At 42.2% G+C, this 72,089-nt stretch overlaps 1 protein-coding gene across 6 annotated transcripts; it reads left to right on the top strand.

The window, feature by feature from the left end:
• The first annotated feature begins 28,902 nt into the window (after positions 1-28,902).
• LOC148030938 (small RNA 2'-O-methyltransferase-like) lies at positions 28,903-70,983 on the top strand. 6 transcript variants are annotated; one of them, XM_087684493.1, is made up of 10 exons: positions 28,903-29,748; positions 29,841-29,961; positions 40,559-41,010; positions 41,148-41,447; positions 41,561-42,399; positions 68,947-69,098; positions 69,197-69,313; positions 69,485-69,622; positions 69,703-69,742; positions 70,786-70,983. In XM_087684493.1, exons 1-10 carry the CDS (start codon positions 29,468-29,470, stop codon positions 70,797-70,799), a joined length of 2,454 nt encoding a protein of 817 aa, XP_087540619.1. In that variant the 5' UTR covers positions 28,903-29,467; the 3' UTR covers positions 70,800-70,983. The 6 variants fall into 6 exon arrangements, with proteins under 6 accessions (XP_087540619.1, XP_087540614.1, XP_087540616.1 ...); XM_087684488.1 differs by lacking the exon at positions 70,786-70,983 and having other exon boundaries at positions 28,907-29,748; positions 69,703-70,602; XM_087684490.1 differs by lacking the exon at positions 70,786-70,983 and having other exon boundaries at positions 28,908-29,743; positions 29,860-29,961; positions 69,703-70,602.
• Positions 70,984-72,089: the final 1,106 nt, after the last annotated feature.

Below are 72,089 nucleotides of genomic sequence, written 5' to 3'. Positions count from 1 at the left end.
CCTCATAATGGGGGCCTTACAACTTTGAGCACCATGGATCATTGGTAGCACCTAATGAGGGTGGGGCATTGATCATATCTAACACACCTAATCCTTGCATTTCCTTGGCAAAGTTTACAACAACCCCTTCTCCAATTGCACATACGTGAACCTGTCACTTATAGTTTTATTACATATAGAGAACACATTGACAAGATACCATTACAAATATACTTCTATAAAAGGATACCAAGTATTGTCTATAGAGAAGTCTCCATGTTACTAACTTGCACGACTTCTAAGACTCAATATCATCATTTGGTTTAAAATTCTTTTTATCTCCTATGTGAACTAGAACAAAATATCTTTATCTATTTGAATGTTGTAGTAGTTTTCTCATTTTAAGAATGAGAGAGAGAGAGAGAGAGAGAGAGAGAGAGAGAGAGCTTTGAATCACAACTGCCTTCCATCATCTCTCTAAGGGGACACGAAATTTTTTGTCGCCATACAAGGTTCGTCGACAACCCCTTCTTGGTGAAAAAAATTTACCAGTTCCCTCTTTCATCTTCTGAGAGGGGACTTACACAAAATTTTTTGGTTGGGAAGGGGTTGCTAATAGCCCCCTATTTAGTTTTTTTTTTTAAGAGAGGAATTGTGAAAAAAAATTCGTCGAGAAGGAATTGCCAACAACCCCCTGCTCAATGTAAAAAAAAAATAAAGTCTCTTCAAATAAATAATGCAGGAGACTTTTAAAAAAAATTTCATCTCGAGGGGGGGGATTGCTAGCAACCCTCTTCTCAACAAGTTACTAGCAACCCCCTTCTCAACCAAACAAAAATTCAAAGCAAGTCACATAATCTCTCTCATTCATCTATATGTCTCTCTCCCCCCTCTTTATATTTTTATTTATTAATTAGTTAAAATAATTAGTAATTAAATTATTAACTAAGTAATAAATTAAGTAGTACATGTATGTATGCACCTCTCTCTCTATATATGTGTGTGTATTTGTGCATGGCCCTTACCTTTATTTCTTACTATGTGTATCTATGGCAACTCTCTCTCTCTCTCTCTCTCTCTCTCTCTCTCTCTCTCTCTCTCTCTCTCTCTCTCTCTCTCTCTCTCTCTCTCTCTCTCTCTCTCTCTCTCTCTCTCTCTCTCTCTGTGGCCGTTTTCTGGGAGAGGCATGGCACATCAGAGAGCAGAGCACACAGCGGGTCCCAATCAGAGAGGGGCCCACCCAGATGACTATTACACAGTTCTTTCAGACAAATAGAGTGAGAGCTACTATACCAGCCTCCAGCCAGACCTCCGGGCTCACACTACAGCAGGTTGAGGACCAACGTACCCGACGCCACACGAGGATCCGTGGGTTTCGAACCCGACAGCCACACCGACAGGAGATCCGGAGGATTCTTGATCTACATCGACAGCAGACTGAGATCCGACGACACTCGACACATTGGATCTCAGACCTCCAGTTTGCTCTTTCTCCACCGCCGATGTACCACATCCTGCATCCAGGAGGGATCACCTGCTATTAGCGACTTCGACGACTGCTACTACATCCAAGGATAGTATATCTCCTTGCATATGTTACATATACACATCGCACCACTTTATCACAGCTGACAGTTGTTCCCCTATCACAGCCGACATTTGTTCCCCTTTTGTAGCCATTATATGGAGTACTAGAGCTACATACGCACATACACATACACGACACTTATCACACTCACAGCACCGTATTTTCAGTTTTCAGTTTTTAGCTTTTCATTCAGCACTTTTATTTTGGATAACTGGACCTCATCAGTTGTATCACAGTTTATCTTATAGGCTAGTTTTGGTCTTTAGAAGACGTTAATATAACTCTCTCTCTCTCTCTCTCTCTCTCTCTCTCTCTCTCTCTCTCTCTCTCTCTCTCTCTCTCTCTCTCTCTCTCTCTCTCTCTCTCTCTCTCTCTCTCTCTCTCTCTCTCTCTCTCTCTCTCGTCATTAGGACTCAATAGAGTCAATAGATAAAGAGAGTATACATATGACAATGAAGTTTTAAAAATAATGTTTGATGAGAGAGAAGAGATAAAAAATAATTACTAGCTAAGAATATCATATTGTGTGTGTATTTATGATATGTTTTAATGTGAGATGACATAGTACATTGAGACTTTGTGAATGAACTATATTGAAATATGGATGTTTTGAACAAAAAAGTAATCCTCTCTTTTGGGAATTTTTTTCTCCTAACATAAAAAACTAATAACTAACATAATGTATAATGGTTATTGTTTTTTGCCTTATGTATTTGGAAAAATAAAGACCTTATCAAAGATTACAAAAAGTTTTATACTATCGAATTTATAATCAAAATGTGACCTTTTTAGTCTAATTGTACTTACGCCAAAAGCTTTTAAATAGAGGAATTTGATCTCAAGTGTGTGTGTGTGTGTGTGTGTGTGTGTGTGTGTGTGTGTGTGTGTGTGTGTGTGTGTGTGTGTGAATGTGTATGTGTATGTGTGTGTATTGATAAAGGTCCAAAGTTATTAATGCAAGAGAAGATCGAATGTAGTATTGTACTATTATAGGAGAGAGTTGCTAGAATTGTTTTAAGCCATCAAGAGAGAGAGAGAGAGAGAGAGAGTGTGTGTGTGTGTGTGTGTGTGTGTGTGGATAAAGATACAAAGTCATTAATGTGTAGAAAAGACCCAAATGTAGTATTATAGGAGAAAGTTGCTAGAATTTTGTAAACACACACATGTGAGAGAGAGAGAGAGAGAGAGGGTATGTGTATATGTGTGTGTTTTGATAAAGGTCCAAAGCTATAAGAGAAGTCCAAAGGTAATATTGTGGTATTATAGGAGAGAGTTGCTAGAATTTTTTTAATCCACAAAGAGAGAGAGAGAGAAAGAGAGAGAGAAAGAGAGATTGTGTGTGTGTGTGTGTGTGTGTGTGTGTGTGTGTGTGTGTTTTGATAAAAATTCAAAGCTATTAATGTGTAAGAAAGGCCCAAATATAATATTGTAGCATAGAGAGAGAGAGAGAGAGAGAGAGAGAGAGTGTGTGTGTGTGTGTGTGTGTGTGTAAAGATCTAATGCTATTAATGTAGGAAAGGGTCTAAGGTAGTATTATAGAAGAGAGTGCTAGAATTCGGCTTCAAAAATTTCTAGCACTCTCTCCTTATAATGCTACAATACTACTTTTGGGCCTCTCCTACATTGATTTGCAAAAGGTACCTCTCTATCCAAACTACTTTTCATATTTCTTTCTCTTTTCTCTTATTTATGATTTTTAAAAAAACACCTCTCTCTTGTCTCTCATATATATATATATATATATATATATATATATATATATATATATATATATATATATATATATATATATATATATATTTCAAAAAGATATTTATATCTCTCTACTCCTCTCTTCTCTATTAAGTCCTAATACCCTCCAATTGAAATTCCTTACATTCAAAGTATTTAGAATATATTTTGTTTTTAAAGACTAGGCATACCATTGATAAATTACTTAGTTAAGTTGGATTAGAGTTTGTATTAGTAATAATTTTAAAAGCTATGTCTTTAGTTTTATAATATGTATTGGACAAACTTACCTTGATTGTTCTCTTTGTGTGTATGTGCATGTGCATATGTACACACTTGTGAGTATCTCATTTAATAAGTTATTTCTATCTTCTCTCTTATTCAAAAACTATTATCACTAAATATCTCTCTCTTTCTCTCCCTCTTTCTCATTAATATATATACATATTAATGTGTGCATGTACATGTGTGTGTATATTGGAAATCCTAATAAGCTCACACACATATAATTAGTTCAAAGAAGTTTAACTATATTTTATAGCATGTGGATATTCATAGACTATAAAATATTCATATTACAACAACATGATGTCAAGTTAGCAAAGACATACACAATTAGAGATCAAGATGATGCTCTCTCTCTCTCTCTCTCTCTCTCTCTCTCTCTCTCTCTCTCTCTCTCTCTCTCTCTCTCTCTCTCTCTCTCTCTCTCTCTCTCTCTCTCTCATAAAGCATTTTGATTGAGCATTGAATTTATACTTGTTTTCACCAATCAATATCCCTTCTTGCCACCACAATAAATAATCCACAAATGTGTAAGCTTTAATAATGAGTTTTTACTTTCTAAATAATGTTTAATGAGGTTGCTAGAGCATGTATAAAGAAAAATGTTTAGTGAGTGTTTGGAATGGATGCAAATGTAGATATGTTTATACACCAACATGTGCTTACTGAAGAGAAACTTACATCTAATATTTAGAAAGAGAATAACTTTCCTAACGTCAGCCATAGTGTGACTAGTAAAGCAAATACTTTGCTACTCCTTAGAGTAAGTGTATTTTATATTGTTGAGAAAATACAAACATACCTCAATTTGATAGTTATGATTAAATCTTTTACTATCATTGTCTATCAATTTGTGGAACAATAGTACTCTTGCCACAAGTCAATGCAATACAAATCTAGATTCAGATTGCTAGCAAAAATTATTATGTATTGTAAATAAATGTGTGTGAGAGAGAGAACCATTTACAAGTAAAGAGTGAACTATTTATTGAATATTATTTAAAAGGGTGGTGGTGTTGATGGACCCTCTAATGGTGATTTAGATGCTGCTTTTGTGGTAACTTCTTACATTGGACCAAGTGATAATTTGATAGTAGGGGAGAAGCAAGCCTCCAAGCTTAATGGCTCAAAGCAACAACAACTATGAAGCAAGAAAACTAAGTAGGGAAAACTATTTAGTGGGTATAAAGAGGATGATAAATTGAACATGCATGTGTTGGAAAAAGGTAAGGAACATTGGTGTAGAAGAATTAGATTCACAAGCATGAAATTTCTCTTAAAATAATTGCTCACAATCCAATTTTTAGAAGAAATATTTTTGTTCTCTTGGAAGAAATGGATGAGGAAGTCTATTTTGATCATTATTCTACAAAAAATAAATAGGAAATTATTAAGCTTACTTGCATGCCTTTGTGTGTTACAAAGTTGTGCTTTGAAGGTGTATGAAAAAAACTTTGGGAGCTTTATTGAAAAAGTATAAAAAAGATGTCATGATACTATATGACATTAAGCCTGGTTAGAGGGACTACAAAGCTCTATATTTTGATAGTTGTGTGGCCATTGTTGAAGTTTGTGAAAGAAGTAGAGTGGGTTCTCTGTTTTTGTTCAAAAAATATTTAAGACAATGTAAGCTCTAGGAAGAAGGTTGAGGGTGTGTTGTTGTGGCATAGATTCAAGTGGATGGTGAAGGGGTATATGTGTTCTCTAGCCTTATTATAATGTCTCGGTTGAGAGAATTGTGTTGGGGATTGCTTGAAGAGAAGATCACGTATCCCTTAACTATTTTTTTGGGAGATTCAAATATGAGAATTGGAACATGTGATAGATCTCATGGTACTTCTTGCATGATTCATAAGGAGGCTCATGCATGGGAATATTTGACCTTACATAATCAATTGAGGGATAATTCATTAAGGATTGAACAAATCAAGTAGTCCCTTTTAAAGAAGATAGAGATCTAGGTCTTGAGTCAGGATAAGGTGGCTTGGATTCAACTTCATCTATTTTGAAACTCTTTGAATATGAACATTGGACAATGGTCTTGCTTCACTATTTGTAAGCTACTACTACTCCAAATGCTAAGCTGAAACCACTTCATTTGATAGATATTTCTTATGCATGGAAAGATTGAGGTGGCCCAATATTCGATAAATAACTAGAAAGCAAACTCTAAGTGGAAAGGGGGATTTGGATTTAAAGGTAACTATCCATTACCTCTTGTAGTATGGATTAGCAAATATGCCTACAAAGATCCATACTATACCTATGATGATCAATGCTAATATTTCTCTATTATGTTGGCAAAAGGGTGTTCAAAGGTGGAATGATTTATGTGATGCTAGGGTCCATGATGGTATTGCTATAGAGTTCAAGCTCTAAATTTGTGGCTGATTGGATTCAACATACATAGAATAATCTCAACATAATTGGCTCACATCTTTTGTTATGTGTGATGATAATCCCCTTATTTTTTGGTGAATCGCAATGGCAAGCCCTTGGTAAAATTGGAGATAAGATTTGACTTTTCTAAGAAGAATCCTATTTGGATTTACAAAGTGACTACTTATTTTATTAAATGCTTTCCTATATAGATTTATTGAACTTGAAAGAAAAGAGTTAGATGAGTGTCAATAACTACTCCTTTCCTAGACTCAACTTGTCTATATGGAAGGTCTTGATGAAATAAGCTTCCTATAAAGTAGAAGTTGAGGAATTTTGAGAGTATATCTCCTTTGAGTTTTTATGCATAAGAAAGAAAAAAGATATGTTGCATTGTTTTTTGTAACCTTGTAAAGTTAAGCTCTTTTGGTGTGAAGTAGGTTCTCCTTAGGGATAGGGGGAGATTCAACAAGAGGAGATGAATGCGTGAAGTATTTTTATAGATGTTATCTTAAGGAAAGTTTGGAACTCAAGGGGTGATGTCCTATATGGGAGAACTAGAAACTATTTAGATCTCGGTACCTTCTCTACTTGGAAATTGTTTGGATGAATCTATTGCCATAGTGAAGTGCCTTAAGGGCAATCCTACTTTTAAGGGTGTGGTTAAGATGCTCAAGGAAGCATGTAATACTTCCATGCAATTAAAAGTCAGTTGGTTAGTTCGAAAGTTAGTTATTAGTCAATTAATAAGTTAGTAAAGTTACTGAAGTAAAAACTAACTAACGTTAATAACTAACAATTTTTATTTAATTAAAAATATAAAAAAATCAAGAGTCGTAACCTGACTTTTTTTATGGATTGGTAAGGACCGTAGCCACCCATCACAAAAGTTACCACATGAACGAGAGTTATGAGCCATATTAGTCACTATTTTAATGCGTATAGTATGGATGGTCCAAAAATATTAGATTTTTGAACAAAACTAGCATTTTTTGGATATTATTTATTGTAAATATCCTAAAAAGCTATGAAAATTTCTAGAACATGATGTCATAAAAAAAGCAAGTGATTTTTTCAAGCAGTTTTTGAGATTTAATACAAAAAAATAAGGATTAGCGAAATCGTACGCGTTGCGATCGCAGTTTACAATTAGTTATAAATATGAGGCATGGGGAGCAGTGAGGGAAGCATAAGGAGACCCCGAGAGACTACAAGAGAGAGATAGAGAGAGGGAAGCACAAGGAGACCTCGAGAGATTGCAAGAGAGAGGTAGAGAGAGGAAGGTGGAAGGATACCCCTCCAAGAGGCTGCGAGAAAGAGCTTGAGAGAGAGAGAGAGAGAGAGAGAGAGAGAGAGAGAGAGAGAGAGAGAGGAGACCTCGAGAGGTTGCGAGAGAGAGGTAGAGAGAGGGAGGTAGAAGGATACCCCTCGAAGAGACTGCAAGAAGAAGCTTGAGAGAGAGAGAGAGAGAGAGGTTACCCTGAGAGGCTACGAGGAAGAGAGTTAGCTCAATCCCCCTGTCTTGGTCTTCGACTAAGCCATCTTCTCTTACACTCTCCCATCTTAAATTCATTCCTTCTTCTTTATCTCTCGAATCCACTCACGAATGATGGCTCCAAAGCAATGAGGTGAAAGGACCATGGGAACCATCATAACCGGTCAAGGAACGTGTATTGTTAGACACATGGGAGTGCTCTAGGTTGCCGAAGTTGCCACTACCAACAATGGAACATCGGGTGTAGCGAACGCAAGTGCGGGCAAAGACAATATTCCCAATGTCGTCATGCCAAACCAGGTTATTCACTACTAGGTTATTATTTCGCCACATAAAATGATAAGGTTTATGTCGAATTTCTACCGAAAAATAAATGTTAGTCTTTGCATCAAATGGTACAAGAGTTACTTATTAGATTGCATGGACAGCATTTGAATAAGAATTAATTACGTAAAATATTAGCTTTATATTTTATACTTACATGAATTGATAGTTTCAACTAGAAAGCATACTAGTATATGCATAAACAATTAATCGCTATGATTTATAGTTAGATTAATTGAGATTCTAAATCGTGGAATCATGATGGAAATAGTTACAAGAGATGATTAGTAAAATAACTCAATATAATTATTGTCAAACGCGACAAGATTAAGTGTCGCTTAAAAAGCGAAACTCTATTTAAAGGATCTGTAAGTCATCTCGTTAAGTTATTGTCACAATATATTTCTTTAAAGAATTTCACTCACGTTGGGTAAGATAGCCCAAATGGAAAATTCATGCCTTGCTTAGCATGTTGTAAGAGAGATACTCAACACTTCTTTATGGGGAGAAGAATCCTCATTAGAATGTAAGATTACCTTAAGATAAGGTCTACCTTGGTTATATGGAAGCTGTGAATTGCACGATGATGTGATTGTCATTGCATCATTTGTTATGTGTTTGAAAGGACTAATTGTGTTTGCTAGAATCTGGATCTTTGATTGAAAATATTAACAAACATGATAAAAGGAAGGATCACGCTAGGCTATCCCCAAGCTAGGTGCGAGACCCTACTCCAAGGGGGTCATGGCTATCGCTTCATGAGGCTTTGACCGGCTCCGTTAGTGAAAGGTCTGTCCGGTAGGGATAGTCTCAAGCAGTAGGAAATGTGGGTGCAGGGGGGGCTCTAGCCATAAATCTTGCATCGTTCCTAGAATCTGATGAACCCCTTCATGACAGAGGATGGGATCCTAGAACCCTAAATACTAGCTACATGGGTGGAATCTTGGTGGGAAGAATACCCTCATGGAATTCTATGTACCTTCCGCAAGGTCGAAAAGATGGAAATTGCAATAAGCTTCCAATATAATAAATTTAAGGATTGTTTGAATTGTATGCATGTCTGTGAGATAAATTACGTGAAGGAACATGTGATTTAAAGGACTAATTAAGGAAGCTGGTTGTATATGTTCTAATAAATGTATTGTAGGTAATTAAAAAACTAAAGATGATTCCTTCATCAAGGGAAAGTGGGTAGGAGTGACCCCCAACAAGTCCATCCAACAATAGGTTGGTCCCGGTTAGCTAGAAGCTTTTCTAAATCAGTAGCAAAAATAAGAAAATGATAAATTGACCAACTAATCGTTAGGTAGAACGGACTTGTATTGTTTTAGGGGGCCGAAATGGGATTTTGCCTTATGGGCAGGAGGGTTGATGTACCGTACTCCCCTCTGTCTCCCATTCTCTTTGAACCAAGTGCAATGGCAAGTCCGCTTCAGATCAAGTAATCCTATAGAAGTGAAAACTCAAAATTACTGATGCTACCTGGCTATTAGGAGACTCATTTGATTTTCGGAACCCAAAAATTCAGGTGGATCCTAGTGGGTTTGGGTGGAACTCTCCCGTTGCGAAGTAGACTTAGTAGGGCCTAGGTGACAAACCCAATGATGTTCCAAGGGAGCGCGGGGTAGCATCATTTTTGGAAAACCTACTGATGGACTACTAAAAGGTGTGCTGTGGATTGAGACTCTGGCGAACATCTCACATTTGGTATCAGAGTGCACGTTAGTATAGAATATGACGTAAGCTTAAGAAATAATTTAAGTATCAAACTCTAATATTAACGCTATATAAATTTCAAAATTTTTAACTTGGGAATTGATGAAAATTTCCCAGAATTTCGCACTCACAACAATTCCCAACGAAGTCCAAGAGAAAAGGAATCTTTTCAAGCAAGTCAAACCTTCGAAATTTGACAGGAAAGGCAAGAATGTGGAAGCCGATGCAGCAATTTGGATCGAATCCATAGAAGATTATTTTACTACTGTTGGAACTATCCCATCCAACCAAGCCATGATAGCTAAGCTAAAATCAATTGGCAAAGCTCGACTCTGGTGGAAGCAGTACTACCGAGATTAAGGTATCCTTGAAAATACCATTAGTTGGGATTTGCTAAAAGAAGCTGTAAGAGGAAGGTATTTACCTCCAGCTTATCGCACGTAGAAGATGAATGAGTTCTTTAATTTGAAGCAAATGGGACTGACCCTGGAAGCATATTACTCCAAGTTTATTTCACTTCTTAAATATGCACCCCCCATGGATACTGTTCTCAACAAGTATCTACTTTGTGCAATGGGCTAAATTCTTCTTTGAACACTCGTTTGGAATCAATGCACCTAATAGACCTCCAAGATGTTTTGATTCGAGCTACTCCCATTGTGCGAGAAGCACAATTAAAGCCTAACAATAATAAGTTTTGGAGCTACAATAACCAGAACAAAGAAGGATTCAAAGGTCAAGCAAAAAGAACCCAAGGCCAAATTTACCAAGGTCAGAAGAAAAATGCAAAATCCAATGTAGTTGGAAATTTTGTTCTTACCCAGGGAAAGAAGGATGGTATTCGGTGCTTTCATTGTAATGAGTTAGAACATTTTAGGAGAGATTGTCCAAAGCTTGGTGAAAACCATTACCAAGGCCAGGTCAAGTAGCTGTGGTAAGAGGAAGAACATCAAATATTACCCTAAAAGAGACTAATAGGGAGGAAGATCCTACTATGGAAGAAGATATTGAAAGAGCAACTGTTCATGTTGCATTCCACAGGAAAGGTCAAAATCGTCAATATTCGATAATGCAGACACTAGCTAGTCATCGAGGTAAATCATTTAAAGTTTTGATTGACTGTGGAAGTACACACTCATTTATTTCACCCAAGTGTGCTAAGAAGTTAGGAATAGATACAATAAATGCATCAAAAAGACTTGCAGAATTAGCAAATGAAAAGGAAGTACTTTCTACACAACAGACTACCAAGGTAGAGTTTAACCTAGGAGAAAATCTTTCAAATATGAGGTTCAAAGTAATGAACTTAGGATCTTATGAATGTTTACTAGGAATGGATTGGATGATTCCGAATGATGCTCATATCCATTGTGGAAAAGGTCAAGTCACATTTTAGGATTTAAATGATGAATTAGCAACTACACAAGGTGAAATAGAAAAACCTAAAGTTCAATTAGCAAAAGCTTATCGAATTGTGAAAGGCTTGAATAAAGGATTGCCCGTTTATTTGATCAAACTTAACAAGGTAAATCAAGATGGTCAGACAAAAGAAGAACCATCCTGGTTAAAAGAGGATGCCGACATATTTCCTGAAGAGCTAACTCCAGAAAGAGAAGTTGGTCATGAGATCAAACTTGTTCCAGGAGCCGCTCCAATGGCAAAGAGACCTTACAAAATGTCTACTCCTGAATCCATTGAACTAAAAGAAACTCTCAAACAATTGCTAGAACAAGGGTATATTCAGCCAAGTAGTTCACCATGGGGAGCCCCAATATTATTCCAAAAGAAGAAAGATGAAACTCTCCGTCTTTGTATTGACTAACTGAGGGCTAAACCATGTAACAATAAAGAATAAGTACCCGATCTCGAGGATAGACAAGCTTCTTGATTGTCTACAAGGAGCAAGGATCCTTTCTAAGATTGATCTTCAGTCATGATATTATTAGATCAAAGTCAAGAATGAAGGTATTCCAAAGACCGCCTTCAACACAAGATACGGTCATTTCGGATTGACAAATGCCCCAGCTACCTTCAATAGGTTAATGCAGGACTTTTTCAGACCTCATCTTGATGATTTTGTTCTTGTATTATTTGATGCATCCTAAGTTATTCTAAGGAGGAAGAAGATCATGAACCACATCTTCACATTGTTTTGCAAACAATGAGAATACACAAGTTGTATGCCAAGAAGAAGAAGTGTGTCTTCTTCAAAAGGAAGATTGAGTACTTAGGATTCATAGTGTTTGCTGATGGTGTATCAATAGATCTTGCCAAGGCCAAAGATGTTCAAGGTTGGCCACACCCAACCACTATCAAGGAAGTGAGAAGTTTTCTAGGTCTGACAAGATGGTATAGAGTATTCATCAGAAACTATGCCCAAATTGAAGCATCTCTTACATACCTACTCAAAAAGCAAGTTGCCATTAACTGGATGTCGATTGAACAATCTAGCTTTGAGCAACTAAAGCATAGTTTAGTAATTGCTCCTACCTTAAGGCTACCTGACTTTAAAAAGGAATTTGAAGTTGTCACAAATGCCAACTCTCTTGCATAAGAATGCATACTAATGCAGAAAGGTCATCCTGTAGCTTACTCCTCAAGAAAATTGAAAGCCCATGAAAAGAGATATGCTACTCACGACCTGGAGTTATTAGTTGTGTGACATGCTCTCAGATTATGGAGACATTACTTGCTTGGAAATAAATTTTCCTTAGTCACAGATCATAAAAGTCTTAAGTGCATTGTTACTCAGCCTAATCTTAATATGAGGCAACGATGATGGATTGAAAATTTGCAGGAGTATGACTTTGAAATTAAGTTCATTAGACCTGATAAAGAAAATGTAGTAGTAGATGCCCTTAGCCGTAAAGCCTTTCTTAATGCTCTTATCGCGCTGAAGAACCATCTAGGGCAGAAACTCTAGCTACAATGGTATCAATGACAACTAATCCTATCATCGAGTTGAACAAGGATGAAGCAAATAAGGACCCATACTATCAACAATTGTTTTAAGAAGTTCAAATAGGGAATACGATCCCAAACTCAAGACTACATATCAAGAAATCTCTACAGATGAAGATGAAGGACTTGTTTATTTCAGAATGAGACTATGCATTCCTTCAAGTCAAACTCTTAAGAGAAGGATACTTTGGGAAGCACATGATTCTCATTTTTCAGGACACCCCAATTATGCAAAAACTCTTAATGTTGTTGGGAAAAGCTATTACTAGCAAAAACTCAAGGGTGATATACTTAAGTATGTCACTGAATGTCTAAATTGCCAAAGGGTAAAATCTGAACGTGTCAAGTTACTACCAACCACTTGACATTCCCCATATGAAATGGGAGTTTATTAGCATGGACTTTGTAGTTGGGTTACCTTGTATGCAAGGAGGATATAACTCAATAATGGTACTAGTAGACATGCTAGCAAAGGTTGCTCATCTTATCCAACAAGAACCAATTACAAAGCTTCAAATATTGCAAGAGTTTTTGTAAAATAGATTTTTAGGTTACATGGGTTACCTAAAATGATCATCAGTGATCGTGATTCTCTTTTCACATCACATTTTTAGAAGAGTTTATTTAAAGCCATTAGGACCCAATTTTGTTTCAGTACTGCTTATCATCCACAAACTGATGGGCAGACAGAACAAGTTAATCAAGTAATTGAGGATATTCTGTGTGCATATTGCAGCAAGAAACCTAAGAGGTGGATTCAATACCTACCCTTAGTGGAATTTGCTTATAATACCTCCTATCATCAAAATATTCAAATGACTCCATTTCAGGCACTATATAGTCAAGATTGCCATATGTCACTTAATTTTTTTGATCCTACTCTAAGGGTAGAATCTTTAAGAAAAATGTTAAAAGAAATGGATGATCAAATTAAGATTATCAGTTAGGATATTCAAGCTGCCAAGGACCGACAAAAGGCGTATGCTAATCTAAAAAGGCAAGAACAAATCTTCAAAGAGGGAGGCATGGTCTTCATCCGTGTCCATCCAAATAAGAATTCTTTATCTTTAGGAGAATTTAAGAAGCTAAGTCCAGGATATTGCGGAGCCTATAAGGTTCTCAAGTACTTAGAACCAAGTGCTTACAAGATACAACTCCCTGAGAATATAAAAATCCACAATGTATTTCATGTTAGCTTATTGAAAGCATACGTAGCTAACTCGAACAATATCCTTGATGATCAACAAGTTGTAACCTAGCTAAGGAGTCCTTGAGCTACAACTTGACAGAGCAATTGATGTAAGGGAGATAAATTTGAGAAGTATGCTAGAGAATACATTGTCCAGTGGAAGGATTATCCCGAAGAATATGCTACATGGATAGATGGAATGTTCTTTATCAACAATACCCACAGTTTCTCTTGAGATGAGGGCATCTCGATTTCTCTAAGAGGAGGAGGATGTAATACTTCCACGCAATTAAAATTCGGTTGATTAGTTTGAAAGTTAGTTAATCAATTAATAAGTTAGTAAGGTTAGTTAATTAATAAGTTGGTAAGATTACTAACTAAAGTAGAAACTAACTAACATTAATAACTAGCCATTTTTATTTAATTAAAATATAAAAAATCAAGAGTTGTAACCCGATATTTTTTTCGGATTGACAAGGAATGTAGCCACCCATCATGAAAGTTACCACGTGAACGAGAGTTATGAGCCATATTAGTCACTAATATTAATGTGTATAGTATGGATGATCAAAAATATTATATTTTTGGACAAAACTAGTATATTTTAGATATTATTTATTGTAAATATCCTAAAAAACTATAAAAATTTCTAGAACAGGATGTCATGAAAAAAAGTGAGTGGTTTTTTCGACCAAATTTTGAGATTTAATACAAAAAAAAGAAGGATTGGCGAAATCGCGGATGTCGTGCTTGCAGTTTACATGCAACAAACAACACTTCGAATAGGGAGAAGAAGAAGAGTGATCTGGAAGATTTCTAACCAAGTGTCTTAGGGTTTTACCCCCCTATAGGAGCCAATGAAACTATCAAATTTGTGATTTGAGCATTAAATTGCTGATTTTTCCAAGATCCTCTCCATGAAGAGCTCTTCTTATCAGCCACCACAATCCTTCTTCTCTTGTTTAGCTATAAACATGAGGCATGGGGAGTAGTTAGGGAAGCGTAAGGGGACCCCGAGAGGCTACAAAAGAGAGGTAGAGAGAGGGAAGCACAAGGAGACCTCGAGAAGCTGTGAGAGAGAGGTAGAGAGAGGCAGGTAGAAGGATACCCCTCCAAGAGGCTCCGAGAAGGAGCTTGAGAGAGAGAGAGATCATATATCACTCGCACAAATTACCACAAGCTTTTCTAGGTGGGCTCCTTGAATGACATGCATCCGTTCTAATTGGTTGCCCTAAACATAGTCAACCCTCTATTTGAAATCTGGAATTGGTATAAATACCTCATGATCCTTACAGAATATGTTAGGTGATGGTATGAAGACAATATTGTTCTAGATGATACAACACCAATAGTGACTCAACTCTTGCTAGAAGATGTCATCATCAAACATTCATGCTGTGGACAAATACTTTTGAACCAAGGCCTTCCCCCAAGCTAGCTGCAAGACCCTAATTTAAGGGGTCATGGTTATCGCTTCATGAGGCTTAGACTGTCTTTATTAGCGAAAGGTCTATCTGTAGGGATAATCTCGAGTAGTAGGAAATGTGGGTGCTAGGAGGGGCTTTGGCCATAAATCCTGCATCGTTCCTAGAATTTAACAAACACCTTCGTGAACTAGGATGGGATTCTGGAACCCTAAATACTAGTTACATAGGTGGAATCGTAGTCGTGGAATTCTGTGTATCTTTCGTAGGGTCGGAAAGATGGAAATTGTAATAAGCTTCCAATATATAAACAAGTTTGTTTTATTCAAGGATTGTTTGAATTGTATGCATGTTTGTGAGATAAATTACGTGAATGAACATGTGATTTAACAGACTAATTAAGGAAGCTGGTTGTATATGTTCCAATAAATGTGTTGTAGGCGATTAAAAAACTAAAGATGATTCTATCATCAAAGGAAAGCTGGTGGGCATGACCACCGACGGGTCGTCCAATGGTAGGGTAATCCTAATTAGCTGGGAGCTTTTTTAAATCGGCAACAGAAATAAAAATACGATAAATTGACTAACTAGTCATTAGGTAGAACCGACTTGCATTGTTTTAGGAGGTCGTAATAGGATTTTGCCTTATGGGCAGGAGGGTTGATATATAGTACTCCCCTCCATCTCCCATTCTCTTTGAACCAAGTGCAATGGCAAGTCTACTTCAGATTGAGGAATCCTATAGAAGTGGGAACTTGAAATTATTGACGCTGGTTGGCTGTTAGGAGACTCGTCAAGTTTTAGAAACTTAGAAATTCGAGTCGATCCTAGTGGGTTTGGCCAAAACTCTCCCATTGCAAAGTAGACTTAGTAGGGTCTAAGTGACAAACCCCATGACATTCCAAGGGAGCACCGAGCAACATCATTTTTGGAAAACCTATTGATGGACTACTAAAAGGTGTGCCGTGGATTGAGACTGGCAGACACCTCATAAAGCACTATAAAGTGTGTCTTGTAGACATTTTATGGGAGCTATAATTTCTTCCCTAGAGTTGATTATAATGTAAATTATATACAATAAAATTTTTTCCAACATTTATAGAAAACCATATACTTTGTGAAACTACTATAGCTAGAGGTTTTATTGACAATAATCGATAGTGATCCTTCCCTCTATGCAGCAAACTGAAGGCAAATATCATTAGGCAAGAGAAAAGAATGCTTGGGGCTTTTTGGAACCCTATTTTTAGTCAAGGACAAAGCTTTCATTTTTCTCAAAACAAAATCAACTTGTTATTTGCTTTCTACTTTAGTCTTCTACTCAAAATGTCGAACTTTCCTTTTGCTTTAAATGCCAAAGCTTTTATTACTGTTACTTTTGAATGCTATCACCGCTTATACACACACTTGTTGATGTCGCATGTTTCCACTTGGTTTGTAAGCATTAACGTAATGGTATTAAGGTTTAGCATGTAAGCTTGGGAAACTAAGGGAATACGACTTTACTAAGATTATAAAGTCAATAACCTAGCTATAATCCTCAACTTTTGTATATGAAATTTTCATTAATATCATCTTTATCTTTTTGAGACTAAGAAAGAAGTCTAAGGTTTTTAACTTCAATATTGCATTTAGAAATCTCAAGGGGGACATGCTAAGTGAATCATTTTGTATTTTGCATATGGCAAGTTTTCCTATATTTTTGGGTGTAGATATTAACATATTATCTCCTTTCACATTGAAAAAACATTGGCACTGGCAATATATGCTAGAGTTTAACTTTGGTATTGGGTAAAAGGGCCAACAAAGTATCATCTAAGAGTCATCTTTCTTTTCCAAGTGATTTATGGGCACTACAAGAAAAGAGAGGTATAGCGATGGCGGGTAGCGATGCAGGAATAGCAGCGTCGCTATTTGCGTTGACGCCCCACAGGGAAAAAAAACAAGGCTGAAACCCGAGCATGTTTCATTTCGCGCATTTTCGTGAGACATTTCGAGAGGGAGAGCGAGAGAGAGAGTGATCGTTTTGCATAGAGGGTGAGAGAGGGAGAGGAAGAATACTTGCTGCCACCGCTGCCGTTCACGAAGGAGAGGAGGAGCCTTCGTCGCAAAGAGGAGCCGCCAAACCCTCGCTATATCTTTATGGTGAGTCCATTCTCTCTCTCTTTTGCTTGTTTAGGGTCTAATTTGTGTATTGGAGGGAGAGGAAATGAGAGAGAAAGAGAGGGAGAGGGAGGGGGAGGGAGAGAAAGAGCAAGAGAGGGAGAGGGAGAGGGAGAGGGGAGGAAATGAGAGAGGGAGAGAAACAGAAAGAGAAAGAGAAAGAGAGGGAGAGGGAGAGGGAGAGGGATGGGGAGGAAATGAGAGAGGGAGAGGGAGAGGGAGGAAATGGGAGAGGGAGAGGGAGAGGGAGGGAGGGAGAGAGAGAGAAAGAGAGGGAGAGGGAGAGGGAGGGCGAGAGAGAGAAAGAGAGGGAGGAAATGGAAGAGGGAGGGGGATGAAATGAGAGAATGAGAGGGAGGGAGAGTGTATTCTCTCTCTTTTTTATTTATTTTTTGTATAATTTGTATATAATGAGAGAGGGAGAAGAAATGAGAGAGAGGGAGAGGGAGAGGGAGAAAGAGAGGGAGAGGGAGGAAATGGGAGAGGGAGGGGGAGGAAATGAGAGAGGGAGAGGGGGGGGAGACGAAAATATAATAGGGAAATGAGAGAGGGAGAGGGAGGGAGAAGAAATGAGAGAAGAAGAGGAAGAGAGCAAAAGGAAATGAGAGAGGGAGAGGAGAGAGAAAAAAAAGAGAGAATGAGAGGAGAGAGAAAAAGAGATAATATATTAAACATAATAGGCAAAGAGAGAAAGAGAGGGTGTGGGTGAGGGTGAGGGCGAGGGAGGGAGAGGAAGAGAGAAAAGGAAATGAGAGAGGGAGAGGAGAGAGAAAAATAAATGAGAGAGAGAGGAGAGAGAAAAAGAAATAAAGATCATTAAACCTAATGGAAAAATAGAGAAAGAGAGGGTCAGGATGAGGGAGGGAGAGGACATGAGAGGGAGAGAAATAAAGAAAGGAAAATGAGAGAGGGAGAGGAGAGAGAAAAAAGAGAAAAAATTTATTAAATCTAATAGAAAGAGAAAAAGAGAGGGTCAGGGTGAGGGAGGGACAGGAAATGAGAGAGGGAGAGAAAGAGAGAAAGGTAAATGAGAGAGGGAGAGCAGAGAGAAAAAATGTGTGAGAGAGAGAGAGGAGAGAGAAAAAGAGAGAAAAATCATTAAACCTAATAGGGAAAGAGAGAAAGAGAGGGTGAGGGCGAGGGAGGGAGAGGAAATGAGAGAGGGAGAGGAAGAGAGAAAAAGAAATGAGAGAATGAGGAGAGAGAAAAAATTGTGAGAGAGAGATAGGAGAGAGAAAAAGAGAGAAAGATCATTAAACCTAATGGGAAAAGAGAAAAAGAGAGGGTCAGGGTGAGAGAGGGAGAGAAAGAAAGAAAGGGAAATGAGAAAGGGAGAGGAGAGAGATAAAGGAATGAGAGAGAGGAGACAGAAAAATATCATTAAACCTAATGGGAAAAGAGAGAAAGAGAGGGTCAAGGTGAGGAAGGGAGAGGAAATGAGAGAGGGGGAGAAAGAAAGAAAGGGAAATGAGAGAGGGAGAGGAGAGAGAAAATAATGAGAGAGAGGAGAGAGAAAAAGAGAAAAAAAACATTAAATCTAATAGAGAAAGAGAGAAAGAGAGAATCAGGGTGAGGGAGGGACAGGAAATGAGAGAGGGAGAGAAAGAGAGAAAGGGAAATGAGAGAGGGAGAGAAGAGAGAAAAATGAAAGAGAGAGAGAGAGAGGAGAGAGAAAAAGAGAAAAAATCATTAAACCTAATAGGGAAAGAGAGAAAGAGAGGGTTAGGGTGAGGGAGGGAGAGGAAATGAGAGAGGGGGAGAAAGAGAGAAAGGGAAATGAGAGAGAGAGAGGAGAGAGAAAAATAGAAAAAAATCATTAAACCTAATAGAGAAAGAGAGAAAGAGAGGGTGAGGGTGAGAAAGGGAGAGGGAGAAAGAGAGAAAGGGAAATGAGAGTGAAAAAGAAATATGAGAGAGAGGAGAGAGAAAAATAGATAAAAATCATTAAACCTAATAGGGAAAGAGAGAAAGAGAGGGTACCCTTGCACCTGCTACATAGTATCATAGTATTGGGTACTTGGCACTATGATACTAGAGTACTAGGTGCTAGATACTAAGATGCTATGATATTATGTGCTAGGTACTGAGTACTAAATACTAAATACTAGTGTTCTATGATACTATATGCTAGGTCATAGAAAAAGAGAGAGATGGAAGGAGAGGATAACAATTTAAGAAAAGAAAAGAATGATAACAAAAACAAATTGTTTGTTGTAACGTAGACAAAATGGAAAACGAAGAAGGTCCTGTTGTTCAAGATCGCGAGGCGTATCTTAATCAGCATGTCCCATGTCCTTGCTCTCAATGCAAGCTAGCAATTAGACGAAAATGCCGATTGTCTATAGAACACGTACGATGATTTGGTGAGTTTCAATCTGAGATCATTGATTAGGCGATTGCGGATTTTCAGCAAACGGTAATTTGAAGTTAATATCAATCATGCATTGTACTCGCAAGCTAATTGAATACCATATATAATAAGATTGGGTCTCGCTGGCAAATTTTCTATCCAAGGAGGTCATGTCTCATCCCAAGGAGGAGTGCACCCTTTGCGGCCAATTAGAAGAGTACATGGGCATGCGATGGATGGAATGCAGAAGCCAATCCACCACTTGCAAGGCCAATCTATATCGTCAATGCCAGAGGAGACATGCAACCTTCCAAACCTACCTACAATCTTGGAGCCTGAGATGGAGGCAATGATCGATGCATTGATTCCCATGGATGTCGAGACTTCTGATCCGCCTAGAGAGAAAGCATCCATATCATTATATGATGGGTGCCGAGTATCTCAGCTGAAGACATTGCTTGCACTCTTAAGTGTGCAAGCAAAATATGGGTGGAGCGATACGAGTGTGACCGAGTTATTCAGGTACCTTGTACATATGCTTCGTTGATTTTTTTTTTTCGACACTATTATTACAAACATTTGTGTTTTTTCTAGGTGTTTATGATTTTTTTCAGGTTATTGAAATATCATATATTACCACCTGCAAATACCATGCCTGAGTCTCGTGATGATGCATGACATGTTTTACGAAAGCTTGGCATGGACTACAATAACATCCATGCATGTATCAACGATTTCATACTGTTTCGAGGAGAATACGAGACTATGAAGACATGTCCAAAGTGTGGTGCTCATAGGTATCAACAGGACTTGCAAGGGCAAACCATCCCTCAAAAAATTCTCATACACTTTCTGCTTATCCCCTGCATAAACCACATGTTTCGTATGTCCGGCATGGCGAGCTTGACAACGTGGCATGCACAGAATAGGTCCACGGATGGAGTTCAACGAATATCAACGAATTCACGCGCATGGAGACACATTGACTCTACCTTCCCAGGCTTTGCCCAAGAGCCAAGGAATCTTTGGCTTGGTCTTGCAATGGATGGCGTGAACCCATTTGGTTTGCGCTCAACTTCTTACAGTGTGTGGCCTATAGTCATTGTCAACTACAATATCCCTCCATAGCTTTCTACGAAGAAAGGACATCTCATCATTAGCTCATAGGCGCGATGATCGACGGTCAGCCAATATTCGAGCCATTCTCATGTGGACGATACATGACTTTCCGGGATTTGGAGAGTGCTCAGGTGAGCAGGCCTTTGTTCTTATTGGTAATATCTATATTTTATCTCGTTCAAGCAAGTATTCACTGGGTCGTGGTATTGGAACAGGTCTGGTTACCTCAGGTTATCATACATGTCCATTGTGCGAGCCACAGTTAGACTCTCGAAGGTCACGAACCATGAAGAAGATGGTATATCAAGGACACACTGCTTTCTTGCCAGAGGATCATGAACTCAGTGAAGGTTTCCTTGGACGACCTCCAACACGTATGAACGCCACAAGCTGGTACGAGCTGAAAATGGTTCACGTGAAATCACATCCAAACAGAATGTGACAGTTCTCAGTTTTCTACGAGTTGCCATATTGGACCCACTTACAGGTCAACCACTTGTTGGATCCCATGCATATTTTCAAGAATGTGGACAGCTTGCTATGGGACCACATCATAGGAAAGAGAGACACTCTAGGGGCACGAATGGATTTAAAGGAGGTAGCTAAGATGGAGCGCGTTGGCCGCAGTCGAGTGTTGATGGTTGCGTGCAGCTTCCTCGCGCTCCTTAGGTTTTGTCCACTAAAGAAGAGCGCATTGTGAAGCAAGTAATCAAGTCTATCCGCACTCCGACGAGTATGATGTGTTCTCTCAGGTCCGCATTTTCTAAAGACGACCAATTATCAGGACTAAAATCCGATGACTGGCATAATATATGTCAGGTTTATACTACGAATGGATTGTAATTAGCGTGCGCATTTTGCTATTTGGAGTGTAGCCATTATTCACAATACTTTCTCATTTGTGGCAGTTTGTACTACCGATCGTGATCGTAGGATGTCTTACTCCAGAAATACGCGGGGCCATTTACAGGTTGTCGACTTTGGTGCAATGGATCTCACAGAAGGAGATTAAGACGTTCTCTATTGAATCCACGAGACGGGGAGTAGTGGAGACGGTCTATCTCTTTGAGAAATACCTGCCCACCAGCATGCTCACGATACAAATCCACCTTCTTGTGCATCTTGTAGATGAAGTGGAGATTGCTGGACCTGTCCATACGCGATGGATGTTCTTCTTGGAGTGCTTCATGAAAACCCTGAAAGGCTTTGTGTGACAACGAGCTTAGCCAGAAGGTAGCATGGCTGAAGGTTGGTTGGTGTTTGAGGCGCTAGTGCATATTTCACAATGGCTACCAACGGTGGATCTAGACAATGAAATGCTATGGTTGCTGAAGGACGATCATGAGGCCGAGATGTGGTGGTTGGAAATGGGGTAGAAAAAAGAATGGATGCCTCAATGGAGGAGAAGGTGAATCGCTTTTGTATGTTGCACCATGCCTCTATGGAGACATGGCTTGCCAAGTACCAGATCGCTAGGCAAGATTGAGAGGAAGCGCGAGTTGAATTCCGACGTAGTACGCATCATCGATCGATTCGATATCCCAGAGGCATGGAGGAGATGCTGCGGTTCATGTCAACGCGATTGGTTGCATGGAGCTTTGACCGCAGCGCCTCGCGAAGGGACAGAGGTCTCAATGGAGGAGCGAGAATTCTCGAGGGGATGTAGTCCAAAGGTGATGAGGGGTTTAGAATCTGTCGTATCTAAATTTTATATGTGACATCTAATTTGAGTGTTTTAATATACGGTACAAAATATATAGTGCAGCGTGGTCGCGCGGACGGCATTTTCACATGGAGCATATTGACAAAATGCACTCCACAATGGACTGTGGTATCATGGTAAGGTTTGAGCAAGAGATCCGGCGACGAGCAACGGATCCAAACACGGTTATGGATGAGATGGAGTATTTTGGAAACTTGCAAAGTATTGTTACGGTGGATTACCGTAACTTCTCCATGATACTATTCGATGTGCAGTGGTTCAAAGTGGTACTTGGAGGAGCTGAAGCAATAGTTCGACGAGGTCCATCTAGATTTCTCGAAATAGATTCCGAAAAAAAATGGATGGATTTGCGCGACACCTTTGTGTTGTCGGCCCATTGTGAACAGGTGCATGGACTCATTTGTTTGCTAATTATATTACGACATGGTTTATGTCACAATGGTTTGAACTCTTGTACGTGTTTGTGAACAAGTAATCTTCTATCCAAACCCCTGACAACCTCGATGGTGGTATGTTATACCTTCAACTCCCCGAAGTGCGAGAGTATATGATCAAAGCGATGTTCCGAGCATAGATGAAGATAATATGCAAATAGAGGGGTCGATATTGCAAGGAGTGGAGGTCGTCAAAAGCTTGGAGCCAGCATCAGCTAACAATGATGGAAATACAGGAGTCCAAGAATTCTTTGAGAACGAGGTGAACTCATTCTTTTGTGGTGACATGTCTATCGACCTTCCAGTGTATGCGGAGTTATGTCAAGAGATTAACATGGGACCATAGGATACTTCATACTTGGAGCATCCACTTACTCAATTCGTTGACCAATCACTTATAAGGGTACATAAGATATGCATTTTTTAAGTGAGATTTTTTTAAAAATGATTTATATTATTGTGCTTTGTATGATTTAAATTGATTATTCTAACATCATTTTTTGTCTGTGCAAGTGACATTTTTAGGATGAGTCGAGGGATGAGCGATGAGGAGTTACAGGATATCTTCACACGCATGTCTCCAGACCATATCGTGAGATTCAGAGATATGGCAGACCAGGAGCTGTCTCGGTCTTCGTCAGGGTGCTCTGTTAGATCTACTTCAGCATGATCGGATGCTTCGGCTTCGAGCAGATGAGCTCGACACTCCAAACTTGGGCAAGAGGGAGGGAGTGCTTCGGGGTCAGGGGGATGCTACAGAGATATAGAGGCAGTGAGCCCGCGGTCTACACGGGATACATGTGCGACTTCTCACTCTTGTGGCTCTTCCAGGAAGCGTGGCTCAGACTCAGGTGGATGCTGTGGAGGCACGGACACGGTGTCTCCATCTCATCGTTCAATTGAAGCTGCATCACCTCAGGGATTTGTCATACTTGTGGGGACATCTACTCCAATTACTCCGGCTTTTGCTCAACCGTCAGCAGGCAGGTGGCACCCCTGTGGATGCCACTCCGAGAGATATTACCCCGGTCGGTACACCGGATGTACAAGGATCTCCTGGATATGCCCAGGAGCGTGGACGCAGATGGGAGATGACCCATCTTAGGCAGACTCCAAGGGGATATGGATATCTAGTCAATGGTAGGTCAGGAGCCATCATCATGAATGATGAGGGGAGGAGGGTGATGGCTCGCATGAGAGAGTTGTGCCAACGAGTTTTTCGGCACAATGTCTTGAATCATTGGAAGAACATACCGGAGGGGAGCAAGGACTACATATTAGCATCCTTGCACGAGGAGTTTCCGGTTCCAGACTCAGTATATAGATTCTCTACGGACTGGATGATGGATTACATGCATGCATACATGTCACACAGACGATCCGACGCACGCAAGGCAATCAAGAGTGGGGCTACAAAGCCCGAGTGGTTAGGTGCAGACGACTGCGCGGACTGAGGGAGGAGGCTACATATTCTCCAGGGCGAGGGCACGACTCGAGGCCGGAGTGGTCCATCATCTTGGACATCTTGGGAGTGGCGGCCACAGGACATATTTGGAGGACTTTGTAAGTTTTTCTTTTGTTTTGCTTGTTTATTTTTTTACAATATTCTTTGTATTGACAATCATGTTTCTAACAGTTAGTATTTTGTTTTCTTTGCAGCACTCCATTACAAATCGCGATCCAATTGGCCTTGAGACTCGATATGCAGAGAGACATGGTCTCACTTCATTGATCGACCGATTGTATAGACGCGGCGGCCCTATAAGTCACTCATCTTTCTTGTCCGTAGTTACCATGTTTAATTAGAATGCATTATTGTATGGTGGACTAATGTGTTGTTTCTTTTTCTGCAGAGTTCGTTTGATGTTCCTTTGCGGCGGGACGAGCTTTCGAGGGACGAGGATATGTAGCTCGCCCTTGGATCCCTGGAGCTCACACACCTTTATTTTTGAGTCGCCTGATCTATGTAGACATTTTCTATATATTAGTGATATCTTGTCATGATTGTACCAGTCGCTTATTATGCGATCATGTATTTATTTCATGTATTAGTGTTATGATTTCAGTATACATTGTTTTTGTTTACAAGCACATTGTACACAGTGCTGCCCTGCCACAATTTTTTTTTTCCACTGTTACCATCGCTATTAGCGTTGCAAATTTTATTGCTCGCATCGTTATTTACGTCACAAACCGTCGCTATCAGCGTCAGTATTGGCATCGGTATCAGCGTCACAATCCAATACCAACGCTAATAGCGACGGTGATACCGACTATTCTATGGCATTGCCAATAACGACGCTTTTTACGACGACGAGGACAAATTTTGTTATTTGCATTTTTGTCGCTTTAAACGTCGGTATAAGGCCTATATCTTGTAGTGGGGTATTTTTCTAACAATCTAACTACTTGCATTTCGCACGCAGCACAAAACGATAGGCCACTCTACATGCACAAAATACTAGGCCACTTCGTGCCAACTTGCAAAGCGGCAAGTATCGCTAATAATCCATTTATTCTCTTTTTCTCTCCTCTTTTCCCTCTTTGTTTCTAATTTGTTTATTCTGTCTCTTTCTCTTTGCCCCCCTTTCCCATATATCTAGAATTTTTTCCCTCTCTCTCTCCTCTCCGCAATTCTCTTTATAAAATTTATCTCTTGACCTTGTATTTTATTTTATTTTCTCTTGTCTCATTGTTTTCTCTCTCTCTCTCTCTCTCTCTCTCTCTCTAAAATTCTCCCCTCTATTTGCCCCTTATTTTTTTCTCATTTTTCTATTTCTCTTTATCTCCTCTTTTGGCTCTCTCACACTACAGCAGGCTGAGGACCAGCGTACCTGACGCCGTACGAGGATCCGTGGGTTTCGAACCCCACAGCCACATCGACAGGAGATCCGGAGGATTCTTGATCTACATCGACAGCAGACTGAGATCTGACGACACTCGACACATTGGATCTCAGACCTCCAGTTTGCTCTTTCTCCACCGTCGATGTACCACATTCTGCATCCAGGAGGGATCACCTGCTATTAGCGACTTCGACGACTACTACTACATCCCAGGATAGTATATCTCCCTGCATCTGTTACATATACACATCGCACCACTTTATCACAGCCGACAATTGTTCCCCTATCACAGCCGACATTTGTTCCCCTTTTGTAGCCATTATCTGGAGTACCAGAGCTACATACGCACATACACATACACGACACTTATCACACTCACAGCACCGTATTTTCAGTTTCCAGTTTTTAGCTTTTCATTCAGCACTTTTATTTTGGATAGCTGGACCTCATCAGTTGTATCACAGTTTGTCTCATAGGCCAGTTTTGGTCTTTAGAAGACGTTAATATAACTTTCTTTCTTTTCTCTCTCCCTCTCTCTCTGTGCACAGGTGCGCACACCTCACACTCTCTTTCCCCCCTTTTTTCTCCTCTCTCTCTCTTTCATATTTTTCCTCTCTTTCTCTATCTCTCTCTTGTTTTTTTGTCTCGTCTTTTTGCTCTCTCGCACACACACACACACTCACTCTCTCTCTCTCTCCTTACGTCTTTCTTTCCCTTTTTCTCTCTCCTCATTTTGCTTGCTCGATTGCACATGCACACACACACACTCTCTCTTTTTCTCCTCCCTTCTTTTTTCTCTTCTCTTTTTTCCCCATTCATTCCCTCACTCACTCTTCCTTTTTTTCTCTTCTCTTCTCTCTCTCTCTCTCTCTCTCTCGCTCACTCTCTCTTTCTCTGTCCCCTCTTTTGGCTCTCTCTTTCTCTCTCTTCCTTTTTTCTCTATTTCTATTTCTATCTCTCTTACCCCTTCTTTATTACTCACTCACTCACACACTCTGATTTATCTCTCTATCCTTTTTTCTCTCATCCTTCTTTGTTTCTCGCTTATAAAAATTCTCACCTCTTTTTTTCTATTTCTCTCTCATGTCTTTTCCTCTCTCTCTCTCAATCTTTTTCTTCCCCCTCTCTGTCTCTTTGTCTTTTTCTTCCCCCCTCTCTCTCTTCTCTATCTTTTTCTTCCCTCTCTTTCATTTTTCCTAATATTTTCTATTTCTCCTCTCTCTCTCTCTCTCTCTCTCTCTCTCTCTCTCTCTCTCTCCCCTCCTTTTTTTCTCTCGTCTCTCTTCTTTTGATTTTCTATCTCTTAGAATTCTCTCCTTTTCTTCTTTTTCTTCTTCTTTTTCTTCTCTCTCTTATCTCTTTCTCTCCTTTATTCTCTAATTTTCTCTCTAAATTTGTATTCTCCCCCATTGCCCCATTCCCTCTCTCCTATTTTTCCCTCTTATTTTATTTTCCTTCTCGCTCCTCTTCTCTTCTTCTTCTTCTTCTTCTTCTTCTTCTTCTCTCTCTCTCTCTCTCTCTCTCTCTCTCTCTCTCGTTTAGGCTAGTTACACACGAAATGATGGACGCCCACTTTGCAAGTTTTAACCAATCAAAATACTTCTTTAGGGGTTGGACGTCTACAATCCTTTACACATCAAAGAGGACATGACTTGCTGTTTACCCATTAAACAAGTGAATTCCTTGCCCACTTTTGGATGGGGAGTCTCCCTTGCCCAATGTGTAAAGTGACAGACAAGGGTATGCTTTTTATATTTGTAACCAATCAAAAAAATATAAATATAATATTTTTCACTTTTTTGCAAAATGTGTTCTGTTGGTGTGTAAATGCTTTGTGCCCATGTCTCCGACTAGTTTCAAAAATTGCACATCGACATTCTGGCCAAGGTTGGGTGTCCACCGTCACTTATTGTGTAACTAGCCTTAGAAATCCTAAATTTTTTTACTCTCTCTCTATCTTTTAACACACACACACACACACACACACACACACACACACACACACACACTCTCTCTCTCTCTCTCTCTCTCTCTCTCTCTCTCTCTCTCTCTCTCTAATCTAACGCTTCTTGCCAAACTATCCCCACCTATTCTAGAAAGGGCGATGTCGCTTCTCCACCTCCTTTGCCCTGGTGCTGCACCCACCATGTTCTTGTCGCTCGCTGCTCTAAGTGTTTTTGCCACTGTTGCACTCACCACTTTGTTTTGCCTCTATGGGGCATTGTTGCATCTGGCCACTACATCCCCATTGCTTTGCTCGTTTGTGTGCTTGCTATCATGTGCGCCACTAGCCACACACACAAATTTGAAAAAGTAGAATCCCTCCTAGGTTTAGTAAAGTTAAAATTAGGTTTGGAAATGCCTAGCATTTTCAAGAAGTTTTTGGTGGTTTGATGACCACCAAAGCCATAAGCAAAATAATAATGAAGTATATATATATAAATCATATAGCACTAGAATAAAATTTTTAGGATATTTGGATATTTTCATCAAATAGACTTCATTATAAATGAAGGGTTTCACAAAAGAGTGAGAATGAGAGGCATGCACTAATGTCCTCCTTTAAGGGTTTCACAAAAGAGTGAGAATGAGAGGCCAATAGAGTGACACTCAATGATGCACTAATGTCCTCCTTTGAGGTTTTACAACATCCATTCAATTGTTTGATTTAGATTATCAAGCTTTAAGAGGGTAAAAAAGATACATCTTTTGTACAAAACTATTACTAATGGGAGCATGCTCAATTTTGCTTTTGAGTCCGATGTTAAACGAAAAACCAATGTTTAATATAAAATGAGTTGCAAACATTTCCAAAATAAGAATCAAAGTCATTTAATAAGGTTTAAAACATTGTAGTTTAAGAAAATTTCAGTTATAAAAATGGCAAATATGTGTAATTTTTATGGAAGAATCCCTCAATATTCTTGTATATGCTACTAAAGGTAATTTCTTAATAAAAGTGAACATTGGGGGTCATCTCATTGGCCTCTGTACCCTAATCAATGGAAATTGCAGTGAGTTATAAGTAGGGGAGGAAAATGTGCATGTACTATATTGTGCGGCCAGCCCTGCATGAACAGTTCTAATTCTCATGTTCATTCCTCGAGCGTACTTTTGCTGCTTCCTTATTGCGGCTTCAAAAGAGGAACATTTAATTTTATCCCATGAATTTTCTGTTTTGGCTTTTCTGGGGTTTTTTTTGGGGGTGTAACTTTGATGCTTCAACGGCCCAACCATCTGCATGCTCTCTTCGCTTCTCTTCTTCCACTTTTCAAAAGAGACGACAGGCCGGGAGGCAGGGGCGCCACTTAGGCTCCCTCTCCTTTCCCAAATTCGTCCTTCCGAGACGACTAGAGAGAGACCCATATTGGAATACCTGCGTGTCTCTGTTGTTGGAATGCTTTTCCCCTGCTTCCTTCAGCCCTGCATGAGAATTTTCATGAGTTCACTTTGCCAACGGCATTCTGTTTTTTGTGCTATGCGCTATCTAGTCTAGATTAATGGAGGGATTGCTTTTTCCATGATATTCTACTTTGTGTCGTTGTGGGCTATCGTGATTGATGAAGAGACATTTAGCGTAAGCAGCACTCCTAAACACAGAAATAGGGGGCAACCAGTAGCACACTCAAAGTAAAGGAGGCACTAAACTATTAGGAACAACACACACACACACACACACACACACTCTCTCTCTCTCTCTCTCTCTCTCTCTCTCTCTCTCTCTCTCTCGACCAAGTGAAGGAGACTCTCCTTGGGTTGACATGTCAAGCCCCAAGGCCAGTTTGCATCTCCTGTATGTGAACTCTCAGAGCCAGCCGCGATATGAGACACAGCCAGTGCTAGCTGCAGCTGGTGCCCAAGGGGCTTTTGATAATGGTCAGGTTTTGTCAGCCGCATTTTTCATAAAGCCCGTGTCATCACAGCAACATGGATTTCAATGTACTCTCTACCTTCCTGACATCCCACCAGTCGTGTCTGACGTCTTTGCAAAGAAAAGGGAAGCAGAGCAGGATGCAGCTAGAAAAGCTTTAGAGCAGGTAAGGTACTTTGTCTTAAGACATACATGATGTTATCTGATTAGGGGTTAGGTGTCTTGGACTCATCTGCTTTTAAGCATTTATTTCTCTCTCACAGTATGCATTACAATGCACAGATGGGAAAAGCTTTCTCCTCTGATGCCACAAAACCCAGTTTGAGTCATGATGAGAAAGTGGATGTTCTAGCCAACAGAATTGGGGCCCTCTTCCATGAGAAGGTACACTTGGTATTTCCATTCACTTAACATTAATATGCTTTTCTTTGTCACAAATTTAAACATAAGGAATTTCTTAATCAAATGCACGTCCTCATACTATGTTCAACGAGCGATCATTAATCACATATTCTGTGATGGCTCTCTTTAATGCCTGGTTTATGTTAAGTATATCCAGAAACAAGGGTCAGCAAATTAATTCTATGCGTGTTATAGATGCTGCTCATACCCTTGACTAGCCAAGCTACACTTATCTTGAGGGAAACATGGTTATGTTAATGTCTTTCAATTCAAAAGGTCCCAAGATCCATGAGACAAGTAGCATTTTACAATGCTGATGCAATCTCACATATCATAAAGTGGAGTTATGAGCACTTGCAACAATGGATGAGTACCACTTCTCACTATCAAGTTAGTGCTGAGGTAGGAGGAATTGGCAAGAGTCGGCTTTGGTGTCAATACTGCTGAATATGTGCTGAAGAATAAGTGTATCTCATGTGGAAATTGGTGAAGATGGAGGGCCCTCAAGCTAGCATCAGAGTTCTCGGAACATGGCCGTAGGTGTTAGAGGTATGGTCATCCCTTGGACAAGCATGTGTCAGATATGGGCAGTTTTCCTGCATTTCTTGTCAGTCTGGGCATTTGAGAGCAGTTGCCTACAGTTTTGGTACTTTCATTTTGCAGTTTGGGCAGGTGCATCGGTTGTGGGCAGTTGGGCATGTGCCACATGGCAGGCTGGACAGCTTTTGCACGCGTGTGATCAGTTGGACCAGACAGTTGGCGCATTTACTGCAGGTCCATGTGTCAGTCAGCAGCATTCATGATCAGTCGGCGGTGTAAACGCAGTCGACTGATCATAATGCAGTGGATCTGCACATCTTGTCATTGTTTTTGTGCCTTTATATGCTGCCTTTCCAGCCCCCACAGATGATATCTTTTGTGCAGACTTCGAGGTTCACAACTTGGTGAGATCATCGGGGTGGGTGGAGATACACACACATATGCATTGTGTCTGTGTACATATGTGCTTCCCTTATTCAGCATTCCTTCATTGCAGATCTTTTGTATTCTCTTCTCTTCTTTCTCTCTCTCTCTCTCTCTCTCTCTCTCTCTCTCCATGTTCACTCTATCTCTCAATTTCAGTCATACGCTTTTGCACCGCTGCACTCTCATATGGTATTAGAGCAGCGCGGACTGACTGATCATGGATAGATGTGAAGGGGAGATTTCAGTGTGACACAAGGCTGCTTTTTCAGTGTTCTAGGACAAGTGGGAGTGCTGTGCATCGACACAAGGCTGAGGCAAGTGTGTGTGTGCGGGAAAGTAGCAAAGTTGCTGTTGGTTTTTGCTGTTAAAAAGGGATGAAGGCCATGTTTTGTGTTAGCAGTCATGTTTGTCATGCCTTGTTATCTCCCGCTTGTGAGCCTTAGTTTAGATGAGGACCTTTGGAGCTTTGATAGGTTTGTCATGTGTTTTGATGGGGGAGGCTACTCATTCTAGAGTGGCTATCTGGGTGCATTTCTTTTGTTTGTTGGGTTCTAGTGTGTTTTACATGGCCAATTTTTGCATTACCCAAGCAGTCCACACTTGTTGGACATTGTCCTTACCAATCATATTTTTTTGGTGGCCATTTGGCATTTTTAAAGGCATTTATTGTGCTACGACCAGCATTTCTAGGTTTTAGTCAGCCAGTTAAGGGGTTTTGTGGCTATGCGCATCATCATGTTCTTCCTTCCTTGGCAGGTGCACACTCCAACTCTGTCATCTTCCTCTGTCTTCAGTGCTGCATCACCATCAACTTGATTTGATGCCCTTATTGACGCTGTGGACTGCATGCAGGGACTAATTAGTCCTCCTATATTCAACATTTGTTCCTTGTTTGGTGTAGGTTTCTTTTCTTCTTTTCTTGCAAATTGTCTCTCTCTTCCTCTGTGTTCAAGTTCCTTCTTCCATTGCACACTCTCACATGGTACCATTGCCACAAGAGACAAGAGCTGGGTGGAGTTGCAGCACACCGTCTATTGCTGAGGCAACCACTCTAGAGTGTAGGGGACCATCCCAAATTGCTCTAGACACCTTCAAAATCTGCATTTTGCTGTCATGTAGCCAGTTCCCTTGTAGGCGGCTTGTTTTCTCCCCTCTTTTCCTGTGTCTTGCTGCTAGCTATTGTTTGCATCAGCAAACGCAAACTTTGGTGGCACAGGCGACTAACCGGAGTAGCAGGTGATAGGTTTCTGCATCATTGTTTTCAGCAAATGCAGCCCTTTTTTCTGTGAAGGGGACAATTTATTTCCTCCAGATTGACCATCTACATTGAATCCTTTGAGATCCTATAATTGCTTTTTTATTGTTCGAGGGCCTGTCTTGTCCAAATGCAGTTTGTGTGGGTGTTCCTCTTGTAAGATATCGAAGATGACTTATCACTAGTTTTGTGCTAACTTAGGGGATGTGGTCTCTATCCCTTCCTTTGAAAGATGGAGAGATTTTTGTGATTGTTCATGCGACGAACATAGGTCACCTAGCCCGTTCATTTATCCTCTCCTCTTGGTTCTCTCCATGTTTCATAGAAGGCCAGTTTTGCTGGCCTTCATATGCCTTCCATAGCACCCTCTATACAAGTGTTCTTACTTTCTTCTTTACCCAAGGAGGACAAGCTTGATGGCTCAAACTACTCAACTTTGGTTGTGTATGGTGGAGTGTATCCTTGATATTTGATCTTTGGGAGTTTGTTACCCATTCTATTCCTCGTCCAATGGAGGATCCCACAATTGGAATATCGATGGATCATGCAATCTTATGGAATTGGCTCAACTGTAGAGCTCGATTTTTCCTCTTTATGAGCTTACATGATTCTGTCCTAGTACATGTGCGCAGGTTGCGGAAAGCGATGGAAGTGTGGACAAACCTTGCTTCTTTGTACTATCGGAAGACATTTGCCCAATTGATTATTCTTGAGAAGAAATTAAGAATTTTCGTTTGTCGATGATTCTCCTCTTATGAAGGATCATATCTATAGGTTGGAGGACATGAGGGATGAGCTTGTGTCCCTTGGCAGGATGATCTCTTCCGAGGATATGGTTATGATTCTTTTGACTTAGTTGTTATCTCCTTGGTTTGATGTTTGCTACATGAGCCTTTTTACATCTAGGACTTGTGAGAAGCTTCTATGGGAAGAGTTTTGTTTGCTTGTTTTGAAGCATGGTGAGCATGCCAAAGAGGTAGCCAGTGGATCCATCTCCACTGAAGCTTTTGTTGCAGGTTCAGGAGGGGGGAAGAATAAGAAAAGGAAGTCAAAGTCTAAAAGACATGAGAGTTCTTTAGGTTCTGACTCTGGCTCGGAGAAGTCTAAATGCCCATACTATGGGAAGGGGACACATCCAGAGGAGAAATGTTGGAAGAAGTACCCCTATCTTTGTCCGGGTTTCCCAAGATCGTAAGGAGCTTCTTCATCGGCAGTCTTCATTGATGGACTTCCTCGACATTGGCATTCCTCTTACCATAGTAGGATCCGTTTCCTCCTTGGCCTTCTGCCACATCCAGGATCTAAGAGGGGGTGTTAGCAGTCATGTCTTGTTATCTCTTGCATGTGAGTCTCAGTTTGAGTTAGATGAGGACTTTTCCATGGGCAATTTTTGCATTTTCTAGATTACCCACACTTGTTGGATATTGTCCTTACCAATTGTATTTTTTTGGTAGCCATCTAGCATTTTTTAAGACATTTAAAAGACATGGCTGTAAAAAATAACAGGTATGCTTTGATACAATGTCAAAATAAGTGACAATGCAGAGAGGTAGTAGGGTTTGTGGGAAGTAACACGGAGTGTGTACGGCAAACAATGAGGGAGAAGAGAAACTCAAACACAAGAACATGGTGATGATGCACTAAATCATCCTATGAGAGGAAAAGTTGATATAACCGAGCCGAAGCTCAAAAGATAACTGCACTGCCCTATCTGAATTAGGCGGCAACACCTGTGGGTAATTTGCACAGCAAAGGGAGCGAAATGCAGTCCTCTAGGTAGTGGGCTATCGAAGTAATCACTGGAAGGTGAAGGATAGTTGTGTTGAGGGAGCGGACTGCAGTTCTCTAATGTCAGGGAGTGACCTGGGCAGAAAAATGCAAATCCTAGAGTGTTAGAGCTGTTAAAGGCAAGGAGAGTAGCCTAGATGCTGATGCTAGGTGGATAATGATGATGCCAGATGATGGAGGATGAGTTGGGCTTAAAAAACGCAGGTTCTAGTAGCCTTTTGATAGATGAGTGATGCCAGGTGATGGAGGAGAAGCTAGTTTGCAAAAACGCAGGTCCTAGTAGTCCTTGTGATAGATGAGTGGCACTAGGTGATGGAGGAGGAGCCAGGTTGCAAAAACGCAGGTCCCAATAGCTCTTGTGATAGGTGAGCGATGCTAGGTGATGGAGGAGAAGCCAATCTGCAAAAAGCAGGTCTTAGGAGCCCTTGTGATAGACAAGTGATGAAATCACTGATGCTTGGTGATGTAGACTGTCGCCAGAGGCTAGGATGCTGACACTAAGCTGGAGATGATGATGCTAGGCAAGAAGATCTCCACACTGAAAAATGCAAGTGAAGGTGGAGCTTGATGAAAAAGGGTACACTATCTTGCACATCTAGAATAAGCCGCATGTTACCCCTTCCTTGAATAGGAACGGAAGAGCTATCACCAATAAGAATTTGCCCATGTGAAGGGAGCGAATGGGCAACACTTGCTGTAGAAAAAGTTATGTGTCGAGAGGCGCCATTGTTAACAATCCACTCACGAGGGTGTGGGGCCGTCAACGCAATATCGAAAGCTGTAGGGGCCGATGCCTCTATCAGCTCCAAGTGGAGAAAGGTAGCTAATGAGGGAGCAGCCACCGCTCTTGAATCCTTTGAAGACTTCTTCTCCTTGTCCTTGTCCTTTTTCTCCTTCTTGGAGTAATCCTTCTTCCAGTGACTTGACTTGCCACGAATGTGACAAGTGGAATTCTTTTCTTTGTCCTTCTTTGGTTTGTTATCCTTCTTTTGGTCCTTCCCCTTATTGTAAGAGAAGTGACATCTCAATACCTCCGATTTGGAAGCATTTTGCCCATTTAATTGCTTGTCTTGGCCCAAAACCATAGGAATCAACTCTTCCCAATGAAGAATCTTTGACTCCCCTGAAGCAATCAAAGTGGAGTAAAATGCACTGGATCTAGGCAGTAACTGCAAAAGGAGTGTTATTGCCATGTCTTCGGAAGTAATCACCTATCTCAGGCTATGCACCTGCCTCTATAGCTGCCTTAGCTTGTTCACATGGTCTGGCATAGAAGATGATTTGGTGATGCTCAAGGTCCTCATTTGTGCCTCCAAAGAGACATGCTTCATAATGGTCATTCTATTGTACATTAGATTAAGCTCGTTGCTCCAGCCATATCTCTGTTGTTCTAAAACACGCTTTACAGCTGATTACCATCTTTAAATAGCCCCAAAACATGCTTAATCAACGAAAAATGTAAAATTGGTTTGTGGTTTAAGATAGTTTTGGTGGTCTCCCAAGACCCTAATTTTTTGGGGCACCCTTTAATATCTATAAATAGATAGGCTGCCCACCTTTCAGCCTCATCCTTTTGTGCATGTTTCTCACTTTACTGTGCAGATTTAGCCATCAGCTACCTACCATCTGTTGTCCAGCCACCATCACTAACTATAGCCCATGACTATCCAGTCTTAGGCAGCCCTTTTTCAGCCATTGCCCTATCGTTTGGAGGTCTCCATCTATTGCGTCATCATAGCACTTGATCAGCCTGTGCTTCCAATATTTGGTGCTAGACGACAAGTTGTTGCCATCTCTTCGACTGGGCGACTATTGTAGTATTTGCATTTTTGTTGTCTAGTAGGCCACCTACATCAGTACACATCTCTACTATTGTCGATTGACAATTCTCTGCCTCAAGTGACTAATTTTCAACCTTCTCTAGTGGTAACTGTGCATTTACCAGATTTCAGTTTCCAACTGCTATGTTTTGGTGACTTGTATGTTGCTCTTCATTATTATGCACTCTTATCATCTCTGATTGGTGGCTAAAGCACTCGAGATCCGTCTTTGGTGGATGTCACTCTTCGACACGCCATTGCTTTGCCCTTACGCATTTTGTACACTCTCACATTCATTTACAACATTCATTCACTTCAGAGTTTCTTCTCTTTGTGTTAGTCTCTGTGTTAGAGTTTTGAGTTTTGCATTTTGCGTTTAGGGTTTGAGTTTTGCTTGTCATTGTCCGAGTCTTTGTATTTCAGTCTTGATCGTACTTGTTGTGTTTCCTTGTTGCAAGCCCTAGCTTATCCTCACATGGTATTAGAGCTGGTGCTCTTCTAAAGAGTATCTTGCGGTGATTGTGGAGGTTGGTCTTTGTGTGAGACTCATATGCGACTCAATTTTGACTCATAATGTTTCAGGCACCTTCTTCTTCGGATCTTTTGCTGCCCTATCAAACTTCTCCATTATTGGAGGCTCTAAGAAGGCATTATGGTCTGGAGGAGGAGGCAGACACACCTTCACCTTTACCATCTCTTTCTCCTATTCTCAGTCATCTTCCAGATGAAGAGTTTGAGGAGTACTTGTGCATCACACATAGTTCAATTTACACCCTTCCAATGAGTGCTACTACTTAGTCTAGATTGATTGGTGAGACTGGCTCTCTCTGATCTTGGAGGAACCACAACATTCTATGCGTTTGGAGATCCATCTCCTTCATCATAACCAGCCCCTTGGTCAGGTTTGTATAACCCTTTTGAGTTGTATGAGCCAAAATCCTCTTTTGCTTCTCCTTTTGGTATGTAGGATTTGAATGGCTTTCAATATGTTAACTTTAATTGAGGAGGCTCTCGAAGCAGTATCCCTTGATCAAGTGTTTCTCTACCATTTATTTTGTTTAAGTAAGTAAACTATACTTCTCAACTCCCTCCCATCCCACCACTATCTTCTCCCCATTCTGACCTATTCACATCTTCAATTTAAAATCTTGGATTACAATCCACTTTCGTTCACATCATACTAAGGGTTGGATCTTCTATCTTTGCTCCTAGCACTTTCTCATTTCCCATTCCACCATCTACCTACCCTCCGTTTAGTACACCTTTTGGTGTATCATTAGGGGGGGAAATGCCACCCTTTAACATTGTACCTTCTAGATATCCCCACTTTACCACATCCTTACACTCTAGGACAGTTGTGGTGGACATTCCCCTAACTACCCACAGACACTCACAACCCCTCCACACGATCTTTTAGACGCAAGGATATCCATCCTTTGCTTATGGATTGTTGTCACACATCCCTTGGGTCACTTCTATGTAGGGATTTCCATCCTTTGCTCCACGTGTCCCTATCCCTCCACCATGGGTTCCTCATGCGGTTACCATGCCCATACCCAATCCACCCGTTCCCACATTTGAAAGTGCTGTGCACACTTCTCATAAGCATGGTGGGTACTCTGTTATTGCTCCTCAAGTATACTCCACTCCTCCACCTTATTACCCTTATCCACCCTACCCATATTACACACCTCTATCTCCTAGCACTACCACTCTTATTGCAACAACCAAGAATGTATTCACGGATAAGACTTATTTTAACGGGTTGAATTTAATCACTTGGTTGAATTTCATGCAACAAGTACCACCAACCATAAAATCCTCTTCATTAATAGCCTTATTTCCTAGCACTACAATGCTTCTACAATGCAATATTGAGTCATAATAGTTAGGGACTTTGGGACCTCATCGTTGATACCGAACCCTTGATTAGCTCAGCTTGATCACATCCGTTAATGGAGAGCCCACAATGCTATTGTCAATATCGAGTTAATGTAGGGGTTGCTTCTGGAGTTCCACTCTTAATTATAGCATTTTCCCCTCACATCTAAGCGTCAGAGTCATATCATTGATTGCTATGTAGCGTGAGATTGCACTCGGTGTATCAATCTTGATTTTGAGCTTCAAGCGTTTTCCATGAAGAAAGGGGATGATTTGAAAGTTAAGTTGCCTGAATATTGGTGGTTACTTGTTGAGTTTGCCACTATTGGCTCTCCGAAGTTAGACAACAATTAGGTCACGTTCTTGAACAAGTTGCTTGATAAATATTTCCATTTTATCCAACACATTATCTCACTACTTAGATTGTCACAGGAGCTCAATATGTTGTTGCCTACCCCTGAGAGCACCAAACCAGTTGTCGACTACTTGTGGAAGCACCAAATCAGCGGTTGGCTGCAATGAATGACCTTCCTAATGGTTGAAAATTGCTCCCAAATAGGCGTTTGTAGTAGTATCAACCTCTCCTTAGTCTCTCTAAGCCTTCTCCACCTTTAGAATGGTTGGAATTAGCCTCAATCAGCCTCTACAACCTTTTTCCTATCTTGCATGGGAAAGTTTGCCACTTGATAATTTTCTAATTTGAAAATTTCAGCCATTAATTGAATTTTCAAAAATTAATAATAATTATTTTTAAAAGCCCTTTGTCCTTGTCTAGAAAATTAGCAGTGCCCATCCACGTTTAAATTTGCCAAGCCATTTTAATCCCCAAGTGGTTGTGTGCATTTATTGGTCCTTGACCTAGTACTAATTATTAATCAATGTCTAGTTTCTAATGTCACCATTGACATTTATTGGCTAGTGAAATGTCTTAGGCCAAAATTGCCACAAAGCACCAACTAGCTCTTGGTCAATATAACTTGTTACAACTTGTACCTTTGACACCCATTGCAAATAGAGGGTACTTGGCCCGTCATTGTGATTTGATTGACTTGCAAATCACACGTGTTATGAGAAGGTGAAATTTTGATGCTTTGCTTAGCATTTGATTAAGTTGTTAATTAAAAGTGTAAATGTGACTTGCATATGTGATGTGCAAGTTAGTTATTTTACAATGTCAAGCCAAGGACCTGAGTTTAGGGGCAAATAAATGCTTAGGAATACTTGGGTGACAAATTAGCCTAGTCAGTTTAATTGTTGGATGGTCTAGTCAGTTGTTTGGGCAAGAATTAATAATTAACTCAAATTTCAAAATAAATGTTTTGAAAACTATTTAATTTCGTTGGAAATTGTTGGAAAATGGATTAGGAAGGCTGTCACTTAGCAAAACCTGCCTATGCAAGTGAGAGGAGGCTGGTGGGAGGTTGGGGGAGAGAGAAAAGAGTCATTTTGGTGTCTATTAGCTGAGGAGAGAGCTGTGGAATCAGGTTGCCAGCAATTTGGGGGCATCTGCATCTCCCAGCCAGCAGGAGCAATTCTTATCCAGATGACAGCAGTATAGGGGCCTTAGACAATAGGCGACAGGAGGGAACAGGAGTTTCCAGCTTGACAACAATATCTTGGCTGAAGACGACAGCTACCGAGGCTGATTTGATAGGGCTGCAGCAAAGAATAACCATTTCTTTGTGACAAAACTCTGAATTTTCTTTCCCCTTAGCAATCTCTCACATCCCTCAGCTATATCTAAATTTCTCTTAGCAGATTTCAGTAATTCCAGCCATTGGAGGTGGAGAATTTAAGGATTCTCTGCCATAAACTCTAATTTATGGTAGAAACTTGGGTTTGACAGCCACCTCAAGAAGCATGCTCAGAACTCGGGGCCTAGTAATTGCAATTCAACAGTTGGAATTTGGGAATTTTAGAGAATTCCAAGATGCCAGTCAGCCAACGTTGAATTTAGGGCAGGATTTGTCATCTAAGGAGCAAGGTGATAGCCAATCCCCAACCGAGGGGCAAATCGGTTTGAGGACTTGCTGGTCATTTATGACAGAAAGAGGCATTTGGATTAGTGGAAGAGGTTGAAGGAATCTTAGTGTATTCCATCTTATTGCAAAACAAGTTAAAGAAATATTGCAAGGGATGGTAGTTTTGGTGCCAACAGGGTGCCCATTGTCCAAGATTAAGTGGTAATTATTGTATTTCAGTTCATTGAATGTTATTGCGTGCTGTAATTAGTGGATAATTAGGTCATTATCACCCTTGCCAAGAAGAAAGGTTGGTTTCACATCTACACATTTGATTAATGCCTAAGCCAAATACTAATTAAAGCATAAAAAAGACATGTACTCGTGATAGTTGAGGTCTTACTTTCATCCCATTAAAAAGTAGTGTTTCCTGTAACATCTGGTGCTGATGAGAGCAAGTTATTTTTAATGCTAACAATATCACTACAGATGAAAACTAAAATAATAAATGTGCAAATTCAATTCGTTGGTTCTTCTAACCACATTTCACACTCGTATATGTAATTTTCCATGCACTCTGATATTTGTTTAATTCTGTGGTTGGTGAAATATCCCACCTTCTTGTTGCATCTAAGGAATATTATCTACTTTCTGAAACTTCACTTACAGAGCAAGGATTGAACATGGCCAATTTATGTGTCACATGATTCATAGAGGTCCATGTGGCATATAGACACAAAGTTCATATGCTCTATGTGTCTCATGAACCACTTGTAGATGTAAATTTTGCATTGGTGCAGTTTGACATCAGTAATCTGCAAGGTCTGCTGATGTTTCTTTTTTCAGGCTGGTGAAGAAACATGCCATTCCTATCATTCTAATAGTATTATCCTATGCTATTTCTGCAGGTTGTAATTAGCTGCCAGCCTTTAAAGGAGCATTTCAGAGTAGCCATGAAAAGAAATGATTCAAAATCCGGGATGGTGCCAGCTACTGTCTTGGCTGCATTGGACAATAAGATTATCTCAATTTGTAGATCCTTATGTGCATCATCAGATTGTGATCCTGCATTCTCTGTGTTAATGGTATTGAAGGCTACAAGAAGATGCCCCTTGGTTACATGTGAGCAAGGTCTTTGGATCAAAAGAATAGAACCATTTTCTAGTGGTTTTGAGGAGGATTTTCTCAGATCAGAAACTGAAGTAGAAGTTTCCTTCAGGTTTGAAGCTGTCTACATACCTTGTTCTCAGAAGGAAATAGTGACCAGTATTGAGATCAAGTTGGGGCAATATGAATACTATTTGGATGCCTTGGCTGGTATTCTTGGTGTTAGAGATGGAGCTGGTGTAATGTTGTCCAGGTAAAAGTCTGCTGTGGCATGCTCATACTGACTATAGACATCAAAAGCTCAACTATTGCAGTGGACTGTCAAGACTTTAGTCTCCTGAACAGTTTTTTTAAAGCAGGGGCAGAGTTGATGATTCTGAATTTGTGCAGGACAATTGCAAGAGCTCCCCAGGGTAGTAGGCTGTATTGGCCAGTTTCAGATAAGCTGCAAAGAACTATTACTAATCCATTGCATCCTTTTTTCAATTCTTCAAACAATGAGGATTTCACCTTGGACGGGAAAAGGTTCTTAGAAGAAACAAGGGGTATTGAACTGCCAATGAACAAAAGGGCAAGTGATCTTGCTGGGTTTTCTGTGTGTGGGAATGCAATCCTAGCAAATGTGGGCTCTAGTTGGAGGTCTGAAGGAAAGCTTTCCTGTGTCGACTTTTCCCTTTGCAGCTACTATAGGTGACACAGAATCTCAACATATCTATACTTTTTCATCTTCATTTTTGGAAATTTCATGTGCTATGTAGTATCATTGTTTTGGAGTTGGTTACAACTCATCTTCTTATACGCAGTGCAGCTCCTCTTTTATGCAGGCTTATGTTGGGAAGGGCTCCTGTTGGCAATTACAAACTTTCCAGAGATTCTATTCTGGTTGCAACATTGCCATACTCTTTTTCAAGCCGTTCCCAGTGGAGAGGAAAACTGCCTCGTTCCTTGTTGATTGATTTGTGTCATCAGCATCGACTCCCTGATCCCTTGTTTTCTTTTTGTTACCCATTTTCAGTGGATGAAGAAAAGGCAGGTTCTGGTAAAAATTCATACAAATGTAGGGTGAAGGTTGTACTTAATGATGATACCATTGAATTTGAATCGGAACACCTGTACCGAAATCAAAATGATGCAGTTCACAGTGCAGCACTTTGTGCATTGTTGTTTATGTCTGGCGAGGTTGGTGATCTTGGGGATATGCCTTCAGAAACTGAGGTTTGTGACTGCCACCTCCCTGATACTGAAGGAATCAATGGAAGAGCTGGAGTTGCCTTAACAAAAGGAGTTACCTTGAGGAGGGGGATGCTCCAAAATGACAAACAAAGTGCTGAGGGCAATGGTAGTCAAATCTGTAAAAGTTGCCCTCGAGAAACTTGCCCAAGTAAAGCAATAGCTTCGGGCTCCATTGTTTCCATTGCTTATGCTGTGCATCTTTTTGGGACTGGTATTGATGTAGAATTGGAGTCTCACAAAAGATTTGAGTTTGAATTTGGTGTTGGTGCAATTATCGGGGAGTTGGAAAATGTTATTACTGGCATGCGTATAGGTGAGCAGGAGCAAATTATTTTGCATATACCAAGTGTGGAAATGATACTGGCAACAAATGAGGAAGCCGCTAGACAATGCACTGAATCTTCTATACGTAAGTTTTAACTGCATTACGCACATCTACACCTTTTTTCGTGAAACCAATGTTTTGATTAAGCCAATTTACAAGGGGTGATGCTGGTGCAGAGGTCAACACCACAAAAATTGTGTAATAACTGTTGAGAAACATCAAAAGAATTGTGTAATGAATATTGGAAAAATTAGGTTATAAATGTCACCAAGTGAATCACAATCACATAGTGATCACATAGTGATTGTGTTGTAAAGAACCACAGAAAAATGAGAGGCTCACAAGAAAAGATGGACACACAAATTTAGCATGGTTGCTTGTTGTCCATATTTTTCCACAGGGTCCAAGATCTGGACCATGCAAAGAAGAAAGAGAACTCTGAATGATGAGAAAGGAATCTGCTGAAGTGTTTCCCAAAGTTTGTGTAAGGAAATTTGCATTTGAGTTGTGCAATCCAATGAATTCACAGGATACTTCAGGTCTCGCTTATCTGGCTGTTGTAATTCCTTTCTGCAGCACCTTACCCAGAAAGGAAGGCTTTTTTTCTACATCCTTCAAAAGTTTCTTGTCTGTTAGATTGTAGACTTAGTCAAAATACCATAATTTATTGGCATGCTCATGAATCAAATGTGGTGGAAGTAAGCCTTCACACAACCTTTTGGCTGAAATTTGAGTCAAAGCCAATGGTTATAATGGCTGACTATGCTCCAATCTTGCAATTTGTGGCATGAAGCACCCAAGTGAAAAGCCAGTGAAATGACTGAATAATTGTGCTAGAAACATTTAACTGTGCATTTCTGGAGTGAAATGGCTAGACATTTCACTTGCAGACCAAAACATTTAGTGAAACATGTTTCAATGTTCAGCCCTGGTGATTCACAATTCATGATTACCATGAAGAGCATGCCCATCAATGTTAACCACAATGTTGGTTCCTATGTCATACAAAGTCACCAATGACATGTAAAAAGGCATTAAGATGTATCTTTCATACACAGACACTCATTTTAAAGTAAATGCCTGTGCAGGCTCTTGCAACTTTTTTTTCTTGGGATGAAGCACAATTTCTACTCTTCATCCATTGTGAAGATTAGGACCCTAGAGAGCAACTACAAGGATGGACAAATGATTGGAAGCAAGAAAGAGAGTGTGAATATAAGAACACATGGCCACCTACTCAGAGAAGGGTATTGACACAATGATGAACAACAATAGTTGCCTCTTGTCTTCCTCTCTCCACGGATGCAATGATACAAGAATGATAGGAGTGGATTTAGGAGAACATATAAAAGTCTCAAGACGAGACACAAGACAGTTGGAGAAGCCCTAAATGTTTGCCTAGGTGCCTCTATGAGGCACCCAACTAATAGCTAAATGTTGTGCCTAAAGCCCTTGATATGTACTAAACTAAAATCCTCTCTCACATCGTGGGTGACCAATACAAAAGAAATTACAATGATGGAGAACATACAAGCCCTTAGGGACCACCATCATTTCCCATACCACAATAATGATTTGTCAGAGAGTTGTAACATCATAAGACCTATAAACAATGACAATTAGCTAGGACCATGGATAGTTAAGCAGTGGTGATCAAGCCACCACCAAGGCACCTTGGAAAGTCATTGATGTCAATGCTGACTATACTCAATCTTTGATCACAAAAAGTGGAAATAGTCCAATCTTGATGCCTTGTCATGAATGCCCTGCAGAAGCACTTCATGACCATGGATTCCCCTCCTTAAGCTATAGCACTGGATTGTTACCCCATGAGAGAACAGTGTTAAGATGATAAGCTCCTGTGTGCGTTAGTTAGATAGGCAGACAAGCCAGCCAGGCAGTCAGGCAAGTGGAGCAGGGCAGGCAGCAGTCAGGGACAGTTCGCTAGGCAGCCGGACAAGCAGGCAGCAGCTGGCAGACAGGCCGACAGGCAGGCAGGTGTTCGCTAGGCAGTTGGTGGCCCACAACAAATTGCTCAGCCTTCAGTCATGTCACGCAGCAGGTTGGCCTAGTTTTCCAGGACGACCAGGCTGCATTCATCACTTATTTATCGGCTGCCACACGTGGTTGACTGTCATATTCAGTCTTTGGTGAAGATTGACAGGTTTGCTGAGAGTGATAGGTTCATGCACTCTCTTTTACATATCCTGCTCTCAGTTTTCATTATTCAGCATTTTCCTTCTTCAGTTTCTCTCTCTCTCTCTCTCACACACACACACACACACATTTCATCTTCTGTCTCAGCCCATGTATCCACTTCTGCATTGCTGCACTCTAACATGGGATTGGAGTAGTAGTGGGCTGCAGCAAAGGTGGAGCTGGTGGAGTTTCAACACACAAAGAAGAGCAACATTTCGACATATGACTACAAGTAGGAGGGTTGCACATTACGCTACTGTTGGAGTAGGTTCGAGAACATGCCAACATTGGGAGGGCTGCTTGGACCTGCGTTGTGCAGATGGGACATACTGATTTTGTGAAGGATTCAATGGAAGTAGTAAAAAGAAGGCTGCATTTTCAGCAATCAAGGGTAGAATTTGTGCTTTCATCACCTCTGGTGATGAAGAAGACCTAGTGATTGAGTAGTGGAAGTCCTAGCTGGTTGGGTTTTCAGATTTAGAGGGGGGAATATGTGAAGTGCAGTATTTTTAAGGCAAGAGAAGGATATCTTCTTATTCAGACATGGAATCCTTTCAATATGGTGGGTTTTACTCTTCTTTAATCACTTTCGATAGGGTTGTTTCAAGCTACATTCTCCCCCCAAAGGAGAACTTAGAGGCTTTGACAAGCCAAAACTCAAATACAAAGAAGATTGGCAAGGAGAATAAAAAGGATGACATATCCAAGGAGGATTCTAATTGCCACGCCACTCCAAAAAGCTATATTTGGAGGTGTTGGAAACATTCCCCTCCCAGGATCCAGCATTGATGGTTTCCTTGGATGAGGAATGAATTGTGGACAGTGGGGCTTCCTGTCCCATGACTTTCAAAGGAAAGTATTCAAAACTTGCATTCCATGCAAGGCAATGTCTTCATTGATTATAGTTTTTTAGTCCCAAAAAATGCTCTGAATTTTCTCTACATTTTATGAACATGTGTTATACTTTTCTTCATGGGTAAGATCCCAGCGATCCCTTGGGATCCAACATGGTTAGCTTCCATTCTGAAGTGTGATTGTGTTGATGAGGTTTTTGTGGGCCCTAGATGTTTTGGTTGTGCTCACATTGGCCACAAACACAAATGATTTGGGTAGGCTGCCCCTCTTTTTTGATAGATAATTGGTGCATGTGGTACCATGGAGATTGATGGCGGATTTTCAAAAGCTGCTCAAACAGGAGTGTCCAGTGTGGGTTGAAGTACTATGTTGCCTTGCAGTTTATTGGCCCTTGTTAAGGGATGCAATGGCGGAAATTGGTACTGTCTTGGTGTCTCCTAGTATGAGGGCATGCAATAGGAATCGTTTATGCATGCTATGGGACACCTTGAGGAAAAGGCCCAATTAGTTGCGCCTTAATTGTACTGGCATGCATCCACATTGGTTTAAGTTGAATTGGGGCATCTTTGTAGGCCACTGTTTCACTTGTGGCAAGCTTGGTCGTTTCATGGCCAAGTGTTTGGACAAAAAGGATCCTATTGTTTCTTGTAATGAGGATATTGAAATGGTGATGGAGGCATTGCTCATCGGAAAATAGAATCGACAAAAGGATATGGTTCAGCAAAAGCAACATGTGCTTTTCTCAAACCCGCACGATTCGGGATGGTTTGATATCCAGCGTAGAAAGGGTAAGAAGGTGGAAATTAGTAGTCAATGGGTTCATCGTTAGGCACTCATGATGCCTTTTATACATGTGTGTAGAAAGGATAAATCTTCTGAGGTGCCAAACCCCTTCAATTCGAAGTAGGTTGTGCAACAAAGATCACAGGTTGAGCGCCCTTGAGAGCATCCGAGAGTTCATCTAGCATGCGTTGCTTTTGATCATAGAGGCAAGGTGATCACCTCGTGGGATCACAATATCCTCATTTGCTTGCACGATAAATGGAACCAAAATTTTTCCTATGAAACCTCCTCGCATGGGACATAATGCTTTTGTGGTTTTGGCAAAATTTGTGGATGAAGGAATTTTGGAGACTTTAACTAAGAAGGTGCAAGCGAGGTGTGAGCAGTCTCGCCCATGGATTCCTTGTTTTACAAATGTGGATTGCCACTGCGAATGTCCGTCGGATTTGTTCCTGCAGTAAACAACACTACATGTGGCGTATTTTGCATGAGAACTATTGGGATGCTTTGTATGTTTTTGAGCACAAAAGCCATGATGATATTGGTTGGGTTTTGGCTTTGTCATGGATTCCATCTTTTTTATTATGGTTGCAAGGCTAAACTCTATACAGGTGTCCTCATGGTTGTGCACGAGAAATTCCAACCAGTGTTTGTTAAGCATGATGCTCATAGATGCTTCCTAGTGATTGAGATTGTGTTCGAAGGGTAGGTATTATGGCTGGTTGGCCTTTATGCGCCCAATGAATCATTGAATCACGATGCCCTATGGAGCCGTCTTTGGGATTTTGTGAGCCTTGAAAGATTGGGTTTGCTTATGTATCTATTTTAACATGTGTGTTGACCTGTCATACTTCACTTCGGAACACTCTTCAATGTATAATCCAAAAAGCAGAGCATGGCAAGCCTTTGCCATGGATGTCCTAAAATAGGAGTTGTGGTCTTGGCTTTCTCCATTGGCTTTAGGATTTACCTTTCACTCACCTCAATATGTTGTGACGTGGTCTCGATTAGACTATATTTATGCCATGCATGAAGACTCCTTTTTACCAGAAATTTTGGAAATTTTGGAGATGCGAGTCTTGTAGCACTATGTATTATTCAACCATTTTCCTTTGTAGCGTGACATGATTAGGCAGCTGGTGGATGCTTTTGCCAGTATCTTGGGCAGGAGGCCCTTGAGATTCAATTCTTTCTTTCTAAGCCATGCAATTTTCAAGGGCTTCATGACGCAGCTGCTTGAAACGTTTTCATGTGATTTTCCAGTACAAGGATCAGACTCCTTTGATAGATGGATTTCAAATGTCTAGAAGGTGTTAAGACAATATGGCATTTATCATGCTTCACTTAATAGGCAATGCTTGCATGTTGTGGAAGATATGTTGTATCGGTCCGTTTTTTGTTGCTCGACTTGCCGCATGATGATTTTTTATTCTCATTGGTAGTTCAATTGGGTGAATTTATTCAAGGCTTTCAATTGTGGTCTTACCAACATCAAGCTAAGCTAAGGAATCTGGATGACGTTCTTCAAAACAGTTCTTGCTAGTCTCACAAATTCTTTCAGGCCTTGCATGCATCCCCAATGCGGGAAAATGTGGTGAGATTGCAAGATGCAGAAGGTCAAATGGTCATAGATCCGATATCAATTGTAAGTATGTGTAGGGAATATTCCATAACCCTTTTGGGTTCGTGACAGATATCTTCTTTGTAGGTTGTGTATGCTGTGCGCCCTTTTATGCATTGGTTAGAAATTAAGTTACCCATGACATGTAAGATTTCTTGAAAGCCAATATCGAGTGAGGGTGAAGTTATGGATTTCTTATTGCATTTTCCAAATGATAAGAGCCCCATTTGGGATGGCATCACCAATGAATTCTTTGGCACTTGTGATTGATTCCTTTTGGCAAAACCTATGGCTGTCTCATGCCAACAAATTCGGACATCCAACAACATGCCTTTATTGTGGAAATAAGGGATGATCAAGTTGATTCCCAAAGTCCCCTCCGCGTCCAAACTTACCTAGTGGAGACCCATTTCATTGATGGGCTCTATGTCTAAGATCTTCGCGAAGGTGTTGGCAAACCATTTCCATAAACGATTGCGTGATCTTTTTCATCCTCACCAATATGGATTTATTAAGGGCAGAAATATTCTTCATAATATCCTCAATGCATGGATGGCCATAGACTATGCGTGGCACACACAGCAAGAGGTTGCCCTGGTGCAATTAGACTTGGAAAAGGCCTTTGACTTCTTGGAATGGTCTTCTGTTATAGATCTCATGGAAGTTTTGGGTTTTAGACCTTGCATGTCAAGGTTGATCTACACCATTAGTATGGGTGCCACCTCCTGTGTCATGCTAAATGGTGGAGTCACCAAGACCTTTTCCCTTGCGTGATCGATCCGATTGGGCTGTCCTCTTAGCCCACTCTTCTTTGCACTTGCTACTCACCCTATTCTTTCCATGCTATCGCATCTTGTGGATATGGGGTAGTTAGCTGGTCTTTCTCTACCTTTGCAGTGACAATTTACTGGTTAGACACTGGCTGATGATACTTTCATAATTTGAAAGTTGATGCTTCTAATCTTCGGACAGCCTTGGATGTATGGGAATTGTTTGGGGCATGTGTCCGACTTGCTAATCAATGCCACCAAATCTTCCCTAATTGATTGCATGACCTCCAATGTGCCAGATTTAGAATGGTAGGGTAAGTTTGTATAGCATGGTGACATTGTAAGGCATCTCGGTTCGGGGATTAATGTGTAGTCAAAAGTCTTGCTGGAATGGATATTGTAGAAATTGAAAGGCAAGTTTGTGTAGTGGAAATCTTAAGCTTGGCCATTCCATGTGCGTCTTAAAGCATCCCAGACCATTATGCTTTCTATGCTCACTTACTTCTTGCCATTGTTGTCTTGAAGGATCTTGCCCGCCACATTTGTTTCATGCTCTGGAAGAAGGATTTTGTGCAAGCAGGTATATCTTGGATATCGTGGAGTCATGTTGGCAACCCAAAATCTGTGGGAGGTGGGGCTGTTTTGGATTTGGGGATCCATATGATAGCGCTCCGTTAGTCGCTTTTTTAGGCCTTGTGTATTGGTCAACAACCCTAGACTCTTATTGCTTGGGCTTTCCTTGAAGAATGGGGCCTTTGGCGTGGTAATACAAGGATTCAAGGTTCCTGGTGGCATGTGCTTAATGTTGAGGCTCACTTTTCTACGTTTACCTTGGGTCTTCTTAATCATTTGGTGTCTTTATGGAAAATCATCCTCTCCAAGTTCCATTGACATGTGGTAGAGGACAAATAGGTGGCTAATTCATTGACGATGGAAATTCTAGTAGTCTCTCCAATTATTTCATGGGAATGCAAATTGGAGGAGAGACCTAAATTTAATCGCATGGGATGCCTTGAGTTGACCTCAATGGCTGATGCCACTCTCTTGTCTCGAGGCACCTTGATGTCCTTTTGCACCATCAAAAGAGTCTTTCAAGTATTGTGTTGCTATAGTGATCTTTATGGTAGAGTCTTCGATCTCTTGTAAGAACGACAGCCCTTTCCTGTTTTGGATTCCTATTGCCCTTTATGAGGGCAGGGAGTGTGAGGCTTGGGCTGTTGAAATATCAGAGTGGCTACATGGAAATGTGTGCACAAGAGGGAGAAGAGAGCTCAAAGTACAATAACAAAATCTTGCTTACCAAGTTGCTTATGAAATACAACTAGTACACTCTCTCATCTACTTGAGAGTGGCCTTTGGCCATGTATTTATAGTCTTACTAGAGCTAGGGTTAGGGTTTCCCTTGTCCTTTGGTCCATTCACATCTCACCTTCCCTCATGCACCCTTACTTACATAGGGTTCCTATCATAGTTACCTAGAACAGGAAACGGGAATGAGAATGGGAAGGGGTTCCCTTAGAATGGGGAATGTCTAAAGTCAAGGCACGAGAACGGGGGGGTTTGGGGGGGGGGGGGGGGCCTAGATGGCACATGTCTTAAGTGCCCCAAATATGCCCTGCATGACCCAATTAGCCCCAGTTTGCCTCAATAGTCCCCCAATGTACAAATCACCCAAATTGTCTTAAATACCCCAAATTGCTTTAAACGCCCCAAAAATGCCACAAATTTCCAAATGCTACAAATGTTCCTCTAATTGTCCCAATAGTCCTCAATGCTCCAAATTGATGGAAATGTCCCAAAATTGACTTGATTACTCCCTAGCTACAAATTGCCCTAAATTACCCCAAATGCCTTAATTACCCCAATTTCCCTTGAAATTAGACAATATAATGGGTGATTGCCTTGGAATTGAGGATGGGGCTGAAATTTGATTGTGATTTGCAAGAGTTGATAATGCATCAAATTTGAATTTTGCACGGACCTCATGATTGGCTTGTGGCTTGTCTTGACAGTTTGAATCTTCTAAAAGAGAGAGAGAGAGAGAGAGAGAGAGAGAGAGAGAGAGAGAGAGAGAGATTAGTGCATTGCACATTAGGAAATGGAGATGGATGAACATGTGGTAGGAGTGTGACACCAACAAGAAGAAAACCATAGGAAAAACGTCAATTTTTGGTTAGTGGGCTTGAAATGGCCGTTCCAAATAGGGAATGGCAAGGAACAGGCTTGGGAATGACATGGAATGTTCCTTGGCCGTTTCACCACCTCAGAGGGTTTGGAATGTGCTAGGCTATCTATGGTTCCCATGGTATACTTCTAATACGTAAATGGTTCATGAGACCAACCTTCCTTCTTGGAGAGGGTGGTAATTCCTTGATTAAGCACTTAATTACAGCAATCAGCAAACAAACATAAATTGAAATGCACAATTTTTCTTAATAATCTTGGACAATAGATACTTAGTGCTAGTGTCCCTTTCGGTAGTTTTTAAACTTTAATTGCTAATGGATTGAGTATAAGTTGAGATTTCACAATCTCCTTTGCTGATTCAAAAGCCCCTTGCTGTACATACAATTAGGAAGCAATTTGGGCCAATTGCACCTTAATTTTTACCTAGGAATTGCACAAATGGAACCACCTATTGGCCAAATGTTGCCCCAATTCAGAATGCATGGCCTAGCATCTAAAATCCTTGTCGACTCTATGAATTTCAATTGCTGATTTCAGTGTATGATGCCTTTTCCTATTGGCACGAGTCCCAAGGTGATTGGTAAATTCTCATTTTTGCAAAAATTTGGGATTTACTGCAGAGATCTTTGTGCTATCTGCCAAATTTGGCTGAAATCTACTCAAAATGGTTGAGAAACATTGAGATCTCTTGAGAATGGGTTGGAGAAGGTGAGAAAAAGCCAAGATGAGAGAAATCTGATTTTTTTCACTAGAGAACCCTAAATTCTGCCCGCTGCCTACTCCAGCCTGCATTTAATACAACCACCTATTGCCAAGCACCTCCAAAATGCTGTCACTTGATCAAGAATGTTGTTGCCAGTCCCTGGAAGGTGACTCCTTGTTGTCTCTTGCTTGCTGAGGCGCCCCCAGATGGTTGACTTTTATAGCAAGTTGTTCCCTTATCAGAAAATGGACTAGCAACTCTCTCTCTCTCTTCCCTCCCCTCCCCACTAAAAAAAAGCTATAAGCTAACTGAATGACTGAGACCCAACCCCCAAAAACGTTTCTCAATTTGCATGGGTATTTTTGCCAAGTGGCAGTTTTTAAAACCCATTTTTTAGCATTATCCAACCATTTAATTAATTTTCAGAATCAAATAATCTTGAAAATTAATTCCAGCCCTTTTGTTCTTGCCCAAAACTAAGTGTGCTAATCCATAATGAAATTGGCTAGGCCATTTGCAACTTGGAGTGGTCCCCAACCTCTATTGACCCTTAGATGGGCATTAATTAAATAATTAATACTAGTCCCTAGTGTCACCATTGACACTTAATGACCAAATAACTGTCCTAGGATCAAAACTGAGACCTAATAGACTCCCAAAGCCGAATTGGCATAACTAATCACAACTTTTGCCTTCGACATCTATTGCATCCTTAAGGTCCTTGGTTTGTTACCATAAAATAAGTGCCATGTGCATCACATGTGCTAAACCAACTTGCACATTTGATTAATAGCTTAATTAAATGTTATCAACAAGATTAAAGCATCTCAAAATTTCACGTCCTTGTGATAGTTCCCTCACTCAAGAAATCAATGGGATGTCTTTATAAAGTAGGCTACAAGGATCTTTATGGAAAGATGGTATAACAAACCTTAAAAAAGGTGGTCATTAGGTGCTTTGGAGTTATAGTTGACATCCAATTCTTTTAGTGCTTCAAGGGAGTTAGCACATTTACTAGTGATATGTCATGTTTGCTTACATTTGTTGCACTTTATTTTGTTGGGATATTTTTTTTAGCAGTTGCTCACAATATGTTCTTTTTTATTACAAAAGGAACATTTAGTAGAAACAGTATGGATTAAGAGTTGATTAGGGGTTGTTGATGTAGATGCTGAGCTAGTGCTGCATTCCTTTTGATTTATTTTCTCCTCATCCAGACAAGGTTGTATGACACCTTCAAGTGAAGGATTTGGTACATTTGTTGGGGTAGTTACAAGAGTTGAAAAGAGTTTTCTTACAACTTTTAAAAGTATTGCAATGGCATCTTCTTCAGCAATTGGAGCTTGGATTGAAGCTAGTTGGGCCATTAGTTCCTTCATGTGGAAAATGAACTTTCCCAAGTCTTCTCTTTGCTTGTATTCTCACTTGAAGAACTCTATTTTGAGGAAGATTTGAAGTTCTTTCCTCTTGCACCATACAATTTCTTGAGCTCATCCCACTTGTCCTTTGCAATTGCAAGTTGACCAATATGGTGGATTAAGGATTCATTGAGGTGCAATATTGTTATGGCTTGGGCTCTTTCATCATCTTCTACATCTAAGGGTTGGATGGGTCAATGGCCTTGGTCCTGTTGATGAAGGGCCAGTAACCCCTCCATCATTTTATATTTCACTAATACTTGCTAGGGGTGAAAGTCTCTCCTATCAAACTTGCGGATTTGAGGTTTTACATCAACATAGGCCATGATAGGAAGGTCTTATCGATTGCAAAGGGCAATGGCAATGTCTAATCCTTTATAAGGTAGGCAATAAATGTGAAAGCAAATTGATGTTTAAACCAACAGATATCAAGTTAAAAGTGATTTAAGAGGTGAAGTAGTCTATGTGTTTATAGCTTACACATAGCCTTACAAAAGAAAGATAATGCTTTAGTGAAGCACTTAGTGAATGTGGTTAAGAGCTTAAAACCTTTAAACTTCTGAATAACTAGTAAGCAAATGATGCTTTGGATTACCCTATGCTTTATACTTTTGCATAGTTTTTACAATGGTATAGAAGGAATGATGAGATGTAGGTTTAGATGTTGACCATACATTTGAAACAAATGCTTGTTCACTTTGTCAGAGTGCAGTGATGCGGAAGCATGGGACCAAGACCGAGAGAGAGTGAACACAGAGAGAGAGAGAGAGAGAGAGAGAGAGAGAGAGAGAGAGAGAGAATGAAACACAGAAAATCTGCAGTGTAGAATGCTGTATAGGAATGCAGAAATATACACGGGTGCAGAGAGAACATTTGCGTATGTCTCTGCCTTGAGGACCTCGATCTGTCTGTCACTAGCAGGCTGTCTCTGTTAGATGCGAGTGTACAAAGTGTGCTAGAGGACTGCTATAAATAGCAGAAAAATACCGAGAGAAAAAAGGAGGAGAGAGAGAGAGAGAGGAGAAACAGAACACTGCATAAAAACTGCATAATGCAGCCAACTGCATAAAAACTGTCTGATTGTTGCTGTGCACCTGCCATGTGGCAACTGGTCCGATTGGTGATGTGGCTCCTGTGCTGCAATTGCTGATGTGGCGCTGGCCGTACTGCTCTGCAACAGTGCTGTCCAGGGAATGACATCTCTAACACCCCCTCTCAGATCTTGGACAAGTCATGAGGGATTTGGCATGCCTCTGAAGAAGACCCGGGAGAAGTGCCTTCGTGAACAAATCTGCAAGATTATCCTCTGCCTTGCAGTATTCCACATCAATGGTCCCATCCAGAAGCTTCTCCCGAATGAAGTGATATTGGATCTCAACGTGCTTTGTGCGGGCCTGGAAGACAGGATTCCGTAACAAGGCAATGCAACTCTCATTGTCGCACCGCAGAAGAGTAGGACAAGTCTAGGAGCAGCCAAGCTCCTCCAACAATCGCCGAAGTCACACAACCTCACATGCGGTGGAAGATGCAGCCCGATACTCTGCCTCAGTAGAAGAAAGAGCTATCATGGGCTGCTTCTTGCTACTCCATGAGATAATACCCGAACCCAAAGTAAAACAATAGCATGTAGTGGACCGTTGATGGTCCACATCGCTAGCCCAATCCGAGTCGCTCCAACCTGCAAGAACAAGATCTAAAGCATCTGTTCTTGTTGGATAGGAAATCCCTAAGTCAGAGGTCCCCCTCAAATATCAAAGAATTCTTAGGGCAGCTTGCCAATGCACATGTTTGGGTTCACTCATGAACCCCGCCAAAAGACACATAGCAAAATTGAGATCAACACGAGTGTTGAGTAGCCAAATCAAGGACCCAATCAGCTGACGGTAGCGGGAAGCATCCGTCAAGGGAGAAGCTGAGTGTGAAGTGGCCTTCCAGTTCAGATCCATAGTAGTAGAAATGGGCCGATAAGCCTCCATCTCAAAGGTCACCAAGAGCTCCTGAATGTGATAAATCTTGTGACCCAAGAGGTTTTGGCTTGAGTTGGGAGTATAAAGGAATGGTTGTGTGTGTGCGAGCCTTGGGAAGAGGGCGGAGAGATTGAGAACTCCTTACATCAAGAGTCTGAAGAATGGCTTGGAGATTTGTGGACCTGGGACGAGGGTAAATAACCGGAGCAGCACACCATGCTGATGCGGTGAAGTTGAGTGAGGGCGAGGGACTGACTGGACGGGGATCGATAGACTTGTGGATCCCGGGATGAGTATAAAGAAGCCAAGGGACACATAGGGACACTCGTGGAACCCGGAGTAAGTATAAAGAAGCCAAGAGAACCTATGGACGTGGGATGAGTATAACTAAGCCGGGGCAACACATCATGTTGTTTTGTAGGGAAGCCAAGAGAGGGCAAGGGATTTATTGGATGGGGGTCAATTGGCTCATGGACGTGGTGTGAGGGTAAATAAGCTAGGCAACCTACCATGTTGGTGTCGTGAAGCCAAGAGAGGGTGAGGGATAGATCGGATGGAGGTCGATGGGCTTGTGGACCTGGGGCGAGGACAAATAAGCCGGGGCAGGTGCTCGTGGACTTAGGGAAAGGGTAAATAAGCTAGGCGGATTGGGGATAACATAGGTGGAACTTGTGGAGCCATGAGTATAAAGAACGGGGCCAAGTGAGAAAGTGGGTGGGAACAAGGACTTGTAGGCATTGGTGAGGATAAAGGAATTGGGACTCCTAGAGGCCAGTGAGCAAGATAAAGAATCGGGCATAGCTTGGTTCAAGGTGGAAAGGTGGGAGAGAATGGCAGTAGGTGTAGCGAACGCGTTGGAAGAGTCATTGAGCTGCGAGGATAAACGAAATGGCCAAGGGTAAGTGGTGAGAAGGGAAGCTATGGACCAATGAAGGCCTATGAGAAGGCCGAAAGAGTGGATGATCGTGTACTTGGGGTGAGCCTAAAGAAATCGGGATGGGGACTCAGCCCATCTATGTGGAAGCTGAGGTATCTTGGGACCCGAGGTTGAAGCTAGGAGGGTGTTGTCAAAAGATAATGTACTAGCGACACAGTAGGGTTTGGGGGGAGGAACACGGAGTGAACTCGGCAAACATGGAGAAGAGAAGAGAAGAGAGAAGAAACTCAGATGAATGGAATGATGAAGTTCTGAATCATGGAGTGAATGTGATACAAGGGAACAAGGGTGCCGTAGCACAAGAAGATGATGAAGACAGCCACGAACCACGAATCGCAATGTCCTCCTGAAGGGGTGTGAGGGTAGTGAAGAGGCTGGAGAGAAGAGGTGACGGGGACTGAATGAATCAGCCGTAAGGAATGAATGAGAGAGTGGCCTATAAATAGACACAGTTAGTCTATGACGGCACCCCTTTTTGGGGCTGCAAACCCTAAACGAAAAATGCAGAAACGCAAATTGCGGGTGAAGGGTTTCTCAACACCCCCTCTCAGGCCCAAAAAGGGAAACAAGAGAAGAGTGAGGTGGAGATGCAATGCTACATGCCGAGGAATGCTCATGCAGCAGGTGTCACTTGGACAGTGTCCCTCATGGGAAAATTGTTCACTTGCCCAAGCACCCTAGTACAAAGATGATGAAAACATGCAATGCATAGGAGGAATGTCGGACTTTGTGTGGTGCCGAGAACCATAAGGATATGCCCCTACTTGATCTGGGAGGTGGCTCCATGCTGACCAAGGGACGAAGGCAAGAAGAAGAGGAGGAAGAAGATGCAGAGGATCTCGAAGATCCAAGATTTCCACCGAAAAGGGAATCTGCAGTAAATAACAGTAGACAGAGTGAACTAGAAAACCAAAACTCAACCTTGGGAGAGAAGCCACTAGCTCCGTGCTTCCATGCTGGAAGGAATACGAAGGCCTCATCACCAAGTCGTGGCTGAACCTTCGAGGTCCCCATTTAGGTGGTACCTGAAGATCCTGGGTATCAGTAGAAGAGATGACGGGTCGAAGACAGCCACCCCAAGAAAGTAGAGGATGGGTGAAGAACTTCATGCGGAGTAGGTTCCCCCTCTGAGGTGGGAGGTGGAGGGGCCCCCGCTGAAGTCGAAGAAGTAGATGTCCCCGGTGAGGACAAAGAAATAACATCCCCCTCTGAGGTAGATAGGGAATCCAAAAACTCATGGATCACGGACTCCGAAATGTCTGATGATGAAGAAAGTGCCGCCGGTCGTGTTGAAGAAGGTATTTGGGGTGTTGAAGAGCTCCCAGAGGTAGCCTCTTGAACTTGAGTAGTCGAGGGTGGGGAAGGATGGGGCTTAGAATGAGCAACAGGTGGGCAACAGTCGCTGTCTCTTAGTGGAGCAGACTGGGTAGCTGAAGAAGAGGAAGGAGTCGAGCAACCACTGTCTCTCGAAGGAGCAGACTGACGAGGAGACGGTATCAAACAATCACTGTCTCTCGATGGAGCGGACTGCAAATCCGTAGGTCGTGGAAGCCACTGTACCTAAAAATAAGCGGGAGATGACTGCTGCTGGCATTGCGACAATCTCCAAGAGGTTGTAGCGCCAATCGATCCTCCATGTACTCAAAAGGACTTAGTGCGCATTGGATACGTCTTATTGCCTTGAGCATAGTACTCTGATAGCCGATGCAGAACGATCTTTGTGGCCTAGAAAGGAGAGGTGGCACAAGGAGTGCTTAGTGGAAGACGCATATACTCTGGGGGGGTGGGGAGCAAGGGTCGAAGTCAGCAAGCATTGGTGGTGTGCCCGGTGATGCCACAGTAGGAGCACCCAGTAGTCTGCTCATCTATTGGTAAAGAAGTCATGGATACCAGTGTGCCTTGCTGAAGAAGGAAGAGGTCAGCCACCATGAACCACGAATTGCAATGTCCACCTCAAGGGGTGTGAGGGCAGTGTGAAGCATGAACCACAATTTCCACCTCAAGTGGTGGGAGGGTCGTGGAAGGGTTGGAAGTGAGCTGCTAGTAGGAGGAGGATGCGACCATCAGTAAGAGGTTGCAATCAGTAGAAAAACGTAGGTGAGGAGAGAGAAAGACTAAAAACGCAGGCAGGATAGCGTGCAAGAGAGAAAAAGACTAAAAACGTAGACAAGAGGTGAGAGAAATTCTAAAAATATAGGTAGGACAGTCTGCAGGAGAGAGAAAGACTAAAAACGCAAGCAGGACAGCTTGCAGGAGAGAGAGAGAGACTGAAAATGTAGGTAGCAGGACTGTGATGATGTGGCAGGCTGTACGGTAGCAGGTTTGCACAGAAACAGCAATCGCTTGAGTGAAATCAGCTCCAAACTGCGTGAAGAGGGCTGGAAATTAGGCGCCAACTAATGGAGACAACAATGGGCAGCTTCAGCTGAGATATCCTCCGCAAACGGGGTGTGGGCAGCAAGCTAAAACACTTGAAATCTGCAAAAACGAGATGTTGATGCAACGGAAGAAAAAGAGAAGTGGATGCCGAACCCGCCACCGGTCTTTGCCTTCATTGGATTGGAGGATCTTTGCTGCTAGGTGAGCAAATCCAGCTCTGATACCATGTCAAAAGATGACGTACTAGCGAGACAGTAGGGTTTGCGGGGAGGAACGCGGAGTGAACTCGGCAAACATGGAGAAGAGAAGAGAAGAGAGAAGAAACTCAGATGAATGGAATGATGAAGTTCCGAATCATGGAGTAAATGTGATACAAGGGAACAAGGGTACCGTAGCACAAGGAAGATGATGAAGACAACTACGAACCATGAATCGTAGTGTCCTCTTGAAGGGGTGTGAGGGTAGTGGAGAGGTTGGAGAGGAGGTGACGGACTGAATGAATCAGTCGTAAGGAATGAATGAGAGAGTAGCTTATAAATAGGCACAGTCAATCTAGGATGGCACCCCTTTTTGGGGCTGCAAACCCTAAACGCAAAACGCAAAAACGCAAAAATGCAAACTGCGGGTTAAGGGTTTCTCAACAAGTGCAACATGTGCAGGTCTGGATGTGACGTGATGGGTTATGGGACCCATTGTGGAGCAGAAGGATTTGTAGCATGAAGGGGATGAGGATGGAGAGTGTTACCAGTACTGGGACATGGAAGCATGTTTAAGACTTGCCTCCTTGCAGAGTTGGTTAAAGTTGGACTCCCTCTCACAACGGAGGCTAATAGTAGTTGTGCTTCGGCAGTTCGGTAGGCGTTGCCATTATGTAGGCAGGAAAGTGGATGGAGCTTCTATAGTGGTAGCAGGGCACCTTTTACCAAAATTGTCGAGCATAGTGATCTCATGTGAGATGTCTTCTACCAAGATGTGGCAGGTTTGGGTGGAGATGTTGAGCAGGTTGTCACCACAGGGGTGAAGATGCTTGTGCAGGAGAATCAGACCCCGTATGAGTAGATGCATTTCGTGTGCAAAGCCCTTCATGAGGTAAGGGTTGTAACCAGCCTGTTCACTGGGAAGGGCAGTAGTGTACAACCAAAATATATAAATGCTTTCACCCAATTAACAGTCGCCCACTTTACTTGAACTTAAAGACACAGAATCAAGAAGAAAAACAAGAAGCTAAAATGCTCCTCTTGCCACATAGACACCCTGTTGGCCCCTAAGTTAGGCGCCCCTTGCGGTATTTCTTTATTTTTAAAAAGAGAGAGAGTACAATGGGCTGTCTTTCACCTATTCTGGGTGAAATTTGGCAGCATAACAGTACAATTACTGACCCAAAACAAGCCGACCAGGAGGGGAAACTCTGCCCAAGTCTGAAACTTCTAGTTGGAGTGCAGAATTGATCATTTCAGCCTGCTATAATTATTGGTTCAGATTGTTCTGAGACCTGTTTTCAACTCATACTGTTCCCTGTACTGTTCAGCCCACTGTAATTATTGGTTCAGACCTGTTCTGAAACCTGTTTTCAGCTCATATTGATCCGTGTATTGTTCTGCATCATCTGGGCCAAGTGCCCCTTGATTCTGACATCAGTTGGGCTCTGAAATAACCTCTGAACAATCCAGAATCTGTACTGATTTAGAGCTGTTTCAGACACCTGCTTAGTGAGGTTACCACCCTCACCTGTCCCTACTGGGAACTGCAAACAACTGCTCGTGTTCTTGAGGAAAGGAGGCTCTTGCCTCATGCAAAGACAGCATATTCCACACAGCTGTACCTGAATTAGAAGAAAGGCCCTTGATTCTGTAGCATAACCATGCTGTCAGGGAGAGAGAGAGAGAGTAGAAAGCAAGCTCAGCCTTTTGTGCATCATAGACAAGGTAGGCCAGCTCTCAAGAGCTCTCCATCTGCAGCTGTTCATCACAAATGAGCCCCTTTTAGCCCCAAAACTGCACGGCAGCCCCTCTTTAAAGAGGTAAGTGCACAAATTTGTGCCAAGTGGCAGCACTAGAAGATATTTCCCATTCCAGCCTTCCGGTCTAAAATTCTCCATCCTCGGTGCAGAATTTGACCTCGGCACAGACCAGAGGATTGATCCTCGTGCAAAAACGAAGATAATGAGGCGAACAGATTTTGAGGTCCAAAAATAGTAACTCCCTAAATTTTAGGAGTTGCTTCCATTGCATCCCCACTAGTTTTCTGACCATCTTTGCAGACTAAGGCTACATCCAAATCTGTAATGTAGCTCAACTGAAAGTGAATTTTCCACTGATGACCCCACATGGACTAATCTCTTGCAGATTTGTCCATCTTCACTTTGAACTAGTCTCTTCTAGGCTAGTTCTTCAACACACTTGTCCATATATACTTTCACAAGTCTCTTCCAGGCTTGTCAATCTACAGTGCCATCAGTCTCTTTCAGACTTGTACTGGACCTTAACTGTCCAGTCTTGACTCACTAGACATTCTTGTTCGTTTCACATACTGGCCATGCAACTTAGGCATTTAAATTTCAAGAGGGATCCTTCCAAAAAGAAAAACCAAATAAAATATGTAATAAAGAAATCAACAAAAAGGTAATAGTTGTCACAGTCTTGTGACAAGGGTAGTTGATCTCGGCCCTAGAGTACGAGTAGGGGATAGAGTGAATGCGGGAATTGACCAAGGCAGATTGCATTGTGTTGGGAAACACTTGAAGTCTATTGCGAAAGGTGACTATAGGAGTTTTGATGTAGGTGGACATATCCACGAGGGGATGGCATTGATCTTGTTCTTGTGGAGCCTTTTTAGTGGGACAACTAGTTTGCCATGAGAGGTTCAAAGCCGTCTATGCATCTGATGCATAGGTGTTGTACCCTAGGTTGTTGGGGGAAAAACAATCCTTCTTGGGTATGGTGCAAGGTACATGTTGGGACGCGGTTTAGGCCCTAGTTGAAGCGCTAATGTGTCTACTTGCCTAGGAAATGATGGGGGGAGATAACTTTGATGCGAGTTTAGAAAACAACTTAGAGATGCAAGTGGTAGTTGTGTCTTTGATACGGAAGTTAGAGCAAGTGGCAACACCTCAGGTATTTGAATGAAGAGAAAAGTAAATTAGGGCAAGTGACCCATCTTTGATCTTTGGATCAAAGGCCAACTTGTAGCTAGTGGGTCGAGACTTAGCCAAAATGGCAAGCTCTTTCTTGTGCAAGGTGGTTGGGCAATCTTGCGAGGGTGCCAAGTCATATTGCAAATGGCTCGAATAAATCGTTGCCTCAGCTCTAGAGCGATCTGCACCAAAGGCATTTGTATGGTTGATTTCCTCGTAATGCCTCTTTTCGTGGGATTAACCTTGGTCTTTTTCGTAGGGAACTGGCTCAATTCAAGCAAACTCATATTTGATCAAGGGGAGGTAGATATGAGGGAAGGGAGTGTGAGGCTTGGGCAACCCCACGTCTCCCCCCTCCTCCATGGTGGCCATGCCTCATGGAGCAACCATCATTTTGGCCTCTTAGTGTGCAGGGTTCTTTGTTGAGTCGTAGCAGCGGGTCCCTTGCTCCAAGTTCAAGTCAACATAACTTGTTAGAGTCGAGACTCATGAGGAGAGGTGGGATTGACCTGAGACACCCTTGTGGCAACGTGGTCGAAGATGTTTGAAGGTGGATACTTGTGAGGTCGTAAGTCTTCCGTGGCACAATTTGGCGACTCTAGGTGCCAAGTCACCCAAGTGCGAGTTAGACCAACACGACGTGTGTTGTGAACGAGCCATTGTACGGGAGGGATATCTAAGGTGTGATGGCCTAGTGACATGACACAATGCAGAAGGTGCATGTGTTAGCCTGCTCTATTTTCATTCTCAGTCTGTCATCTCCTGGTTGTGAGCTCCTGTCAGAGTTTGGTAGGAGACAGAGGAGCTCTGTCAGTTTTGTGTCTGCTGTTTTTTGTCTGCATTCCCTTTTCGGGTGTCACTCAGCCCAAAATGGGCCTTTTTGTGTGCAGTCGGCCCATATTTGGGCAGGTCGGCCAGTTTTTCTGGCCTGGGGCTATTTATAGCAGCCCCCCCAGTCATTCTCAGCACACTCTTCTGCAGGTTCAGCACACTCTCCCTCCTCTCCCACTCCGGCATTGGTGCTGCCATTGCTTTCAGTCTGTTCTGGTGCCTTCACTGACGCTCCGGGCTGTGTGTAGGGACTGATCAGTCTGTTCTGGTGCCCTCACTGACGCTCCGGGCTGCGTGCAGGGACTGATCAGTCCACTTTGGTGTATTCAGCATTTCATTTCAGTCAGTGCAGATTTTCTTCCTTCATTCCCTGCTTTCTCTCTCTCCTCCTCTGTGTTTGTGTTCTTCTTCCGTTGCGCACTCTCACATGGTATCATCGCCTGACTGAGAGCACAGAGGACCTAACCTTGTGGAGAGATACCTCACCCCTCTTCTGCTGCTGTCGCCTCATCTCCAACTGCCTAGGCGGCCCCTCTTGGTGGCCATTCTTCTTGCGTTTGCTGCAGACGACTCCGCCAGAGGCTGCCACGTCATCCATCGACCCCCTGCTTGCGTTTTTCATTAGGCGCCCCCCCTTCAGCTGGGCGACACATGATCAGGCTGCGTTTTGCAGATCTGATGGTCGTTTCCACTCCCAGCGGCTCATCTCCTGCTGGCGACCCACTTTCAGGCTGCGTTTTGGTGCTGGCGGTCTCTGTTCTGGTGATCTTCATCAGCTCCCTTTGCGTTTTGTAGATCCAGGTGTTTGTAGGCTATCACAGCCTGTGTTTTGGTGGTTGGTGACCATATTGCTGGTCATACTTCGGCTTCGGCACAATTTTCTTTGGTGTTTGGTATTTTACAGATTGGAAGATGTCTTACCAGTTTTCAGGCTTTGATGACTCAGAGGATGAGCTTCTTTCTCATCATTTCTTTGAGTGGAGGCGGGATTATCAGGAGTTTCTACGTTCGAAGGAGCCTCCTCGCACTCGTTCCTCTTCAGTCCATGCATCTCAGAGGGTTCCATCTACCGTGAAGGTGCCTTCCGTGAAGACTGCTTCAGATATGCGGATGCCTTCCTTGATTCCCTCTATTTAGGTGCCGATTCTCCCTTCCTTTCCGAAGGAAGATAAGTTGGATGGTTCCAACTATTCCCTTTGGTCGTGCAAGGTGGAGTGCATCCTCGATACATTCGACCTATGGGAGCTTGTTTCTTCGCCCATCGACCGTCCCCTCGTGGATTTGTCAGATGGCACCTCTATGGACCGTGCAGCCTTGTGGGATAGGCTCAACTCTCGAGCCCGTTCCTTTCTTTTTATGAGTTTACATGATTCCGTTCTTGTACATGTTCACAGGTTACAGACCGTGACGGAAGTGTGGAAGAAGCTTGCGTCTTTGTATCAGCACAAGACGTTTGCCCACAAGATTTCCTTGGAGAAGAAGTTGCGGATGCTCAGTTTTGATGATTCTTCTTCTATGAAGGAGCACATCACGAAGATGGAGGACATGCGAGGCGAGTTAGCCTCTCTTGGTCGTGTGATATCGTCCGAGGATATGGCGATGATTCTGTTGACTCAGCTGCCATCACCCCGCTATGATGTCTTCTACACCAGCCTCATCACCTTGAGGACCCGTGAGAAACTCCTATGGGAGGAACTTTCCCCGCTTGTCTTGGAGCATGACGAGCGACTCAAAGAGGTGGGTGCCAGTGGCTCCACCAAGGCTTTTATTGCAGGTACAGGTGGCGGCAAGAAGAAGAAACAACAAAAGGAGAAGGCCAAGGACAAGGAGGAGGACAAGAAGGATGCGAAGGAGAAGAAGCCCAAATGTTTCCACTGTGGGAAGGGTACTCATCTTGAGGAGAAGTGTTGGCAGAAGTACCCCCATTTGAAGCCCAAGGAGAAGGACTCGAAGGCAGCCCCAACCACGACAGAGTCTGCGTTTGTGTATGTCTTTGTTGAGGAGGATACATCCCTAGCTTCTACCACTCTAGAAAAGCCTTGGCTCATGGACAGTGGAGCATCTTCCCATATGACCTTTCGACAGGATTGGCTTTAGGATCTTCATTCCCGAGGGGGCACTGTCACCATTGGTGACAATTCTACAGTTCCTGTTCAAGGTGTGGGGACTCTACCTATGTTTTCTGACAGGCGGTCTTCTTCCGCCAAAGTTCTCTATGTACCTGATTTGGGCTTTAACCTATTGTCTGTGCATGGTCTTACTCAGCTAGGTACCCGAGTCATTTTTACACAGGATGCAGTCACAGTGGAGGATGCTTCTATAGGTGATGCTCTTTGGATGGGTACACAGGAGGGTGGGCTTTATACGCTCACAGCCTTGGCTGCGAGGACTTCCCATGAGCTTGGGCTGCTTTGGCATGCTCGGTATGGTCATTTGAACCTCGATTCTATTCGGCGGGCTTCTCGAAGGAAGATGGTGGAGGGACTTCCAGATTTCCCTCCTCTTCACACTTTGTGCCCTAGCTACTTGAGGGGCAAGCAGCATAGGCAGCCTCACCCTCAGGTTGCCTCTAGGAGGGCTATTTCTCCGCTTGAGTTGGTTCACACCGACCTTTGCGGACCTATGGGCACGGCCTCCCTTGGGAAGGCCAAGTATTTGATGCTAATTGTGGACGACTTCAGTCGTTATGTGTGGCCTTATTTCTTGGAGTACAAGAGTGAGGCGTACTCCCGTTTCTGCGAGTGGCAGGTGTTTGTGGAGACACAAACAACTTCCAAAGTTCGTGGCGTTCGAGTTGATCACGGTGGCGACACTTCTCACCTTTTCTCTCAGTTTTGTAGGGATCATGGCATTCGGGTGGAGTATTCCCATCTGAACACACCATCCGAGAATGGTGTGGTGGAGCGTGCGAATCGGACCATGGTGGAGATGGCCCGATCTATGCTGGAGCATAGGAGTCTTCCTCATTTCCTTTGGGGTGAGGCGGTGGCTATAGCGGTGCATATTCGCAACCGCTCTCCGACTTCGGCTTTACAGGACATGACTCCTTATGAGGCTTTCTTTGGGAAGAAGCCTTCCGTGTCCCACTTTCGCATCTTTGGGTGCGATGCTTTTGTCCATGTGGACAAGAAGAAGAGGAAGACGAAGCTTGACTCTAAGTCGAGAAAGCTTATCTTCGTGGGCTATAGCACGACCACGAAGGGATATCGGCTCTACGACCCTACGACACGGAAGATTGAGGTGAGCAGGGATGTGATCTTTGATGAGGCTTGCCTCTGAGGATCCGATTGATGGTTCTATTACAGGTGCTTCTTCGACATCGCCGAAACCCCCCCCCCCCCCCCCCCCCCCCCCCCCCCCACCTTCTCTTCCTTCCAGGATACCCCTTAGCAGCCCTCCCATTCCTCCTTCTACTACGGCTTCCCTTCCCCCTTTGGCGGATGTGACTCCTTCTACGAGTTCTTCCACCCCTTCCGACTCCCCTCAGGAGTCTTCTGGGGATACACAGCCTTCTTCGGGTGAGGAGGATCTACCTTCATTTGGTGGGGGGGAGTCCCTCTCCGACATGGGTGCTTTGCAGGTTCCGGAGACTACTCGGTCTCCCTCGCAGCAGGAGGAGTCTCTTAGGATTCCCTTATGGTATCGCCGGCTTATGCAGGATTCAGGTGTTACTCTCTTTCCTACTTCTTCTTCAGGTCCACGCAGATCAGCCCGCTTACAGGCCCAGCGGGATAGTTCACTATGTGTGAACTATGCTCTTATGTCTCAGATTCTTCAGGATTCCGAGCCTTCCACTGTGGAGGAGGCCCTTGCACAGGATATTTGGAGACAGGCTATGCAGACCGGGCTCGATTCCATCGAGCAAAACCATACTTGGGAGCTTGTACCGCGTCCCAAGAAACGGAAGGTGATAGGTGTGAAATGGGTCTTTAAGACCAAGTATCTTGCAGATGGCTCCTTGGACAAGCATAAGGCTAGGCTTGTTGCCAAGTGTTTTGCACAGCGTGCAGGATTGGACTACTTCAAGACTTTTGCTCCTACAGCTCGGATGTCTACCATTCGAGTTATTTTGGCTCTTGCAGCTCACCACCGTTGGCCTGTTTATCAGATGGACGTCAAGTCAGCCTTTCTGAATGGCTTTCTTGAGGAGGAGATTTATGTTTCACAGCCTCCTGGTTGTCTTGTGCAGGGGAAGGAGGATCATGTCTACAGGCTGCGGAAGGCTCTTTATGGCCTGAAGCAGGCTCCTCGTGCTTGGTACCAGAGGATTGACCGCTTCTTTCTACAGAGTGGCTTTCAGCGCTCCGCTCATGATCCCAACCTCTACTTACGGGTTGTGGGTTCTCTTTGTGTTTTCCTTATTTTGTATGTCGATGATCTTATCATTACAGGGAGCGACACTCGGTAGGTGGAGCATAGTCGGTCCATTCTTCAGCGGGAGTTTGACATGACGGATCTAGGGATCCTTCACTTCTTTCTAGGACTGGAGATCTATCAGATGGCACAAGGCATCTTTATCTCGCAGCACAGGTACATCTCCGAGCTTCTTTCGGAGTTTGGTATGGTCGCGTGTCGGCCTATTTCTTGCCCCATGGACCCTGCGTCCAAGCTTTTGGCAGATGGAGTCCCCCTTACAGATGCCACTCGTTATAGGTGCCTTGTAGGCTCTCTCACCTGGCTGCTTCACACTCGGCCGGATATCTCTTTTGTGGTGGCTTTGTTGTCTTCTTTTATGAAGACTCCTACACAGGATCACTGGAAGGCAACCTTGCGTGTTCTTCGGTATTTACAGGGGACTCGATCCTACGGGATCGTGTATGGAGATGGGATTACCCTTTCTGGATGGAGTGATTCTGATTGGGCAGGTGATGTGGATTCGAGACGATCCACTACAGGTTAATGCTTTCACCCTTGGATCCGGTGCTGTCTCTTGGAGCAGCAAGAAGTAGCCTACTGTGGCACTTTCTTCTACAGAGGCTGAGTATCGGGCCCTCTGTTCGACCGCTATGGAGGCAGTTTGGCTCCGTCGCTTGCTGGCAGAGATTGGCTTTTCCCAGACCGGACCTGCGGAGCTGCGCGTGGACAACCAGAGTGCCCTTGCTCTGGCAAAGAACCCGGTGTTTCATGCTCGCACGAAGCACATTGAGGTTCAGTATCACTATGTTCGAGAGCGGATCGTGGATTCGGAGCTGGTGGTGGCCTATTGTCCCATGGCGGCCAATGCGGCTGATCTCTTCACGAAGCCTTTGTCTCAGGCTTCTTTGCTTCATCACATGCAGTTATTAGGTCTTCAGACCCTCCCAGGATCTAAGAGGGGGTGTTAACTTGCTCTATTTTCATTCTCAGTTTGTCAGTTTTGTGTCTGCTGTTTTTTGTCTGCATTCCCTTTTCGGGTGTCACTCAGCCCAAAATGGGCCTTTTTGTGTGTAGTCGGCCCATATTTGGGCAGGTCGGCCATGTTTGGCCAGGTCGGCCAGTTTTGGCAGGTCGGCCAGTTTTTCTGGCCTAGGGCTATTTATAGCAGCCCCCCCAGTCATTCTCAGCACACTCTTCTGCAGGTTCAACACACTCTCCCTCCTCTCCCACTCCAGCATTGGTGCTGCCATTGCTTTCAGTCTGTTCTGGTGCCCTCATTGACGCTCCGGGCTGCGTGCAGGGACTGATCAGTCCACTTTGTTGTATTCAGCATTTAATTTCAGTCAGTGCAGATTTTCTTCCTTCATTCCCTGCTTTCTCTCTCTCCTCCTTTGTGTTCGTGTTCTTCTTCCGTTGCGCACTCTCACAGCATGTTGTGACGCGAAGGCATATTCTTAGCATATCTTTCGAGTTGGCTTTTGTTGCATGCTCTAGATGCGACACGGTGTTGTGTGCCTGTGAACCATGTTACTTGTGTGGGATTTGTGCTATAGACCCGTGGGGTCAGGTATTCAGTGTCACACCCTTGGCAGGATTGGGATCTTGTAGGGTGTTTGACCCTTCAGTCCTCTTCAGTTACCTAGATCTATTGTCTCATGATCAAAGACCACACATGGATCACCACCAAAGCCAATTCTCTTTGGGGTTTGCGCAAATCTAAAGCTTTGTGGAAATTGACAATAATGGAGGGATGGATCAATAAGACTCCATTCAAATGCAAGGTATTCATTTGGAGAATTTTGATGGGGGGGCTTTCCTCTTGTGTTGGCCCTTCACAGGAGAGGTATATCTAATGGGAATTGTTTCTTTTGTATCACTACGGTGGTGCATTCCTGTCACATATTCATTTCCTGTGCTTTTGCTCGGAAGATTTGGGCCCTTCTCTTGGACGTTTGGCTTGCGGTGGTGGGCACAAGGATGCGTCCGCCTAACTAGGTTTTTGGAAAAGCTAAATACAATGGTCAGCCTTAGCCTCACATGAAGATTCTGCTTCACTTTTTCAGATTTTGTGGTTGCTGGCGTATTTGGGTAACTCACAATGTGTTCATTTTTTATGCCGCCTTCAGCATCATGTTGCAAAGCTAGAGGGTCTTCTCCAGTGGCAGCTTGACCTTCTATAGCATGCTGATATCTTGGTCAGAGATGATTTAGTCCCTTCGCATATGGCACTTCCCTCTGTTCCTTTGCCATGACTTTGTATCTATCATGCATAATGGAAGGGAGAGAGATATGCTTGATGGCCTAGAGCCATCCTGTATCTTGTAACCATGTCATCTTGTATTTTTTTTGTAATTACTACAATTACCTTTTACACACACACAAAGAGAGAGAGAGAGAGAGAGAGAGAGAGAGAGAGAGAGAGAGAGCCTCATTTACGAAAAAAAAAAGAGAGAGAGCCTCAAGTTCTACTCCATTGTAATGACTTGAAACAGGAAATTGCATGTTAAGATATGAGGTTACAGTTTTAGGTTCCCTTGAGCCTCCAGAGGAAAGAATGGAATCAGCTTTATTTTCACCCCCCCTCTCAAAGCAGAGGAATGAGTTTGCTATTCATAAGATTCAGGAAGTTCATGCCAAATCGCTGGTATGTGTTCCTAGGTTCGTGCTGTTTGGAACCATCTTGATTCTGTGGAGATTTTGACTAAACAAATAACAGGGAAAGTAATTATTGAACTTAAACAGGTGGATCTTGGTTGTGGGTCTGGAAGCCTACTGGATGCTGTAGTCGACTCCTCTACGGAGTTAGAACTTGTAGCTGGTGTTGATATTTCACTCAAGAGTCTACTTCGTGCTGCTAAGGTTTGTTGTGTGGAGTTCTTTTGATTTGATGGCCGGTCTGCACACATTTTGTCTTACCATGTGCTTATGTACATACAATAAGAGTTTTTGCCAGGTTTTGTGTTGCCATGTGCTTATATCATGCAATAAGAGTTTTCCCTACTTAAGACATAATACTGTGTTGTGATGCAGTCACTTAACACAAAGCTAGGGTCATGTCCACGTGAAGGGCCTGCTTCTAGAAAGCTGAAACAGGCTGTTTTGTACGAAGGATCCCTTGCAGAACCAGACCTGCGCTTGTGTGGCTTTGACATGGCAACCTGCATAGAGGTTCTGCTACTTAAGCATAATGCCTTGTGGCTATTTCTTCCAGTCTAGAAAGCCAGAATCCTAACCCCTATACTGTGCAGGTCGTTGAGCATATGGATCCTGAACCTTTACTCAAGGCAGGTGAGGTAATTCTGGGTATATATTCACCCAAGATACTTATTCTGTCAACACCCAATATAGAGTACAATGTACTGTTGCAGAAAATAACAGCAGATGCAAAGACTAATTCAGGGCTAGAAAAGAGTGATCCCTCCAGTACAACCATGGAAATGCCTGCCAACATTAGGACCACAGTGGTTGAAAATCACGAAAAGGATTCTTTTGAATGCCATTTTGATAATGGAACTGAAGACATGGTGATGAATACAAACCATTTAGATGATGTTCAAAATTCATTTTTGATGGATGATAATCTAGGTAATCAGCCCATAAAACTTAGAAATGATGATCACCGTTTTGAATGGACAAGAGCAGAATTTGTGAAGTGGGCAGATGACTTAGCCCTGAGGTTTGGATATAAAGTTGAATATTCAGGTGTTGGTGGATCAGTTGAAGATCCTGGGTTTGCATCACAAATTGCAATTTTTACACGGAAAACTGGTAGTACAGATGCAAAACTAAATGCTGATGTTGGAATTAATCATAACTTGGAACTTTGTGGCCCACAGAAAAGCGGTGTGACTGCCTCATATAGGGAGGTCTGGAAGTATAATCAGGATGGTGTCCAGCTGCACATGGATGTAACTTGTGAATGAAGAAAGGTTAGGTAGTTTATTTTTGGTAGATTCTACCAATGTAATTCATGACCCTAGAGTGCTATGCTAACAATTTTGAAGTGGATGCGATTGGATAGACCTGCTGCAAAACTTGAGTTGTAAATGGTCTTCTTTGTAAAAATGTTATAGCAGAGTACTTCTTTTTGCACTGTTCCTTATTGCCATAATAGAGAGAGCAGCTTTTTGGACTGTTCGTTATTGCCATGATGGTTTGTTTGGTGCTCGTTCTTTCAATTGAGGGGTGTACTCATGTTTTGGAGGGCAGCAATTGGCCAGAGTAGTCTGCCTATAAACTTAAGTGGTGCACGTTGTGCTTTGAAAGCTTTGTTTGATTGCCTTTGCACTTGCTGTCACAGATATGACTCTGAATGCCTTCTATCATGTCAGGTGACAACTGGTAGCTGACCCGCCTGATAATGCAAATGTGTGTGTGACACTCGTGAAGAGCATGATGTGATCATTTTGGGATGACCATTTAGGCAGAAATAGATGGCAGGATGTGCAATTCATGCCCAGCAGAGTTTTGCAATTTCGGTGTAATAGATACATTTTATTTTTTCTATTGTTTCTCAAGATGACCAAGTTTTTCTTTGCACCTAATCAATTCTATCTTAATTTTCCCAATTAGTTTATTATCTTTTATGAGTTTTGCATCAAGATCTGTTACATCTGTCAATTTGGCGTGCCATTTGATTTCTACAACTTCCATTTTAGCTTGTAGTTGCACTTGCACTTTATTTTTTAGCATCATGAACATCATATCATGCTTTTCCTCCCATCTCTCATACAATCCCTTTTGCAATATCTTTTCACAGTAGATGCATCTCAACTTGTACCAATCTGTGTGTTTCTTCATATATTGCTTTATTTATCAGTGTGGACACCTTCATGCGCCTTGTGGATTCTAGATGTTTAGCCTAGTTGTGGCATTTCATGTGTGCGAGAGTTTGGAATTATGTATCTGTTGTATTAGGTATGGTTGTGTTCCCCATAAAATTGGTGTGGCACTGTTTTTGGTTTGATAGTTGTGCATTGTCAAATGCCAATCATTGGAACCTTGACTATTGAGAACAAGGTTCAAGTTTGCATTCAATGTTTAATATGGCACTATTGCACTTGTTTCATTCAAGCTAACATTGAATGACACCCTCCCCAATTGTGCAACAATAATTAGCAACAGTTTCAAACGCCCAGAATGTAGACAATTACATTAGTTTCAAGGTTGTCTCAATGTCAAGACTATATTACTCTACATTAGAGTCCATGACTACATGTATCAAGCACATGAGTTCACAATTACCAATCATGTCATCAGAACATTGGAGCTAAAAAGTTGTGCCTAAAATTAATAGGGTTCACCCTTGGATTGATTGCCCTTAAAACTATGTAAGTTATATTTGCTTCTTGTTGGTATCAAAGCTGCCCTGCAATATGTCACCATTGCATTATAGCATTACTACACTATTGCACTCACGCAATTAGTAAAAAGTTACATTTTGCCCTAAACAAATTCATAGCAATATCCATAGAAGTGTCATGTAGTCTCCGTGTCACATATAAGTCGAGAGTGTTTAAGTCATCACAGACTTCCAGTCTCATGCCAACATTCTCAATTCATGTCATTCCAACATAGCCACAAGCAATAGTTCTAGGATGTCTATGATCATCATGTGTAGGTTTGTAGGTCATTT

Source organism: Lygodium microphyllum, chromosome 9 (assembly GCF_053477565.2).
Source record: "Lygodium microphyllum isolate KBCC chromosome 9, Lygodium_microphyllum_v1.1.10, whole genome shotgun sequence".
Taxonomy (NCBI): domain Eukaryota; kingdom Viridiplantae; phylum Streptophyta; class Polypodiopsida; order Schizaeales; family Lygodiaceae; genus Lygodium; species Lygodium microphyllum.
This window is presented reverse-complemented; position numbering and strand designations above follow the sequence as displayed.

What these genes read in the sequence shown, in the direction of transcription:
- LOC148030938 (XM_087684488.1), top strand. Translation starts at nt 29,468, where the DNA reads ATGTCAAGCCCCAAGGCCAGTTTGCATCTCCTGTATGTGAACTCTCAG. An exon ending in GGGCCCTCTTCCATGAGAAG is followed by an intron (nt 29,962 to 40,558) that starts GTACACTTGGTA and finishes CTATTTCTGCAG; the next exon opens with GTTGTAATTAGCTGCCAGCC. An exon ending in GTCTACTTCGTGCTGCTAAG is followed by an intron (nt 69,314 to 69,484) that starts GTTTGTTGTGTG and finishes GTTGTGATGCAG; the next exon opens with TCACTTAACACAAAGCTAGG.